The sequence below is a fragment of the Prionailurus viverrinus genome, chromosome B1 (genome assembly GCF_022837055.1).
Source record: "Prionailurus viverrinus isolate Anna chromosome B1, UM_Priviv_1.0, whole genome shotgun sequence".
NCBI lineage: Eukaryota > Metazoa > Chordata > Mammalia > Carnivora > Felidae > Prionailurus > Prionailurus viverrinus.
In genome coordinates this window covers 46,091,270-46,163,358 of record NC_062564.1, presented here as the reverse complement: position 1 = coordinate 46,163,358, position 72,089 = coordinate 46,091,270, and positions in this window count along the sequence as shown.

The window sequence follows — 72,089 nt, the reverse complement described above, 5'->3', positions numbered from 1 at the left end:
TCTAATTCAAGGAGGATATAGTTGGTTTTTTCCCCTGAGCTGTCTTCATCATTTGTCAAGGAATAGAAGACCTTCAACTTTAAGACAAAGTCCAAAACTGGTTAATTAGAATACTTGTATGTCTAATTAAAATTGAGAATGGCTCCTAATTATCAATTTCATTAGCATTAATTATTATTTCAAGTGGATAACCATAGATTATTGCCATAGATTAAAGTGCATTTTAAGGTCAATTCACAAAGGTTTTTTTTTTTTCTTTTTTCTTTCTTTTTTTTTTAACACACAAGCACAGAGAACTTGCTAGTAGGCACCTATCTTATTCAGGGTTCAACATGCTTCTATTGGAAATTATGATTTTCTATCTGTAGTGAAATGACTTTAAAATTCCAATAGCTTTCCCAAGGGCAGAATATTGATATTTACCTCTCTTTGGAAAGACATGCTTCACCCTGGGAGTGCTTACAAATGTTGCCTAAATTAGCTATCTTTATAATGAAGCTGACAGAGTCAAAACTGATCATACTGAACAATTCCTGTAAGTAGCAATGACAATTTTGATCCCCCTACAGTTTTTCCATGGAGTGACAGCATTGCCCTCTATCTCAAATTCCAAAATGCCAATAATCAACCAGCAATGGAGGACCCTTAAAAAAAGAATAAATATTGAAGAATGTACTAAATTTTGATCTAGGTAGTTATGAGGAAATACATATATGTAAAACTGTGTCATGTGGTACAAATAAGATATTGTAATGCCCGAAGTTCCGAAACCTCCCACAAAAGTCCACCAGAGTGGTAAGTCAAAGCCAAGCGGCAAGGGTCGTTTATTGCAGGTTCGAACCTGGTCCCCCGCGCACTCGTCGCTGGTGACGCAAGAGGCCACGATCAGGGTTGGTACAGCGTTTTTATAGACAGAGACAAGTAGCACAGGGGAGGTTTCAAATTATGAGGGGCCTGATTAGTTGATTTTAAGGTAAGGACATTTGTTGTTCTCTGATTGGGCGTCCTTTGTCTGTCCTTTGGCGAGAAGGCTTTGTCCGTTACTTGTGGCGGGAGGAAAAAAGGGGGAAGGGGGAAGGGGGTAGGGTAGGTGAGGAACGTGCTAAGCAAGCAGGTTTACAGAAGCGAGAAATGCCGGTTAGTTTATGTACAATCACTCATTCCATCACATATCGGACTACATTTAGGAAGGTTTACAACCCATTCTACTACACAGCGGGTTACATTCAGGAAAGGCCTCACAATGCTCGTAGCAAACAGCAAGCAAAACAGACTTCTCAGCAATTGTATTTCTTATCAAAGATCCATAATAAGCAGAAAAGAGAACTTTAGCTTTAAACTAAGGCAGGGCTGTCATTTGGATTTAAAGCTGTTCTTTTCAATATGTGTGGTCTACTGTATCTATGTTAAATTCACAAAAATGAAGTCAAAATAAGTGTAAGAGAAAAGATGCATGCAAAAAAAATAGAGTATTCTCTTAAGAATTTCAATTTAAATATGTCCATCTTGTTTCCAAAATTTTCAAAGTTCTGATACACAAATTTATTTGACTTTATATGGGATGTATTAGTGGAAGATAGGAATTTAGTAGGTTGCTGAAGTATGGATACATGCTTTGCCATTCTTAACCACTCAGCTGGTCATTTCTCCCAACTCCAGTATTCTGTTTCTTTAGAACCCTGTGATATAGCTGTTATATTACATACCATATTATGTGGCAATTACTAAATTTATTGTCTATCTCTTTGACTAGATAATAAACAAAGCAACTGTAGTTGGTGGTTGATTTGTTATTTATTTATTTATTTATTTCCATTATCTAGCACAAGGTCTGGAACATAAGAAATGCTTGATTTTGATCACTGAAATAAATAGTTTTATTGGGATAAAATTTACATGCCATAAAAATGATGAGTTTGAGAACTGCTTCAGGCATGTAAGCATCACCACCATCTAGATACAGAAAAGTTCCTTCTGTCTAAAAATGTCCCCTAGTGTCGGGTGCAGTCAATGGCTTCCTCCTAGGTCATCACCCTGGCAACCATGAGTCTACCTTCTGCTACTAGGTTTTAACTTTCCAGCATTTTATGTAAATGGAATCGTGATGCATGTAAATTCTATCCCTATCTTCTCTAATTTAGAATAATGCTTTTGGATTCATCCATGTTGTTGAATGTATCAGTAGTTCATTACTTCTTATTACTGAATTTTTGGTCTATTGTATGGTTATACCACAATCAGTTTATCCATTCAACACTTGATGGGGATTTGCATTGTTTAGATTGTTTCCAGCTTTTGTGGCTTTTTGAAATCTACTTTGAATCAGGGCCCCTGGGTGGCTCAGACTGTTAAGCATCTGACTCTTGATGTTGGGCTCAGGTCATGATCTCACCGTTTGTGAGTTTGAGCCCTGGAGTTGGCTCTGTGCTGACAGTGGGAGCCTGCTTGACACTCTCTCTCTTTCCCTCTCTCTCTGTCTCTCCCCTGCTCATGCTCTCTCACAAAATAAACTTGAACAAATCTACTTTGAACACACAGATCTATGTGGATATATGTCTTCATTTCTCTGGGTTAATTTCATGGGGGTGTGGTTGCTGTGTTGAATGGGTATGGGTATGCTTACATCAGCACAAAACCACCAAACCGTTTTCCAAAATGGCTTTGCTAGTTTGCATTCCCATCAACCACATGTGAGAACACCAATTGCTCCTTATACCTTACTGGTATTTAGCCATTCTAAGCAGTGTGTAGTAGTACCTCATTTTGGTTTCACTTCTATTGCTTTATTTTTTAAATATATATATATATATATATATATATATATTTTTTTTTTTTTTTTTTTTTTAATTTGAGAGAGAGAGAGAAAGTGAGAAAGCATGAGTGGGAGGACAGGGAGAGAGAGAGAGAGAAAATGTTAAGCAGGGTCAAAGTTCAGTACCCAGCCAGACTTGGGGCTCAAGCCCATGACCCTGGGATCATGACCCCTGTTGAAATCACGAGTCAGACGCTCAACTCTCTGAGCCACCCAAATGTCCCTATTGCTTTACGCATTTGAGTTAACTTTTATTTTCTTGATGAAGAGTAATGATGAACTTTCTGTGTGCTTTTTGTCATTTGTATATCTTTACTGGTAATAGATCTATTCAAATCTTTAGCCTATTTTAAAATTTGGGTTGTTGGCATTATTATTGAGTTGTAAAAGTTCTTTGGGCATTTTGGATATAAATCTTTTATCAGATATGTTTTATAAATATTCTCTTCTAGTCTGGGGTTTGCCTTTTAAGTCTTTTGACAATGGGGTCGCCTGAGTGGCTCCATCGTTTAAGCAACTGACTCCTGATTTCAGCTCAGGTCATGATCCCAGGGTCATGGGATTGAGCCCTGCATCTGGCTCCATGCTGAGAGTAGAGCCTGCTTAAGATTCTCTCTCTCCCTCTCTCTGCACACCTCCCTTGCTTGTGCTCTCTCTCTTTCTGGCAAAATAAACTATAATAAACATTTAAAAAAAAAAAGATTCTCTCTCCTTCTCCCTCTACCCCTCCCTGATTCGCATGTGTGCACATTCTCTCTCTCAAAAAAGAAAATTCTTTGACAATGGCTTTCAAATTTTTTTTTTAATTTTGATGAGTCTAATTTATAATTTTCTGTAATTCACGCTTTTTCTTTTTTTTTTTTTCTGAAATTTATTGACAAATTGGTTTCCATACAACACCCAGTGCTCATCCCAAAAGGTGCCCTCCTCAATCCCCATCACCCACCCTCTCCTCCCTCCCACCCCAATTCACGCTTTTTCATAGCTACCATACTGCCCTGGTTTTCTATTGGCCTTTCTTTTTCTTTTCCCTCTGTGCTTTCTTCTGTTGGAACAATTGAGTGATTTGTGTGGTTTTATTTCCACTGTTGACTTACTAGATATACTGTTTTACTTTTTCATTGTTGCTTTATGATTCACAATTTACATTTTTAACTTATCATACCTGAAGGATAGCAAAGGCAAAAGTAGTCTTTTCTGACTTCCCTTCAGAGAGTTGAGTTAAGGAAGCTTCACAGCCAGGTGGGTGATTCATGGGTTACACTGCAATGTTGCATAAACAAATGTCATCACAAACTTTAATACCTGCTATTTGTTCTTACTGAAATCCCCTTTTTTCCCCATAGAATTCCTTCCTCCCTCTTTCCTTTTCCCTATTAGGTTTGCATATAAACCCCACCTTCAGCCTGATACTCCCACACATATATGTAAGTGAACTTTGTCTTTTCTCCTGTTAATCTATTGCCAGTTAATTTGTAGGCCCCCAACCACTGCACCTAAGTTGGTAGAGGAAAGGTCTTTCTTCCAAACACAGCCTTTCAAATAATATTGTAGCTTTTTGCAAATAATATAAGAACCTTTGAGAAGCATATATTTTTCCTTCTTCTATACTTTGTCCTATTGTCAAGTATTTTATTTTTGCATGTTATAAACCTGGCCTATTTTTATTATGTTGGCTCTAAGCAGACAATTATTTTTTTAAAGAGATTTTGCAAGGAGAAAAATATATATTTACTCAGCTCATTTTTGTTACCAGCATTATCCATTGCTTTGTGTATGTGATTCTGCCTGAAAAACTTTCTTTAACCTTTCATGTAGAGCAAGTCTGCTGGGAATGGCTTTTCCCAGCTTTTATTTGTCTGAAAGTATTTCACTTTCATTTTTAAAAAATATTTTCACTGGATTAAAAAAAACCTCTAGGTTGACAGGTTATTTTTTTCTTTAAATATTTAAAAATGTTCCTCTATCGTCTCTAGCTTGCATAGTTTCTTATGAGCAATATGTCATCAATCTTGCTTTTTAAAAATATATTTGTTTAAGTTCAAGTTAGTTAACATACAGTGTAGTGTTGGTTTCAGGAGTAGAACCCAGTGATTCATCACTTACATGTAACACCCAGTGCTCATCCCAACAAGTGCCCTCCTTAATACCCATCACCCATTTTCCCCACCCCCATCAACCCTCAATTTGTTCTCTGTGTTTAAGAGTCTCTTATGGTTTGCTTCCCTCTGTGTATTTACATATTTTTCCTTTCCTTCATCTATCTTCATCTGTTGTGACTCTTAAATTTCACATGAGTAAAAACATGTGATATTTATCTTTCTCTGACTTATTTTGCCCATCACCCATTTACCTCATCCCCCCACCTACCTCCCCTCCAGCAACCCTCAGTTTGTTCTCTGTATTTGTCTCTTAATGGTTTGCCTCCCTCTCTGTTTTTATCTTATTTTTCCTTCCCTTCCCCTATGTTTATCTTAAATTCTACATACTAGTGAAATCATATATTTGTCTTTCTCGGACTGACTTATTTCGCTTAGCATAATACATTCCAGTTCCATCCACGTTGTTGCAAATGACAAGATTTCATTATTTTTGATTGCTGATCACTCTTGCTTTTTAAACTTTGTAGGTAATATGTCTTTTCTCATCTGTTTTTAATATTTATCTCTTTATCACCGGTTTTCCACAATTTAATTATAATATTCCTTGGTGGGTGGTGTTTTTTTTATGTTTATTCCTCAGGAAATTTGTAGAGCTTTTTGAATCTATGAGTTTGCAGGGTTTTTTTTTTAAATGAAATTTGGAGTATTTTCAACATTCATGTGTGCAAATCTTTTTATTCTTCCCTTTCTGGAGATCACATTACCCATATGTTAGATTTCATGGTATCATCCTACAAGTCATTGATGCCTTTTCTTTGTTTTTTTCTTTTATTTTTTCTCCATACTCCATTTTGAACAACTTTTACTGTTATGTCTTCAGATTTACCCATCTTTTCTTTGGTATTATCTAATCTGGTCTTAAATACATCAAGTATATGATCCACAATTAATCCTACCCAGTGTGTTTGCCATTTCAAATATTGTATTTCTCATCTCCAGAAGTTTTGTTTCAATCTTTTTTGTATCATTTGTGTCTCTCCCAGTCATATCCACATGTTCCACTCTTGAGAATATTGAGCATATGTATGATAGTTGTTTTAATATTTGCATCTACTAAATTTATCACCACTACCATTTCTGACTCAGTTTATATTGATTGATGTTTCCACTGTATCTTACTTTCCTACTTGTTGGAACACCTAGTAATTTTCTGTTGGATATCAGTGCAATATTATGATTTATAAGAAATATACATGGGGTTATTCAGATGACCAAATATGAGATCTATATATTTGGTCTTCATTCACAGTTTCTGGCTCACAGCTTCCAAACTCTTGGAATTTCTTGAGCAATAAAAGCAATGGGAACATCTTCTGTTATAAATTTAGTCTTTTGTCTTCAGTTCCTAAAATCATTCAGAGCCATAAAGTTGAAATAGGTGTCTTGTTATTTGTAACAAGATCCTTCCCACTACAACCAGGTTTATGTTAGTGAGGTGACTTTAAAATCACCTAAGTTTAGGGGCTGGTTGCCTGGGAAATCAACCAAGAATTGAGGGTTGGATTTTAGCCCCACCCCCTGAGGTTAAATCAATCACCAATGGTTAATGATTTAATCAATCATGCCTATGTAATGAAGTCTCCATTTAAAAAAGTGGCGGGGGGTGGGATCGGGTGGTGGGAAGGCATTCAGAGAGCTTCCAGGCTGGGAAACCAGAATACTTTCCTGTGCTGCCAGGCTTGGCCCCAACCTCCACAAGGACAGAAGCTCCTTTGTTCAGAACCTCGCCCTATGTGTCTCTTTATCAGGCTATTGATTTGTGTCCTTTAATATTATTTTTTAATATACTCATAACCTGGGGAGTAAACGGGTTTCCTGAATTTTGTGAGCTACCCTAGCAAATCAGCTGAGCCCAATAAGGGTGTTATGGGGACTTCTGATTTATAACCAGTTTGTCAGAAGCACAGGTAACAACCTGGACTTGTGATTGGCATCTGAAGTGGAAGGCAGTTTCTTGGGACTGAGCCCTTACCCTGTGGAATCTGATGCTATCTCAGGGCAGATGGAGTCAGAATTGAGTTGAATCCTAGGACATTCAGGTGCTATCTGGACACTCATTTGTTGGTGTGGGAACCCTCCATCTCCCCCCAACATTCTCAAGGTGGAATTGGGTACAGAACCTAAACAGTCAGTCATTGTGAGTTGTATATTTTGGGGTTCTGGATTTCATTTTATCCCTTTATTTTTTTTAATGTTTTTATTTATTTTGAGACAGAGAGAGACAGAGCATGAGCAGGGGAGGGGCAGAGAGAGAGGGAGACACAGAATCCGAAGCAGGCTCCAGGCTCTGAGCTGTCAGCACAGAGCCTGACGCGGGGCTCGAACTCACTGACCGTGAGAGATCATGACCTGAGCTGGAGTCTGACATTTAACCCACTGAGCTACCCAGGAGCCCCTCCTTTTATTCCTTTAAATAGTAATGAACTTCATCCAGGTATGAGGTTAAGGTATTGGTGTCAGTTTGATCATTTCAAGGCTTCTTCTTAAGGTTTGTTAGAGAGGGTCCAGTTTAGCCTTTAGTCTTAGGCTTATTTAATTCCATGCCAAAGGTGATATCCTCTCAGGACATTAAATGTAGCCCTGTGTATTAAGAGATCATTCCATCTGTCTGGTGGGATTGCAAAAGATTCCCAGTCTTATGTGAACTTGAGAATTATTTGTCTTACTGCTTTCTATGGTTCTTTCCATGACCTTGTAGAGTTACTCCCCATATGTGCCAAAGATTGGAGGGAACTTCCTACCTATGCACATCTTTGGACTTCTCTTTGCAGTTCCTCCTTCTCTGCAGATGTGTTTCACCCATTCCAGAGTTTTTATTTTGCCTTTCAATTCCAATCTCAATCTCTTTAACTTAAGAGGGTCACTGGGTTGCAACCAGGTATTCTCTCCTTATGTTGCACCCTCAAAGCTTAATCTAGGCAATACTTTGGGTGCTGTTTGAGCTTACCGCATTTGTTTCCCTTCTTTCAGAAACCACATTTCCGAACCGCATGTAGTTCAAGGCCTGACAACCATTGTTTCGCACGTTCTCCCCTAGTTTTCTCGTTGTTTAAGGTATGAGGATGTGAGGATATATCTGGTCCCCGTTAGTTACTGATGTCTGAAATTATTCTTGCTCTTGATAACTTAAAAATACCTTTTTTTAGATGTTTATTTATTTTTGAGAGAGAGAGAGACAGAGACAGAGACAGAGTGTTAGTGGGGGAGGGGCAGAGAGAGAGGGAGACATACAGAATCTGAAGCAGGCTCCAGGCTCTGAGCTGTCAACACAGAGCCTGATGAGGGGTTCAAACTCACAAACAGTGAGATCATGACCTGAGCTGAAGTCTAGTGCTTAACCAACTGAGCCACCCAGGTGCCCCTCTTGATAACTTTTTAAATGAATTGAAGGTCACAAAAGATGGTCATTTAATGTGCAAATCACATAAATTTGAGGGGGATATCTAAGAAATTTAACAACAGAAGAAGTATTCAAGGATATCCTATTACAATAGAAATGGGAAATCAAAATTTTACTGGTTAATAGCAACTCCAGCATTTAGGTTAATTAAATCAATTATTTCGTGCAAATAGAAGAGGAAGTGAGACACAGAACTCTGGTTTCATAGTAGTTTATGTAAAACTATCCCAGAGCTTTTAATAATTTCAGAAACGTTCTGTGCAGGGTGATTTATCAAGATTATTTTTTAATGTGTTGTTCAAAAAAAGACCTTCATAGATATGTGTCCAGATCAAGGGAATTGTGATCATCACTATGTAATTTTATATTGTCCAACCCAATTTTATAAATATGCCCTATCACTCCTAAGTGGGCCATTGATACTAAATGTTTCTGCATGAAGAAAATCATGGTCTACGATAATAGGCTAATATATTTTTCCAACTACCACAGAATGATCCAGAAAACAAAGTTTTACCACTTCACACCATCTATTCTCCATGTCCCCCTCTGCAACAGTAGTCTGTGCCTGTATGTGATTTATATGCCCTATATACCACTTTCTCTTCCTGTTGGGGAACATGGCTCCTCGCCTTGCATTTAATAGCCTCCTTAGTGGAGAGGGGCTGAAACTCTCTTCTCAGTTAAAAATTCCAGCACAGAAAACTGGTTGTCTTGGTTTGCGTTCCAATGCTCCTTTGTGTCAATCAATAATCCATAGTGATTAGAGGGTCAGGCTCTCTCTGGTATCCTGTGTGTATGTGTGCATGTGTGTGCGTGTGTGTGTGTGTGTTGTATGTGTGCTCACCGTTATACACACATATGGAATCCCTCCTCCATCTATTTAATATATTTAATTTTAATCCTTAAGATAATTCTATGAGGTAGATGCCAGTATTTCCATTTTACAAGGAAATTGACACATAGAGATGTTAAAACATACTATGGAGTTCACACAGCTAAAATGTTGGTGCCAGATTTTAAATTGTGTTTGTCAAAGCTTTGCTCTTTTCCTTAAACAACACCTCTTCTCTTATCATTTCCTGTCCTAAAAATTTTAGTGCTGCCTCACTCCCATATCAGTATGTTAAAATGCCTCTAGTTTTTCTCAAGAAAACATCATTTTCTGAACCCAGCCTAAACACGTATTTGTCTCTAAAATCGAAATAAATGGATATTCCCTCTCAAATCCTGGGCTTTCATTATGACACTTTACACGTTAGCTCTTTTTAGCTCCACACCACTAGTTCTCTGCTTTTCTTGAGGCGTTTTAATGTCTAATTTTCAACAGTTTCCCTCCAAATGGAAATCACTATTGGTATGGTAAGCATTTGGAGCTTTATTATTGATTTATGCCTTGGGTGAAGAGGTTAATTAAATGTGAATTTTAAGCCGACAACATGATTAGGAGAGTGAAGCAAGCGGAATTCATGAATACTTCCAGAGCCATTAAAACTATTTAAAATGAACAATGACTGAAGGTGGTGGAAAGGAGGTAGGGTGGGGAGATGGACCAGCCCTCTGTTATTTGTGCCTGGATTAATGAATTTCTGAAGAACAACGGACTCTTTCCAAGGCATTTTATTTTGCATTTATATTGACATTAGCATGGAATAGAACACATCCCTAATAAATCTATTGTCTTCCCTATTGTCTCTGTTTCTTCTGTTTCAGATTGTGACATAGAGCTCTGAGCTGACCAAATCAACAGACCAGAGTGGAAAAAGGGGGGATTCATAGGTTATAGATCCTTAATTAAACAGTCCTTAGGATGACTTTGTAAAGCTTGAGAAGGATACACACACTCAACATTTCATTCTCCTTGCTTTTCAGGAAGACCTTTTGGAGGTCATGGTTTGAAAAACTGAATCATGGGAGGATCTTATCCCAAAAACTTGCAGAAAAATCATTACACAGCAATCAATGATCTGAGATAATGAGTAATCTGGGTTTGGTTTCAACCGAGATTATAATTCCCCCAAATTCAAACAATTGTGAATTTTATAACACCATTTATATCTAAAATCTCCCTCCTTTAAACCCCAGGCATGCAGTGGACTATCAGTTTTGGTGAATGATGAATCGAGTTCTACAACTCCAGTGGATTTCAAAAAATAAATAACAACGATTACATAAACATAACCATTGCCATAAAGAATGCAGGCAAACTGTTCAAATTAAGCGGGGTAGTTATTCAAGAAAATGGAAAATTTCAAAGGACGCTATGCTTAGAAATTAAATACTTCTATGACTATAGAAAAGACATCTATTTTAGAAACAAAGCAAATGATTTTTGACACTTGGTGCTGTAGCAAAAATAGAGCCTCACCACCATAAATGTAATAATGTTTATTGCATTTTAGTTTCCAACGGGCAGGGCCCTGTTCACAAATAGCTCGGTAACTATGATGCAATATGCAGAAACGATGCAACGTGGCTAAAAGGTGCAGTAACACTTCAGAATCAATCTTAGAACACTAAAGAAATGCTATTGTCGTCGGGATTCCATCCAAGCAAATATCTATTGTACCAAGATAACAGAAAATAGATGGACATGTATACCAAGTTGGAATCAAAGACTCAGCAAAATGGACGTTAAAAATCAGCCTAGGAATCCGATATTTCAGTTGCAAGGATGAAAAGCCCTGACAAACACTAAACTCAGAGCTAGATAAGGCCGAGGAAGAGAAGGTTGAAACATTTTCCTGCTAGAGACCATGAGGCCATAGACTAAAGCATGGAGAAAGGTCCGGTGTTCCACATGTGCAGCTCAGAGACAACAGAGGGGCTCTGAATGATGAGGTACTGACTTGTTGCCTTAAGAGCTGCAGCAGATCAAGGTCTAGGGCAATAATGGACATCCAAGTCAAGGCTGCCTGCCTCACAGTGGTGTAGGACTCACGGAATCCCAGTGGATCTACTGTTGGGAGAGGCTAACCGGTGACATCTAATGTTTCTCAGGGTCACCAGAACAATAGAAATACCTCAGTCTCCCTTTCAAATTTTCCCCTCCACTCCAGGAGACCCCACTGTGCCCTGAGTGAGGGTCACACAGATGCTTCTGGTACGGTCCTCATCACTGCCTCTGCAACACACTTTACTTGGCTCCACGTGGCCAGTCTTGCTTTCACACATGGGCCATGATCTGCATGTGCTAAGGTCTGAGACAGCAGGCATAACTTCAGGGCAGGGTTTCTGAGTCTTGGCTATGATGACATTTGGGGGCAGCGAATTCTTTGCTTTGAGGGGCTCCCCTGTGTATTCCAGTATGTTTCGCATCATCACTAGATCTAATAGCACCCCCAATTATACAATACTGACATCTTCACACATTACCAAATGCCCCCTGGAGGCGTGAGAATGGCTTGAGCTGGCTGAGAACCACTGCTTTAAAGGTTTATACCTTTAATGTACTGGTCTTGGGAGTCCAAGTTTTGGCCTAGCTAAGTTAGTTTGTATACTTACAAGAGAGTAAAGGCATTTAAAGATTAAAGAAGATTCTAATGCAGAAAAAAGTTTCAACTGTCTACTGGATATAGCTACTCTCAGGACTCAAAAGCCCATCCCTTTGAGTCTATAACAGGGGTCTCATTAGGTAGCTACAGAGAAACCTTGTTGCCAAACTAGAGGGGTGTTTTCTTGCAGAGCTCACTGCTTTCCAGAAGCATGCTTCAGCTTCTCTGTATTTCTAGCAGATTAGTCTCAATGGAGTCAGAGTTAGAGAAAATAAGATTTTCTCCTTCTCTTCTATGTCGTTCATGTTTTTTTTTTTCCAGACTCTGATTCATTTTAAGAACATTTACAGTCTGAATATCCACTTTCTTCTGGGGAAATCCTGTTCTATACCCAAGTGTGTTGCCTTGCTGTATGTCCTTAACAGAAAGTTGCTTCAGAATATAATAGCATGACAGACACAAAGCTGCACATGGGTAGTTTTTAAATATCTCCTTCTTCTGAATTATACAAACAAGTGCTAACTCTCCACTTGTAACATTTATCAACATTTTCCCCTGTGGAAGAATCAAACTACATGGTGATAAAGAGTAATATGGGACCAAAGTATGGAACTTACAGGAGAGAGATTTTGGGTCCCTAGAAGGAAAGAGATTGTTAAGTGAATTTTAAGCCGACAACATGATTAGGAGAGTGAAGCAAGCAGAATTCATGAATACTTCCAGAGCCATTAAAACTATTTAAAATGAACAAGATGCAGTGAAAGGCAGTAACTTCCACATCCCTTTGCATCCTTCAACCAGAAACTGGAAGGTATTGTGAAGGAAATCACATTGGATAGGTGGTTGGTCAAGATGATCCTTTGGTTATATGATTCTTTTCTTAAGAAAATGGCCTACTTTTTTTGATTCACCTGAATAGCAGTTGCTACTTGAACAATGTTTAGATCTACTAACCAGAATTAAGAGACCCAATTCTTTGCCTTATTCTGGTGTGTGTGTGTGTGTGTGTGTGTGTGTGCATGCACGTGTGAATGAATTCATATCATAAGGGGTAATCAACCAGGTGGAAATCATGACTAATTTTTTAAATTTTTTATTAAAATAATTATAGCAATAGTGTAAAAAATTGTCAAATTACGGAAAAGCCATGGCTCTACAAAATAAGTTTTAATGTGGAGCTTAGCAAAGTGCCTCTCATTGTCTCTCCTCTACCAGAGGAATTCCTCTCCTCCTCACCAGTTAGACCTATAAGAGTAGCATCACCTCCTTCTGCCAACAGGCTGCCCAGAGAAAGGAGAGGTGAGAGAGAGCCTAGCCTGCTTAGTGTCCACACCTGTGGCCTCTACATCCACAAGAAGACTGTGAGGATGAAAGATTCGGGGAAAGGAGAGGAGGAAGAAGGGGGGAGCATGCTGTTAGGAGCTTAATGATGAAGGAGGGATGGATATGGAAATGTAAGGAAAGACTCAGAGAATGGCTTCAATTCATATCTGGTTTAGCTCTTGCCTGAGTTCATGGCCTGAGAGATAGAACACTGTGTTATTTTTCCAACTATTTCTCTCACCCCACCACAGGTTACCTTTTCTTCATTTCTGGGCCCAGCAATGAACTTGGCTTTCTTGAGCCATATCTGCAAATCGTTACAACAATGCCCTATGGAAATCAGTAGTAAGATGTTGTTTTTTTCTCTTGGCCATGGGCAGAATGTATGCTGGCAGCTCAACAACATTGAGAGCAGTGACTGAACCATTTCCATCCTATAATATGCTATCGATATTTGTTTTCTGGTGACTAGAGGGGAAAAACATGTGGGTTTTTTTGGTTTTGTTTTCTTTGTTTTTTGGCTTTGTTGATTTCTCAGCCTCAAGAATATTTATTTATCTATTGAAAGGGTAGATTCAGAAAGAGCAAGTCTCCTGGAATACCTGCTTGGAAGATAACTGGAAAGAAGCACAGATAGAAACTTCACACAGCAGACTAATAATCAGCATTTTTAAAGCCTTAAGAGGGAAAATGCAGAAGCAAAATTGCTTTTTGTGTCCTTCTTTTTATCTACACTATACCTAGGAATGCTTTTCATTTTGCCCCTGATTTACAGTGTAAAACAAAGAGAAAATCTCATGGTTCTACATAGCTTATGGTAGTCCAGTTGAACAGTTCAGGCCCAGAACTCCATTTCCATTCCTGAATTATTGAATTATTTGCAATGGATTTCTGCATCAACCAGTAACCACATAATTACTAAATGTCCCTATTTTCTTGGCCACAAGCATACATACATTTGTGGAATTGGATTAACTAAAGCAAAAGGAAATGTTTAGTAAATGATCGCTCAAAGGGCACAGTGGATAATCCAAAGGCAATATTAAAGGTCTCTGAACTAAAGAAAATTTTCCCTCTTAGGCTCATCACAAAGTAAGGAAAACCCTGACAGAAGATTTTACTTAATGGCGACAATAAAATCTCATTACTTTAGCCTGCAATGAACGGGAGATGTTGCTGTTTCAGAATGAGGACCGGACTACGTGTCATGTCTAACATACTGACAAAACCATGGTTCTTTCCCAGGACCATCTAGGAAGCCACCGGCTTATTCATTCAAAATGTGTTATTGGATAGCCACACGTTTTGTACTCCTTTTTAAAAAACTGTCATCAGAGCTTCCGACAGGATAGTTTAGAAAATTCTCAATTATGATAGCTCTGGATGATTTTGCTCATCCTGTGTCATCATGATCAGTTAATGTGGAGTTTATTTTTCTGTTTGTATAACACACACACACACACACACACACACACACACAAACGTCTATTCATTGTTGGAGTGAAAGAAAAGATCAGCTTTCCTTGACTTCTTCAATTTGTACGTTGGTATCCATTCTTCCAGATACAGGTAAGAGATTCATTCTGCACATTATCGGAATATGTTTTCAAGGGAATAAATTTAAAGTAAATTAAAGCCGAAATTCTTCAGGTGGCCACATTTAATTACAGAGTAGCTGTCGATTCTCTTACACACAATTTGTAGAAAATTGTCACTCACGGGTCTTGTGCATAAGTCTACTGTCTTGTATTGAGGTAGATGTGTAAATACCCCATTCACCCAACTGCATTTCAAATTACCAGAGAGCACGACTTGCCTTATGGAGTTTTGGTCTATTTTTATTTTCTCCCAGCTTAGTGATGGGGACTTAGAAGTTGCTCAATAAAGGTCATAAATATAGCTGCATACCAGCTATAAATTCCAAAGAGGAATTCTAAAAATACTTTTAAGATTTTTAAGGATGGGTGGCATGAATAGAATAAGCTGCAGACTTTCCAAAGCTACTTCTGTAAAACATTTGTATGTGTTATCTGTGCACAGACAATGAACCATATGATTTTGCTTACCTGCTAATAAATAAGCAAGCCTAGTTTTTAGCCACATCTCCTGTGATGTATTTCCATAACAGAAACTGTTAAAAAGGAGACAGCAAGCCCTCTATGCAGTCACTGGTGCTTAACCCAACCTCAGCAAATCAAGGCTTCATGCCTAACCTAAGCGTGGTTTTCAACTCCCCAGGATGGGAACCTTTAACCAGTCAACCTGGAATCACCTGGTCAGCACCAGAGAGCTCATCTGCTCCACAGACCCTCCTGTGCCCTTTAGGGGGGGCTGCTGTGCCTGAAACAATGCATTCTTGGCCATCGACTTCCTTTCTCTGCTCCTCTCCACCTTTAAAACCTCCTCCTCTGCAGCTCAGGAGAGCTCCTTCTACTTGGATGGGATGCTGCTCGATTCATGAATGATTCAATAAAGCCAATTAGATCTTTCAAATGAGCTCCGTTGGATTTTTGTTATTTAACAAAACAAATGTGTTCTCTGGCACATGTAATCGTCTCCGTGGGACTCAGCGGCTCACAACTGAATTTCCACGTGAGTTCTCTTTCTCACTAGTTGTATAAACTTGAGCATTTTACGGAACCTTCCCAAACCTCAGTCTTCTCATCTGTAAAAAGAGATATAAACTACGTTTTAGAATTGAATTAAATTTAAACATAATTACATTAAGTTAGATGAAGTTCAATTAAAAGAGGTAACATATGTAAATTACCGAACATAGGTCTCAACATTTAGTAGTAACCCCATGAATACTAGCTCCTTCCCTTCAGATCAAAACGCATTTTGAAAGACCTGCCATTCATTGTATTCCTACAAAAACTGAAAGCTATCAGGACAGATTCCTCTGTTCATTATAGCAGAGCCAGTCATTCCTCTTACTGAAAACACCCTTCCATCAAAGTTACTGTATGCAGCTGAAAGTTATAAAACCGTGTTTGCTTGAAAGACATCCGTAATTTTGGCTTACTTTTTGTATGCGTTTTATTTTGGCCTCATATTCTCTGTGTCATTTCAGGTGATTTGCTCCTGCCGTATTTTGCGGAGTACTTCATCTCCTGCCAATGACTCCGAATCGACGAGGTTTTCTGAAATTAGAATGGAAACTCTCTGAGGTCTTCTGTTTGCTTGGTCAGAATCGTATTCTTGAGTTGCTGTGTGAATCCGGGCAGGATAATAATTCTGGCAGGGGCTGCCAGTTCTGACAGAATGCTGAGCTGAGCTCTGCAGTTTAAAATGTGTTATCCCGAGTTGTCAAGATTGTTAGATTTAATGTGTTTGACTTTGGGAAGGATTTGGACAGAATTTGATAGACAACGCCTAACCCAGACCTGGAACTCAATTCACCTCCGAAATGAGAAAGCTCCCGTTTCCTTTCTCGTCCCTCCCCATCCCTTCATCCTCAACCTCATTTCTTCACGTGGTCCAAGGACCAATCGCCCAGGAGACAGATGGTACATTGAGAATGTGCGCAAGGCGAGCTGACTCAGGAGAAATAACCCCCTTCGCTGGTGGAGGCGCAGCCTCCATTCCATTTCAAGCTGGACTTGAAATCAATATGTCATTATAAACAAATATGGTGTAGGGAGAGACAGGAAGTGGATACCCACCCAGGATAAAGTAATTTGGAAACATTAGTTACTTTGATATGTGCTGCACACCAAGGAGACATGAACATTTCACAGTGGATTTCTCTGCCTCAATCAATGTCCTTTCTTTTTCTCACTCGAAGTGGTTTTATAGACAAGCAAGGTTACTTGCTTGGAGAAAGTTCAAATTCCAGTATCAATTTCTGACTGCCTGTCCAGCTCCCAAGCTCTAATTGTTTACTTTGAACTACAACCTCCCTCATTGGCCTTGGAGAGAAAACCCCTGATAAATTTTTAAAAAGGCAGGCGGGGAGGGAAATGTGTGCTTCAATGCACGCTACAGGTAATGGTGTTTGGCACGCAACTGGTGTTCGTTAGCAGAACTGTCCTGACAGTGAGCCCTTTGATAATGTTTCCACTCCTATCACCCCCTCAAACATGCGATAAGCTAGGATGACAAGAAGGCAGTGATATATAGCCTTGAGAAAGGGGCCCGAGCAGGATTTACAAAATTCTCCTCTGCTTGTCCGTACCATTCAGTCTTCCATAGTTCTTCCTCAAAATACTTTTCTACTTCTTCTAAAGCTAGTTAGAATCATCCCATCCCAATTCTTCAACTTCTGAACTTCCTCTGGGGACATAGCTCTGCAGCTCCCTGTTCACCTGTAGAAAAGTCCTTTCCTGCTCCCCGAGGTTTCCCCACTCCTCTATTTCCAAGCGTGTCCCCAGTTTAACAAGCTGTATCTTTTAAAACCTGATGGCCATTCTGACCCTTTTCATATAAGGGAAGTATTTTGCTTTCTTTTCTAAGAATAAGGATATAGTTGGGCTGATCCAGCTTCATTCTCTGGCTTGACTGGGGACTGAAGTTTAGACTTCGGAACTTGAATGGAGTCCAGCTAACTGGTCAATGTGGGGATTGAATATGTAACCCCAACCTCATTAACATCATGTTCCAACAAATTGATTGACCTGGTCATAATCCAGGCTGGCTCCATCCTGCATTCGACTCCCAGCCTCACTTCTAATATATTTTTAAGGGCTTGGTGGATGAATATATTTAGGTCTTTTATGGAAAAAATATTTTAAGAATAAATGCAGCTAATTATAGAACCTGCTTTTAAAAGATTTGCATTACAAATGCCTGTTGAGACACTGCTAACCTAGGGTTGTTAATTCTCTGGTCTCCATATAGAAACAAACATTTAAAACATAAATCTGTGTAGTAAAGATTAGCTTGGCCCCAAACAGACTTTCCAATCCTTTATCCTTGTTAGTTCGTACAGTTGCTTGCTGTATCAATTTAGTTAAGTAGGAAGAGGCGGTTTGGCTATCCAGATGGCTCTAATACTAAACGCAAAATTTAAGACACGCTATTCTATTTTGTTTATCTCATTTAGCCAATTTAGAAGTCCACATGTTTTAAAGAAATGGACGGCTTTGCAAATCTCCAAAGATTGGTTTTTAATTCCAGTTTACTCTTGCATCTCTATTTTCACCTCTGCTTTCATCCATTCCATATTCTGTGAGTAATTACAATGTGGATGACACTAGGCTGTGAACTGGGTGGATAACCCCATGGAATGGATTGTTTTACTCATTATATAAACAAAAAGATTTTGGACAGACCCCAAGAGGAGGGAAAGGAGAGAAAACTATGTGAATAGGCCAGAGGGCAGAAGACCCTGGCAGGAATTGGGCTGATTGGTTTGGCGGGGGGAAAGTATATAAAGAAGTAATAGGAGACAGGTGCCTGGGTGGCTCAGTTGGTTAAGCGTTCGACTTCGGCTCAGGTCATGATCTCACAGTCCGTGAGCTCGAGCCCTGCATCAGGCTCTGTGTTGACAGCTCAGGGCCTGGAGCCTGCTTTGGATTCTGTGTCTCCCTCTCACTCTGAGCCTCCCCCGTTCATGCTCTGTCTCTCTCTGTCTCAAAAATAAATAAACGTTAAAAAAAATTTAAAAACAAAAGCAGTAATAGAAAAAATGTCAAATAAGTAATAGATTAATGAGTCTTAAAAATCAGGCTGAGTTTTTGGGGGAAGGTAATAGAGAACAATTTAAAAGAGCTTGTGAAATTATTTCTTTTATTTGATTATTAGCAAGAAAAGAACCTATATGGAGATTAAGAAACATTAAGACACTGTTAGCCTCAAAAAGAATTTTAATCAATTGAGGTGAAAATAAAGAGGTTCTGAATGAGGTAATACAGTGGAAGCAAAAAGAAAGGAGCAAATTAAGACATGGTGTAATTGAAATAGTGAGGACAGCATAGCTCAGCTTTTACAGGGATGAAGGTCAGAAGGTAAGCTCCATATTGTTTATAGAGTAGAACAAAGGAAAAAAAAACAGAAAAATGTGGAGGAAAATTAGATTCAATGCTCTCTCATTCACATAATCCTCCAATAGAGGTTACATGGTCTGTTCTTAGATCATTCAAATGTATTAAATTGCGTTCAAGTGAAAGACCATTGACTCTGAAGCCTGATTGCTTCAATATGAAATCTGACCATCCATTGGAGCAGAGGATGTCCACCTGGTCCCCACGGTGAGCTTTAATAAAGGTCAATCAAAGGCACTCTTGTGCTTTCAGCTTCATTGCAATGCTCAGTTTATGGCTTATAGGCTTTACAGAGCTGGGTATTATAAATCATATTTATCCAAGAACTCTATGCACAAAACCTGTCCTAGATGCTAGTCTCTGCCTTCTGAAAGCTCACGGACCAATGGGGAAAGAAGCCATCTTCACTTCACTTTATTTCACTTCCTCACTGCCCACCTAGTCTGTAATCTTCTGAACACGCGTTTCTCCCCGCTATTCAGCTGAAACGCCTATTTCAAGTTATGTCAATATAGTCACCACATTGAACAGCTTCTACTCGATTCTCATTTCCTTCCCTCTGTCTGTGATATTTGCAATTACTGATCACTTTCCTGGCCTCAGATCTACTTTCTCCCTCCCTCACCACTGCTCCCCTGCACTTTCAGGGCAAGAAGACACAAAACAAACACATACACATGCTGTTTTCTTTTGCTCTCCCATTGATCTCTGGGACATTTTTCTCTACTAATTTTTCTTATAACTCTCCTTTCCTTTCCTGTTCTTTCTCTGGCCTTCCTCCTCTCTTTAATTCCTATAATGTAGGTTTCTGCCAGGGTTTTACTCTGAGTCCTTTTGCCTCCTATTTAAATGCTCATTTCTTTGTTGACATCATCTACCCTCACCGATGAATGTCTTTTTTCCTCTCAGCTTTACTGAGATAGAATTGACATGCAACATTGTGTACGTTTAAGGTATACAAGGTAATGATCTGATCCTGGAATATATTGCAAAAACGATTACCACAACGAGGTTAGTTAACACATCCCTCACCTCACATAATTGCCACTTTTTGGTGGTTGTTTTTGGTGGTGAGAACATTTCAGATCCAATATGTCAGCAACTTTCAAGTACACAATACACAAGTACACAATACAATAGTGTTAACCATAGTCATAGGAGACAACTGCTAAGCATCTTACAGAAACAGAAGAGCAGTGGGGCTCTTGGTTAATAATAAGCACTTTGTGAAAGACTGAGAGCACCGGCTGGAAGATGGATCAGATAGGCAGGACCAGACCCTGTGAGAATGTCTAGGTCAAAAGAAAACCTTTGACTGTAGCCTGCAGGCAAAAGAGAACAATTAAAACATTATCAGCAGGGTGATGACAGCATTTCATATTTTTGTTTGTTTGTTTTAGAAGGACCCCACTGTAGCATAGTGGGGAATATTCAAAGAAAGAAGGAAAAATAGTTTCAACCAGTATTCGACCCCCATTAGTGGGCACTGCGTTGAGAAGGATTTGGAGGCTATATTCAGGCTAAGCTGGGGAGAGGCCATAATTATGTACTCGGGTGTGATTGTTATTCCAGATACAGCTTCCAAAGACATGGCTCCTGTCACTGCATCACTTCCAAAAAACTATATCTGACTTCACCATTCAGTATGGAGGAAATGCAAGGTGCATTGTGGATTTAATATAAATATAAGTCAGGGGAAGATTCAGCTTCCAAAAGAAATATTTTTCTCCACTGTTAAAAATGACTGTGGTTGTCAAGGGCACAGTATGGAGAAATGCAGATGATGTGGCATATATCTGCCATCAAATTGATGGCAGGTGAAGCAAAACCAGGAGAACGATGGGGGAGGCAGTTAGGAGACTGTTGCTGCAATCCAAAAAAGCAATGATGAAGTTTTAAATTAAGTTAACTTCAGCGGTACAGGACAGAAGAGGAAGGGTTTGGGGTGATATTAGGGATGCTGCTGAAGTCACCGACAGAACCATGGGATCACAATCATTTAATTGGCAGGTGAAAGAAGAAGGGCTCATTAAAAAAACGGAGAGTGAAGAGCTTACCTACATGCCTGAGAAAAACTCAGAAAGAGTGGGTGTCACCAAAGGCCGATTCCAACTCAGGAAGAATGAAAAATGCTGCAAAGTGTGAGGCATGATAGGACTGAATGATGTCCAGTGAATGTAGCTGTTAGGATAACTGACCCTGAAAGGACGATTTCGGCATCCAAGCAGGGGAGGGGAAGCCAAGTTAATTGTTTTTATTTTCTCGCCTCCCATTCACCCCTTTCCAGGAGCTACACTTTAAAAGCAAAGAAAGGCTATGGCAAACTTAAGGTCATGTCTCCTTTTTGCTGCATTTTTGAGCGGGAGACATTCGAGCATGTTCGTAGACAAAGGAGAGATCTGTTTGGGAGGGGGATGTGGAAGCGACAGGTGAGAGGTGCCTGAACTGGAGAAGAAGAAGGATGATCTTGGAGATAAAGGAAGGGAAAGGAAAGTGGGAGCAGGTGCAGGTCAATGTGTAGGTAGCTGAAGGAAGTCAAGTATCCCAGACTCGTTTTGTTGGGTCAACTGTGTTCATTTTCTGAGACTGAGGTGGGGCAGAGGATTTCAGAAGTTATTTGGTGCTGAATATTCTTTTGTATTCGATGTTTGTACTGAATGCTGTGGGGAATTGGTGACTAGCAGTAAGTCATGTGAGCATTTCTGAAGACTGAGTGGTGGTTTTCACAGGGAGCTGGTAGTTCTTACCCTTGGCGGTTCACTTCACTTCGTGTGATAAAATCTGTACTTAGCTACAATGAAAACAGTGCTAGTTGGGGCGCCTCAGTGGCGCAGTCGGTTGAATGTCTGACTTCGGCTCAAGTCATGATCTCGCAGTTTGTGAGTTCGAGCCCCATGTCAGGCTCTGTGCAGACAGCTCAGAGCCTGGAGCCTGCTTCAGATCCCACGTCTCCCTCTCTCTCTGCCCCTTCCCCACTTATGCTCTGTCTCTCAAAAATGAATAAACGTTAAAAAAAATTTAAAAAAAAAGAAAATTAAGATAACAGTGCTAGCAAGAGAGGCCTACTCTACCCCCCTGATTCTTGAGTTTGATGCCACTGGGAGCAGGGAGATGGGTGTCGGGGGAGGACGCTCAGGGCATCAGGTGAGGCTCGTTATTTCTCAGTGAATCCCTGAAGGATGACTTGAGGACTTAATCCACGATGATGATTCTTCTAGCTTTATGTAGTTCTTAGATCTCCTCTAATTATCCTACCAGATTCCTCTAGAGCCTAAGTATGTGGTATCCTCCACTGGCTCAATAGCATCCAAGCATCCAATATAACCAGCTTCGACTTTTCCACTATCCTACGAAGCTATATTTTCCGTAGGTGCCTTTAGATGAAAAGCTTTAATCTTTGGGTTGGTCCTGTTCTCATTGACCATGCACATCTTTCCCCGGTAAAAATCCATGAGTTTCTTCTTTATCTGATTAATATCAGTGAGCAATTCCACCCCAGGACAGAAAGCCAATAGGCTGTTTCCAATAAATAACTCAGCATGCTCTCTTCTGGATGTGAAGAGATTGGTTGCTAGACCCCATGAGTTGTTGAACCACAGCTGAGGTTTACCGATATGAAATGACAGGGCAGTGCCAATGGTTGTGAAGTTTGTTCGCCAGCCTTGACATGTGCACGCCAGGGAATGTATGGTTATTGACTACTCCTATGGAATGTGCCTGCTTGATTCTTTAAAGTATAGGTTCCAATGGGTTGGAATTTCAAATACATGTGCAGATATATGTGTGTGATATATGTATGTATGTATGTAAAACACATACAACAAGGAATTCAGCTTTTAGGAAAGTTATCAGCTCATGTATGAGAATTGTTCTTAGAGGTAAGGGGTCCAGATTTAGGCTGAGATGAGAGGGTGGTGTAATCACTGGGGCCACTGCTATCGATTACTCTAAGTGGAGTCTGTTGCTTAAGGTCTTGATTTGGTTTGCTGAAAGTTTGAGTCAGTATAGACCCACCATGGCCTTATTAACTATTATGAGATCCCAGAAGGTGTATTCATTTGGTGACAAAACGTAACTTCAGCAGATGTGATTTTATCTATGGTGTCAATGTCCTCTCTTAGTGCGAATGATTTCCTACAGACATATTAGTTTTGTGGCTACAGGGTTCTCTATACCCATACTTAATCAAGGACTTTCGTGTTGTAAGTATATCACTGTATAACTTCTAACATATGAACAATTCTGAATAGTAAAATTCGTCCGTCTCTGAAGATTTCGGATAAGGAATGGAGAGTCTGTACCTATGTTCATCTTGTCAAAATGTGAGTGCTATTTGCTTGAATGTTTAGTGACATTTTGATCTCTTAACCTTTGTTTGCTGTAACTTCCTGATTTTCAAAACTTACAGCACATTGGAATCACTTGGAGAAGTCTAGAATGTACTTAAGCCTGACTCCCACCCTCAAGTATCATGACTTAATTAAGAGGGGGTGTGGCCAGGGTGTCAACATTGAAGCTGCTTGGGGGATTCTAGTGTGGAGCAAAGTTTGGAGACCGTTTTCCCCTATCACATAGTTCTTTCTGGGGACATGAATGTCAGTGGAGCTGAGCCTGGACATCTTGAGGAATGCTCTATGACACCTGAATTAAATTTGACTGTGTAATCACTGCTCTCGTGTTACAGCCCCATAATAATGTTTTGTTGTGTGGTGGGTTTTGTTTTGTTCTTTCGCATGAGGGCTTTCTTTGGTACTAGAGTCAAATCACCATTTTATATCACCGCTGCACAAAGACCTTCAATTTTCCACCCTAATTATATATTTGCTAGTCGTGTAATTCAGACAAAGCAGTATAACAACTAGTATAGTGTAACAACTATGTATTACCCATAGCCTCAAAATAACCGTTCAACAATCAACTGGTATTTCATTACATGACGACTGATTTTTGTCCTCTAAATTAAATAATTGTTCTGAAGGCAGCGTGTTTTTTTCTACTGTTGCCCCACTGGTGTTCTAGCTATTACAAACAAAGCATATTATTTTCTAATATATCCTCACCCCACTGCATCCAATCTGGGTTGTGAATACTTACAAATGAGAAAGAAAGAGAGAAAGAAAGAAAGAAAGAAAGAAGAAAGAAGAAAAGAAAAGAAAGAAATAAAGAAGAAAAGAAAAGAAAGAAAGAAAAGAAAGAAAGAAGAAAGAAAAGACTTCCCAGAAAACCTGGAAGTCAGTTTGATTACCAACTGGTTCCTAATTCTCTCTGATTTATTTACTTGGACAAACTTAATAACTTCAGCGTCAGCAACTTCCAATATGTATGTAACTTATGCCAACTTTATAGAGATAAAAGAAGCCTTGATTAAGTGACACATCTAAACGACACTGGATTTCCAGAAGGAAACCACCTTTTCAGGGTGAAAAATGGGACTAGGAAAGCACGCAGATCCTTACATAGCAAAGAATAGAGAAAAATGTAAATGTTTTCCACCTGACGCAGAAGGAAAATGCTTCTCGTTGGTGATTGAGTTATAATGTAGCAAATTCACTTTCGTTTATGGAAAGTGTTTTTTTATTGTTAAAGGAGGCAAATGAATGAGTGATGAGCTTTGTCAGCAGGAAGCCGGTGGCAGTGTCTTCCCAAGGGAAGAATGACTAAAAAGTATACATTTAGTATCTGTTAGAACTGAAAAGAAAATAACTTGCTTTTACCACTAACTAGGTGGCTACTTCTGTAACCTAAAGCTTCAAAAGCCAGAATTTGTTTTCATAAGCAGATGCTGTTTTTCCCAGCATTTTGCACGTGTAGCCCCCCCAAATAGCAAGTAAGGCACAGCCAGCTTCAGATTTTGTGAGGGGAGACAGCAAGAAACATACCTGTGGTGAGCCAGTATTCTCCAAGAGGTGTTTTTTTTTGAGGGGGTGTGCAGGGGGGTCATTTGTTTTTTTAACCTGGGGTCCTAACAGCAATTGTCAATTGGAGGCCATCAAGAAGAGTGGGAAAAAAGGTAAAATAATTGGGGAGGATCTTTTATTTGGGCTAGCATAACAAGCACACAGGATTGCTCGTGAACAGGTCCATACTGTGGAGAGAACCGGGAGGTTAACTATAAAGTACACTGCAGAATAAATACGTGTTTACAACTGCAAATGGTGTGCTTGTGGCTCCAGTGTTACTATCAAATCCGGCCTCACTAAGAGAGAGAAATGCTATTATTTATGTTCTGGGCTTATTTGAACCCTGCGTTGCTTTCACAGCTCTGGTCTCGACCTTTCTGCTCATCCTCCCCTGTGCCCCTACGCTTGTTTCCTTGTGTTGAGGCTTCTCGGCCGTTTTTAGGGAATTCTGTCTCTGCAATTGCTTGTAACTCACACTACGTCAACATTTCTGGATCTAAAGCTTCTGCCAGTTCTTTATTCGTAAAGCTTATTTATTTATTTTGAGAGAAAGAGAGAGAGAGAAGGGGCAGAGAGACACAGAGAGAGAGAATCTCGGCAGACTCCATGGTCAGCATAGACCCTGGCATGGGTCTCGGTCCCACGAACTGTGGAATCAGGAGCCTATCAAGAGTCTGACGCTTAACCGACTGAGGCACCCACATGCCCCCAGCTACTGCCACTTCTAATGCCTATGACACAGATCCAGGCAATACGGAAAGCTACAGTCTGATTCTTTTTTTTCCCTCTATGTGCACAGTCTATCCCGGGAATGACTTCTTTCTCCCCATAGCTTCTGCTGTAGTCCTCAGGGCTTGGCCCATCACTCACTTGAACCCCATCCTACCCTGAGCTGGACCACAATGATGTGAGAACCCTTTTACATCTCTCTCCGGGGGAGATGTGTGGGCAAGGGTAAAAGAACAGGGAATTGCCATTCTCTGTAGGATTTTTTTTTTCCAGAAAGATTCCGCTGCTGTCCATGGTAACACTAAAGCGCCCCAAATATAACACCACCGCCCCTGCTCCTCCAAGCCAGCAAGTGGCACACCAACAGCATCAAGTAAAAAGCAATTCAGGACTTGGGGTTTGTTGATCTACTCATCTCCTTCTGACGCTGCGTGACAGAGAGTAGCACAGGCAACAGATTCTAAGGATGGAAAATGTCAGTATCCGGATGTTGAGTATGCAGCCCAGTGTTTAAAAGTCCAGCCAGGAGCATCGCTGCTGTTACTCATTCAGGAGACATTTGGGGCCAGGCATCATTCAGTTGCTGGGAAATAAAGTGCCAAGTCTCTCTGTCTCCAGGGGGTCTCGCTCAGGGGGCCCACCTTCTATTTTGATCACAGCTCCCTTTCCAGCAGTGTGCCTCCTTAAGTAGTCAGACAGAACTCTCTTCTTCAGAGAGTGTCATAAACAAGGGTGCCTCCCTTGGCTGTGTAAAACTCCCATATGTTAAAAGTAGTTACCAGCTCTGGATTCCTGGGTCCCAGGTTCCAGAAAAAAAAAAAAAGGCAAAAAAAACACATTTACCAGTACATTCATCAAAAGGAGATTTGATTTCCTTTATTAGTTTTAAAGCCACTTTTTATTTTTTTTATTGAACAAAATTTTTTTTAATCCTTATTTTTGAGAGAGAAAGAGACAGAGTACAAGCAAGGGGAGGAACAGAGAGAGAAGGAGACACAGAATCCGAAGGGCACAGACTCCGACACGGGGCTCAAACTCACAACAAACAGTGAGATCGTGACCTGAGCCAAAGTCAAATGCTTAACCAACTGAGCCACCCAGGGGCCCCAAAGCCACTTTTTTTAATTTGAGAGAGAGAGAGAGAGAGAGAGAGCGAGCTTGCACACAGAGAAGAAGGGCAGAGGGGCAGAGGGAGAGAATCCCAAGCAGGCTCCATTTTCAGCGCCGAGCCTGATGTGAGGCTCGATCCCATGACCCTGCGATCATGACCTGAGCCGAAATCAAGAGTCCGATGATCAACTGACTGAGTCAGCCAGGTGCCCCCACTTTATTTTTAACAAGAAAGAAGTCTGACTGGGGAGGCAATCTGACAGTACTCTTTTTTCTTGAAAGTATGACAAGGAAATAATGAAAATATGAGTAATATTACATAAACCCCAGCGCAGCATTCTGTGCATGGCAGGTATATAACAGATGTTGAATTAAATTAATTTCATTAAGAATGAAAACCTGAGTGGTGCTGTGTGCATAGTGAAGTATTCCCACCTAGTAAGGCGAGCTGGTTAATTGATAATGAGGATTTCTTTCTAGATGTTCTCGAACATATTGAGCTGTTTACTCGCATATGCTTCAACATCGAAAGCTCTCTGGCCAGATGATACAGCTTTAAGACCAGATCCATGAGTCGTCGGTACCATTACTGTATGTCTCTACCAATATTGCTCTCCATCTCTTACCAGAATAAAAATGTGGGTGTATTCAAGATCAGTCTTGGCAGTAGGGCTACAACGCAGTATTAAAAGATGCAAACACTGGTATCCAGGTCCTTCTTATAACCCAGGATCACATGCCGAGCCTGCTTCAGAGTTGAGGGAAATGTCCTGAGTGAAATAGAACTTTGCAGTGATGTCTATTTGATTCTAATTCTCCACAGCTCTTTAATAACATCCTCAAATCTAAATATCAGACAAGACGAAAGGCAGGGCAAAAATGGACTCTAGAGGCTAGTCTTTTCCCATGAGCTTCTGTGGAATTTTTGCTTGACATAACAATGACAGCCCTAAGCAAAGCCTTTCCTTGGGAATTAATGGCTAGGACGGGTAGAGCAGCTAGTGACCAAGCGCGAAAACTCATTGTATGCCAGGATCATGATGGATTTGACGATGATCCAATAAAATTAGGAAACGTCAAGCGTTTACGTTGAGAACTAGATGTCTCACAGGAAGCTGACTCAACACATAACGGGTAAGTTACTGAAAATTCTATTAAACGTACTCTTCTAGAAAATGGAGGTTGTCCTGATTTCGGTGGACTCAGAACACCCACTTAATGAATCCATATTAATAGGGCAGTACAGCTCTTAACCAGGAATGCCCTTCCTGGCTCATTTCCTTCCACCCCCCACAAGTTAAGTAAAAGTTCTCAGCAAGGTTTAAGCCACTTCTCTCAATGAGGTCAGAAGCGTGAAATCCCTTTTCTGTCTCTATCTGTATTAGTTTCCTAGGAGAGCTGGAAAAAGAGACCACAAACTTCGTGGCTGAAACAACAGAAATGTATCACCCCCCAGCCCTGGAGGCCAGAAGTCTGAGATAAGATGTCGGTGGAGTTGGCTCTTTCTGGGGGCTCTGAGGGGGAACCTTCTCCATGCCTCTCTCCTAGCTTCTGGTGCTCTGTTGGCAGTCTTTGGGATTCCTTGGTTCGTAGACACATCGCAGTTTTCTCTCCCTTCATCTTCATATGACGTTCTCTGTGTGTATGTGTGTGGGCCTCCATTTCCCCTATATATAAGGATACCAGTCATATTGGGTTAGGACCACCCTACTGACTTTATTTTAACTTTAGTGCCTCTGTAAAAACCCTGTATCTAAACAACAAGGTCATGATCTGAGATACTGGGTTTATGGCTTCAACATAAGTTTGTTTGTTTCTTTCCTTGTGGGGAGCAAAATTCATCCATGACATCCACCATGCCTAGTTTCCGTCCTCATTCTGACCCGATCTACCTCATGTTCCATCATAGGCAGACTTTAGATGTGAGATGATTTGATCTCATGGGTTCCTGTGGGAAAAGGAATTAGCTAATCATTGGAGGAACAGTTCTTTCTCCTTCCCTCTCGCCAGGTAAGAACATCCCTAGAAGATGTAGGACAAAGCAGCACTTGATTTCTCCCGTAGAGAAAGCTTGTGCACGGGGGCATATACAATGCCTACAATACACCCACATACACATCTAAGGAATCCGTGTTAAAATAAATACCCAAGGCAAACCTGGAAAAGAAATAGTGACATGGCACACATTCTATATACAAAAGAAAAACTTCTTGTCAGGAGGGCCTACTTGTTATACAAGTTTCATAGCTGAAAGCCTGTCTCTTTTTGTATACAAGCTGGCGGATTCCCCTCCTATTTCGCTGACTACATATCTCCAATGATCTAGCCCTGGACGCATTTTGGGAAACCCTTTCGTTAATTGGACCCACAAGGTAACGACCTGCCGGTATGACAGTCCCTTCTTCAGGCTGCCAGTTTGGCGGGAGACTCGTGTACACCTATTTTCCGAGTGCAGCAATTAGAAAGCTGAGAATAATGGCAGAGCAAATGCAGAGTTATTATTGCTGGTTTGGTGTCCTTTCAAATGCAAAAGTTCCAACAGAAGAATCTTTAAGGATACCAAAGTCTGCTAATAAATTAGCCACCTCCGTACCAAAGGTAATGAGTGTGATATGCATGGAAATTAAGTTTTTCCCTGAGGTGGAAATTGCATTTTAAAAGAAGAGCTGGTAATCTTTTATAAGTAATGATCCATGAGCTATGTTTTCAGAAGGTATGTTCTTTGAAATGGCTGTTGTGCCCACACTGCACATACTTTTTGAAGGCGACTTTTTGAAGTTGCCTCTCTGCCTGCTTTGTTCTGCTACGTAACCCGCCCTGCAGGCCTTTACAGTAGGTGGCCTTCCCTTGCATTGTGCTTACTCTGTGCTTAGACCTCGCCACATCCCCATCTTTTACCGGAATGCTGCTGAAAATGGCTGAACGTGAGGAGACACCTGGTGGAGAATGGAAGCATTTGTCTCTCTGGGTAAGGCATGCTTATTTCTTCTCTTCCAATAATATTTCCACGGCTAAGAGATCAAGGTAATGTCACAGAATCTTTGTATTTGCTTTTTAGCAGCCTAGCGATGTGGAGCGATTATACAAGCAGTAAAAAAAGATGCTGCACTAATTTAGCCTCCTTATAGTACAGTTTATACACTGTGAGTGTAATTATTATTTATTTATTCACTCATCTATTTATTAAGGATGCACCTGGGGAGCAGAGGTCTTGGTCCCTGTGGGGAGCTTATGTTGAGCTGTGGAGGCAGGACATACAGTCATCAAGAGCAGGGATTAGAGGTATAATTGAATGAGGTTGAGACCACAAATGAATGCTAAGTGCCGAGTAAGCAGAGAATAGGTGAGTAGGGGAGAGCTCATACATGAATGGACTGGAAGCGAAGTGTTCAATACGTAAAAGATGTGGCTGCAGGAAAGAAGGGATAGTGACCACTAGGACTGAGTATACAGAGAAAGAAAGAAAGAACGTGTGAGAGTGGCTTGTGGAATGGGGCACGTGGGTGGCTCCATCAGTTACGCGTCTGACTTGGTTTCGGCTCAGGTCATGATCTCACGGTTTGTGAGTTCGAGCCCCGCATCGGGGCTCAGAGCCAATCAGCCCAGAGCCTGCTTGAGATTCTCTATCTCTCTCTTTCTCTTTCTCTCTCTGCCCTTCTCCCGCTCACGCACACTCTTTCCCTCGAAATAAATAAATAAACTTAAAAAAAAAAAAGAATACCTGGTAGACGGACACAAGAGTATTTACAATGAGAAATATGTTAGGGGATAATGATAGGTATGGACTAGTTTGTAGGATACAGTTCACTAGAAGTATCTTAGCCTCAAAACTGAGAAGCTGACTAGACTCAGATGTTCAGTATGCATCTGGAATCAGGGAAGGGTCAGTGGTTTTGGAGTCAAAAGTAATGACCGATCCCTGACTTCTCTCCAAACTAGCCATGCAGTTTTGGGAATGTGCCAACCATTACTACTAAACCCAGCCCAAACTCAGTGGCTTAAAATAACCAATCATTTATTATCCCCCATGAGTCTGTTGGCCAGATGATCTAGCTTGGGCTCTGCTCCACACTCCACATGCTATCCTGGGCAGGTTCTTCTCATGGTGTTGGTGGAGGGTCAGTGAGTAAATGTAGACATACAAGGTATCTTGGGCTGACATTCAACAATTGGCACACTACCTCTTCCCCCTTGTTCTGTTGGCCAACACAAGGGATAAAGGCAACGCCAGAGTCGAGGGTTGGCAAACATTCTCCACTCCTTTTGTGGGAGGAACTTATAGTCAATTGGCAAAGGGGATTGATGCAGGGAGGGGTGGGGTATTTAGCCACTGATGCAATTTGCCACAGCAATTCCTGTAAATTCCCAGCTATGTCATCTTCATTTCCAAAACAGAGTGATAATGTCTGTCCCTTCACCTCAAAAGTTATGAAGATAAATACAACAAGTAATGTATGGTTAAGCTTTTACTCAGCAGAACAGCATAATGCCAAGGAAGGAGTAATTATTTTGCCCCTGTTGGTGTTCTCTCCTTTAGGCAAAAAATGTCAAATTATTTTAACTCCAATGCCATCCCGTAACCTCTAGCATAAGACTCGATGTAGAATGTCCTTCCAGAAGAACGGTAGGATGAAAATTTCCACAGTGGCCTTGAATATATACAGAGGAATAATTGGAAAAACAAAACTTACGTGTTGCTCTTGTTTTCTTCAAAAATTTTCAGACAATGCAGGAGATACACTATCCATCAGAAAAGTCCTCATGAGACCTCTTTCCCTGGAATGCCAGTGTTCTTACACTGCCCATTCCACACACCCTCGTCACTTCTCCTTTAGCATGAGTGGATAAGACAGTGAGTGGCCTGGGTTTCAGGAGGGACAAACAGAAGGATGCAAACTAGGACTGATACAGAATCTTCATCTTTCCAGCATTATGCTCTAGTTAAAAGTGAGTTAACCTTTTGGACATGTTCAGAGTTAGCCACATGCATGTTAAGACTTATTAATCCATTCAAAAATTATTGACTCCTGAGGGTAAATAGCATAGGACTCAGCATTATTTAAGATAAAAAGTAATATGTTACTTTCACGTTCAAGCTTCTTCAACTCCAGGGCATGAACGATATTTCTTAAAAAAGCAAGTTAGGCGATTTCCGTGGGTTTTAGTCATCTGGATTAATTCAGGGGAAGAGAATGAGTTTTCCTGATTTTCCGCAGCAAGGCATAAGTTCATAAGTGACTCGGGTTAATCAGGATCAGCTTTAAAAAGAAGTTAGACTCTCCCAGATGACAATCTTGGCTATTCCGATGAGGAAAGGAAGGGAGGGAACAGAGTTTCGCAGATCTTCACTCTGAGCTCCAGTTCCTAACTTCGCAGTTAATTCTCCAGAGGTTATTTCAGCAGAGTTTTTACTGGGAGAGTTGTGGATATTAATATAATCTCAGATTTGAAAAAATGAAAGAAGCAACCAAGATGATTCAGAACTGAAGTCTGTTCAAAGCCCAAGCCCTGCAGAGGAGATCATGCACTGAGAATAAAAGAGGAAACAGCAACTAGAAAGTGACACATTTTGTCACTTGCCATGATACTTTTCTACTCCTAGGGACTAAATTCTAAAGACATGCCCATGTTATGCTTCAAAATGGTGTGCTTCTGATGGAAAAATGCAACTAAATTCCTTTGAAGGCAGAGGCTCCATTCAGGGTGGTTGGATTAATTTGGATTGGATTGGATTAAATCGAATCCAAATTTGATTGGATTAAAAATAAAGCTTTTGGATACAGATCTGTTTACAAAGTCCATGGAATCCTCCAGATATGTGTGATTTTCCCCTCTGCCTAGCACCTTTTGTCTTTGAAAGGCAGTGCTTTGCAGCTCCTTTTTCCAAGATAGAGAAAAAATATAAACAAATCAACAACAGTCCAGAACTCAAGAACCCAGCAATAACAAATCAGTCTGTGTGTGTGGCAGAAGAAAGAAAAGCAGCTATCATTTCAGACTTCCACAGGGCAACGATAAGGAACAGTGCAGAAAACATGATTGGAAAAAGGTTACGAAAACACCAATTCCACATAGAGTTATGACGACCCTGGAATTTGTATTCAGTCGACTTGCATCCACGTTCTCTTTGTGGCCAGCTCCACTATCCTCCTCACTTCACTGACACAGAACACATCTACCCATCTCTTTACTGTAGCTTGGGGGCAGAGAATCAGTCAGTTAAGAGAAAGGAGGTGGCCACTGCAGAGGCCTGAGTTGGAGTTCTCTGAGTATGAGTGGCTACAAGGGATAGTTTTGTAGAAAACAGCAAAACAAATGCAAGTTTCTTGCAGGCAGTGGAAAAAAACCTAGACCTGGAAGTCAAATAGCTGTGGTTTGTTCAGTCTTTAATCCACTTTATTGCGGTAGGCTTGCTATAGAAAAGGCTGTCTCTGTTTGATGTATGTAGCTTGATGCGTTTGGAGGTAGAGTATATCCTTGAAACCATCACCAAAGTCTAAGGCCATAACATAGTCATCACCTTCAAAAGTTGTCTCCTGAAACCCTTTATTTCGTCTTCCCTTTATTAGTATCTGTGTATGTGTGATAACAACACTTAACATAAAATCTGCCCTCTTTTCAAATTTTGAGTGTACAAGGTAGTATTAGCAGCTATAGGTGCTACGCAGTACAGTAGATCTCTAGAATCAATTCGTCTTGCATAATAGAAACTTTGTAGCTGTGATTTCTAATCCAGGCTTACTAGCGTGGCCTTAGACTAGTGTCTGAACTCCTGCGTGTCTGTTCTCACATATGTGGAAAATAAAGAAATCGGTTGTTAGTGCAAATATAGTGTCGTGAGAATCACATCAGGCAACGTCCATAAATAACCTAGCCGAATGGCTTGGGGAAAGTAAGCACCTATTTCGCAAACTCCAGGTATGATATTAGGAAAATAGGAGGCAATCTTTGATGTGTTCATTATTAATAGGAGGATTTAGAGCCTACTAAAGGCAAGAGTGCCACATGGATTTGTGTGCCAACTCTAGAGTGACTGGCAGTATCTGCCCCGGGGAATTGGGATGAAAATGTTTTTGACAAAAGGCACAGTAGAAAATTGTGTGGTGGTGGGCTCTTGCGCTCTGTGGTGTGTGAGGAAAGAGAGAAGCAGGCCAAATATGCCATGCGTTTACTATTTCTGGGTAAGGACTAAACGACAAATAAAAATAAATAAAAATAACACGTGTCTAATCTTCGAGAATCACATGGCCTAGTGGGAGATAAATACCAATATATTACTTGTTACAAAAGCCACTCTACTCTACGGTACCCTAATAATCTGTGCAGGTGTCTCTTAGTGTGCTTATTCCAGAAGGGGGTATCATTGAAAGTGTCCCAAAGGGGTGATTCTTCAGCTCTGATGAATAGTAGCTAGCCATGCAGAGGGTAGAGGAAAAGAAGCATGTATCCCTGCAAGAGGGACAACACAGACAAAGACAGTCATGAAAAACCACGGCATGAAGGTGAAGAGCATGGAGGTTTATAAATTTGTACGGGGAAGTGGCTGAAGGTCATTGTTGAGGTAGGCAGGCTGTGTACGATGTTAAGCTCTATTGAGACACGGCGTTGGCTTGACTTGAGGGCGGTGGTGGGCAATACGATTCATAGCTCCACAAAATCCCCATTCATATACAGTAAACAAAATTTCTTTGACACGTTGCAACTTAAAGACTGATGAGATGCCATAAATTTATTTTAGTGATTTCATTCTCTCGCCATGATCTGTGCCATCTCATGATGGAGTAGGTCCCGAGAGGAAATAAAATTGTGTGTACTTAGAGTTTATTGTCCTGATAGATTGTTATTGCCATTAGCATCGGCAAAAACAACAATGGGAAGTAAGGATTTCCAACAGACAGCTTCTGCTCGCGTTCGGTTGGTTGGCCTGCTCTGTCCTTTCTTCCTTACAAATTATTCTCCAATGCCCTTGGGAAGCCAGTGCCAATTTCCCCTCAAAGAAATAACCACCCCTTTCTCCATGTACCCAAAGCACACTGCTTATGTCTCTGTCGTGGTCTTTATTCTATTCAGCCAGAATCTTGTTAGCTTTTTTTTTTTTCAGATGGTAAACTGATAGCAGACTGTCAGATCTATTGTATAAACTTCTGGAAGGCAAGGATTAGAGCTTATTAGTCACTGTTTCTCTCACAGGACTCAGCCCTGTGCTTAGCACACAGGAGGTGCTCAATAAATGTGTGTCCAAGTGAATTGAATGCTGATTGCTATTTGAAGTCTGAAGTTTAATCATCATTATAATAGAATTGGTCATCTACCAAGCTTCCACTATAGTTCATAAAGCTGTGTGTCTAAATACTTGCCATGTTATCAAGGTATTTATATTCCAAATATAGATTTAGGGGCTAAGGCCATGATACGCTTAAACTGAATTTATCTGGCTCATAAAAATTAAAGGTAAAGCAACTTATGGTTATGATTTTAGTTACAATTGTAGCGCAATAATACATTAAACTAACTTAGCCTCCAAGAGACACATTGAGGTTAGCAGTTCGTGGGGTAAGATTCCCCTGATTATATAACAAACAGGTGTCTTTTTAATTGACATCAGAGAATAACAGTGCCATGTTTTAACCATCTGGGGGAGGGGCGGTCGTTAAATATAGGGGAATGGTCTAGGTCTATGGGAACTAAAAAGCCACAAAGGAAAAGGATGCCTAATGAGACTTAGTAATAATTCTCTGGAAAGTCCAGGAAGAGCTATAGGAAAAAAACTGTGATGACTACAATCATCATGGGTGGAAGAGGTGACATTGCAAAAGAGAAGCAATTATCGTTCCCTACACTGTAGAGGGGTATACGGGTGTCTTGAAGACCAAGATAACCAGGGGACAGGAAAGATGGTAGCACAGAGGGCACTCCCCTCTGGTTTTGGGAAGGGCTACAGTTATTAGGGTTCACTCAGATTATGGAGGATGATGACCCCAGAACAAATACGAAAACTTTATTCATGGGGGTGAGGTGCCAACCAAAGATTCGATTTTAGATGATGACACATTTTGGTCTTATGTAAAATGCAAATGTAATTATTTTACATATTTATTTAATTTGGAGAGAGAGAGAGAGAGAGAGCAGGAAAGGGGCAGAGAGGGAGAGAGAGAGAGAGAGAGAGAGAGAGAGGGAATCCCAAGCAGGCTCCACAATGCCAGTTCAGCACACCATATGGGACTCGAAGCCACGGACCATGAAATCATGACTTGAGCTAAAATGAAGAGTAGGATGCTGGAGCCACCCAGTTGCTCTGCAAATGTAACTTTATTACATGCTATTTTGTCATGTTACAAATTTCCATTGAGATAACAATACAGTTAGATTATCAGTCCTGAATTTTAGGAATTTCCAGGGATTCTTCTGGATGGAATGGTTTGGGGAAGAAGATGAGAAAGCAAATGCAATATTCTCTGAAAATAACTCTCAGGGAATTGACATTAATGTGCACAGACACAATGCTGTGCTAGTTCTGCAGAATGCTATGGATACATCGAAGATACCACCCCAGGTTTGAAGACGTCTGACTTCATTTTGGTGTTCCTTAATTTCCAAATTTGCCTTCACTCTTCTAGCAGAGATTTTCTCTTTGCTTTATAGCTCAGTCAGATTTTCTCCACGATTTCTGTGCTCTCACCTTTAGATAAGCAATTTCACATCCCCATGGACATATTTTTTATTCATTATTGAGGAATTTCCTAACCAAAGGTGTAAGAAACACCCAAAGGTCGTCACAAACTGACTGAAACTCTAAATAAAGCCAGCAAAGTGTATTCTGGACACTCTGTCTTCCACTTCATTCTCCCTTGGCTTTCAGGGGTCACTTCTTTCTCCCACCAAATCTCACTCTCAGAGTACGATCTAGAATTAGTTAGACTTTGATATGAGTTTGAGGTCGTTTTCATGGATATCACCGATATTTAGATCTGAACATGATCATAAGTAGATCCAATCTCCATGCATTAGGTATAAGGAAACCGTATCCTACAGAGAAATCTCAAGTGCCATGGCTAGTTAATGGCAGACCAGGGATCCTGGGGCTCAGGTTAAAGAGAAGAGCTGTTTCATCATTAAAAGTGTCTTTGGTTTCAAACAAAAGGAAGCTCAATCCAAATTTGCTTAAGGGAAGAGAAAGAGAAGTGTGTGTGTGTGGTGGGGGGGGGGGAGCCAGCAGAGGCTCATCTAACTGGCCATTCCCGGGGAGGGTCTGGACACCACATGGTTTTCCTGTTTCCAATTTTCAACGTTTCTCCCCGGAGTCCCTTCCGTTTCCACATTGGCGTTCTTCTTGTGCTCACAGGATGGCTGCTAGCACCTCTGGAGTTGCATGCCTCCACATTTACATTCAGGAGGAAAAGAGTACGTTCCTCTCCATCTTCTCAGTGAAATCCTTTAGTTCATACTAACTCGACCAGCTTAGATCACCTGCCACCATGAACCAGTCACAGTAGCCAAGTGGGTGGAGCTTTGAATGGCTTAGCCTAGGTTACTGTTTCGGACTTATCCATGGAACTGGCAGGAGAGCCGGATTCCTTATGACCTTGTGCATCACCACCACCACCAACAACAATAATAACGACAACAACAACAACAACGACAAAGAAAGAGCTTTGAGGAAGAGGGAAGAAGCAATGAATGCCAGGGAAGCCACAAGAAATTGCTTCACGGTACAATTGATTTATAAACTAGTTAAGTTCCAGAAACACAAGCTTTGGTGACCATAATAACACTGTCTCTCTATCTTTTTCTCCTGTTTGCATACAGTCCTGGATAAGACGGTTATTATGATTCCTCGCTGTGAGCTCAGGATCACGTAGAGAGGGCAGTACCTCCAGTGACTTTCACTCTGAATTCTTCTGTGTACTTGTTGGCTAATTCTCAAATGGACTGCAATTTGAGCCTAAATCTACCGTCCCTGTCTTCATTTCTATGTTCACAGTGCCTGGCCCCAAACAGATCATCAAGCAGCAAATGTTTATAAAACGGAGGTGACTGCCTCACTACACTGGACATCCAGACTTTGATGTTTGTATTTAATTCCCGTTTCCTAGGCCATCCTCATCTGGAGGACGAAACCACTGTCACTCACAGACACCTCTCCCATTTATTAAATCTCACCTGAGAACCCAGTTCCTGCTTCCTGATCTCCTAAATAATGATTCTATCCACCGCTACCAACCCCAGTGCTCTCGGTATCAGGGTTACCTGGTGAGCATCAACGACGGGCCCCCTCCCTGTGATGTTTCGTGTGCTGAGTCCTAGAACTGAGTTTTGTGCCTCCGCATCGCCCCCAGGTCAGGCTGCTATGGTGGTTTCCCATTCTCCTTCCAAATTCCTCCTCCTTTCTATCCTGTAGGTAAAGACCAGAGTGACATCTAAAGCAGCAATGTCCTTGCTGGCACCTCTTAGTCCCTGGCTTTTCCTGGACTTTTCACAACTGCCTGAATCCTGACTCAGTGTGTTTCTTTAGGATTTTGTTTACACAGCTGCTACATACTTGGAACTCCACACTTGGAACTCCCAGGGCTGGAAATTACACAGAAAGGGATCTGCAAAGTCCTAACCCTTCTGTCTGTTCCAAAAGCCTCTGGATTTCCCCTCATCCAGGTTTTCCCACAGCTCTGTCCTACTTTACCACCATTTGCACTTCCAAATCTCCTCCTGGGTGTCACTTCTCTGAGGCACAGATTTCCTCCATTGTTGTCATGGTTACCCACCTGAGGATGATGAAGCCCGGGGAAGTTGGGTGACTTTTATAAGGTCACATGGCTAGTTTGTGGCAGAGTTTGAATACGTCTTTTAATGCTAAATGTTATTTTTTTTAAAAAGGAAACAATTGTTAAATTATAAAAACCACTGAAAGCATGTACTGATAATTTTGATTGAAGCAATACTCAAAATAACTTCCAAATACCCAACTTAGGGCAGTGGAGGAGAAGGGGGTACAAGTTAGTGACAATGAGGAGTGCCTGGGTGGGTCAGTCAGTTATGCGTTCGACCGTGAGGTCAAACCCCGCATCGGGCTCTGTGCTAACAGTGCAGGGCCTCCTTGGGATTCCCTCTCCCCTCGCTCTGTACCTCTCCTCCCTCTGGCTCTCTCTCTCTCTCTCTCTCTCAAAATAAATAAACATTAACAAAAGGAAGTTATTCACAATGATGTAAAACAAGAGAGGGCTGATGATCTATTATCCTGAGCATTTCCCTTTCAGGGAAACTGTCATGAAGTCAGAAAATTACATAAATGTTATGAGAGTATGACTCAAAGTATTTTTCCTTAAACTTAATAATAAAACAATCAATTATGCATCTCTGGATTCTCATTTGTTTTCCCGCTTCAAGGACAAAGTGAATAGTACATCTTCAGGGAACTGTTCTCTATTAGGAGTGATTGACAAAAATTTCCCGGTGAGTTAACTGGTCCCAACGTAAACATGTTCTTACATAATGGAATTCATGTCAATGAAGACAGCACTCTACTGATACAGGAGCCCCATTGCCTAACCATTTTAACTAGATGACAAATACCATTTTAAAAAATATGCTTTCTGGGGCACCTGAGTGGTTGAGCATCCGACTTCAGCTCAGGTCATGATCTCATGGTTCGTGAGTTCGAGCCCCACATGAGGCTCACTGCTGTCAGCACAGAGCCTGGTCTGGATCCTCTGCAACCCACCCCCCCTGCCCCTCCCCTGCTCTCACTCTCTCTCAAAAATAAATAAACCTTAAAAAAATATGTTTCCTGACCCTGAGTTTAGTATTTGGGAATTTAAACTCCCAAGTTTGATCTTAAGAGAGTTTCATACAGACCTGTGAAATATCTTATTGAAGAGATCAGAAAGTGACCTCTTCAAACTGAATTAGTTTTATTCAAGTTCAATACTAGAAAAATGATTTAGGTGAAGAAATGGCCGTGGTTAATGATGACATTCTATTCTACTCTGATTCCATCCAAGTTTTCAAATAAGAACTGATCTTTGGAAGCTTATCAGAACCACTTGAAATGTTTTTCCTCCTGCACTTGGGTTTTGAATCTTTCTTAATGGCACAATGCCGTTGATTAGCTGATATTTAGTGATTCTTAAAGTTTTGACTTGAAAGATGATAATTGCTAGCATAATGCTACCATGAGTTTAACAGAAGAAAAATAAAGTCGAAACACTTTACTTTGACTTTTTCTAGAATACTATTTTTTCCTCTTTGGCAAAGCTTTTCAAGTCCTTCGCTTCAAGCTGATCTCAGTAATTAAAAGAATGATTTAAAAAAAACTCTAAAAAGATTCTGCATATTAAAAATTCATTAAAATGCAATATTCACAAAACAGGATATTTTATCATAAGTATATACGAGAAGAAAATGGGAAGGAAGTTAGGTGCTTCCTCCATATGCATTGCCCATGTGTGTTCAGTACAGTTTACTTGTATAACTGAGAACCTGACACATTAATAAGTAGTTACGTGGCTCTTAGCTCCATTTCTTTCTAGAAACTTGAGGAAAGGAAGAAGAATGAAAGTAAAGAAGAAGCAAAACCTTATTTCCTAAGCTGTCCGTTAGGACGGTGGCTATTTAATTCCCACATAAGGGGTGTGTGCCCAACTAATAGAACTAGTCCACTGCGGAACAAAACTAAGCTATTGACATGATATGCTACAAACCCACTTACCTCAGAAAGGACTGTATCTAAGCTTACACGAGGTCGTTGCGGTCAAACAAGTGAGGGAGCCATTCACATAAGTCGCTGAGGATTCTGGAAATATACCAACTGCATAGGTGATGGAGTGTCCCCCAGACTGGGGTGTTGTCACGGAGACACAACCAGAGTGGGCCTTGAAATAAGCTTGGCGGGGAACGTCCTCCCTAAGCCAAGCTGCCAAAGCTCAGGTGCCACGTGTGTGCTGCCAGCCCTGGGGAAACTGGCAGGTAGATAAGACGTTCTCTCTGTGACCTACGTCAGAAACGCTCTGAAAACAAGTAATCGTGAGAAGCAGGAGGAAGTAGGAAGTGTTGTCACAGGCATTCCAAGATACCTGATTTTTTAAAAAATGCTACAGAGTACACGGCATGTTACCCAGGAACATAAACCAAAAGCACTTTCATAATCAATTGATCGTTTCTCCTAGTTAACGTTAGTAATAATTGTAACAAAGACATTAAAAGTTCAAACATTTCATTTTGCTTCCAAACCAAACCATTTAATAATGTCCTAGTTTTTAATATAGCTTAGCACTTTGCCTTAGTAAATGAGATATTTGCATTTTTATTTAACCTTTTTGGCTCTTTATATCTTGCCCTTCCCAATTGGCTAATACCATCCAAAGGGCGAGGATTCCATTCCTTTTACCCCCAGTCTACTCTATAGGGTCAGTAAATATTTGCTGGTTTAATGCGGTTTTATTGTATGGGGCATTTGGGACACATCTATCTGTTCAGTAGCTTTTTCTGTCCATGGCACACACTCCTGATTTTCCTATTGCCTCAGCTGCCTTCGGTCTGAGGACCTGCCATATGCTTATCAGTCACCCCTTTACAACTAGAATCTGGTCCAGACCCCAATGTACTGGCTGAGCTCCTGCTGCCTACTACAGAATTTGCTGGCAATGATCCCAACTCTAAGAGGCACTTGCCCTGAATTTTTTTCCTTCACTTTATGGATCCGTCATTCATCTGAAAGACATTCCTCCCTTTGGACTGGCTACCTGGACTTGACTTATTCCGTAGACAGTTCAGAAATGACTTATCCACTGGCTCTTGGAAAAGAGGTAGGATAAACATCTTTATAAGAATGGGCATTCCTGTAGTGCCTACATCCCTGTACACCCACTGCTGCCCTAGTTAAGTGAGGAGACAGCAGAAGTTTAGTGGATATGGCAATTGGAGCTATATTCAGGTGACGGGAGGGATCTGGGATTGATTCTACCTACTTGCAAACCCTTACTGAGATGGTCCAAATTTTCTCAGTCCACATTAAATGCTGCTTTTGGCAATAGAGTGATATTTAAGAGCAGATTTTAAAATGCTCCATTTCTTTTTAATTATTAACTAGTTGCCTCAAGACATATGACAGAAATCCATCTTATAAGAATGTCATCGACAAGAAATTTCCAGATAAAATTTTCCCTCATTAGAATTTGCGTGGTGTGAATGTGTGTGTGTGTGTGTGTGTGTGTGTGTGCATGCGCGTGTGTGTGTAGGGAGCTTCCAAAGACATGAACAAATTATTGAGCTAGATTGTTATGGTATCTGATGAAGACATCACATTAAACACTGTAAGAAACATTCACTGTATTTGCTCTTTATCTTTGGTAAATGCTCCTAAGTTCATTTAAAGGGTACTGAGGGATGTTAGCATGCCATACTCTCAGCTTAGGGAGATAAAGTCGGCACTGCATAAAAGTCCAGATTCTGGGGAGGGACTGGAGCTATATTGGTGGAAACACATCAAAAGGCAAAGGAAGGTAATCAAAGGACAACCCCTATAGACTTCACAATTTAGGTAAAAGACTTTCATGAGTAGTCCTTAGAACTTTATTGCTGCCTGTGCCACTAACTAGATCTCCTCAACATTATTCTCCTTCCCTTGAACCATGATGGGCCCTTTTAGAATGGACATTGAGGTTGACGTTAGCCATTTCAATTTCAAGATGCAGAAAGACCAGAAAAAGATTAGAAAACAGCAACAATATTTTACCTTGACTCTTTATAGACTGAGCACCTAATAGATATTTACCAGATGGTGAATAAGATACTGCTTTGGAAACACAGATATGACTGCAAATGTCTACTATTCTGTAAACCTTGGATAAAAGTGTAAGTGAAGAAAGAATTTGTAGGTAATTTAATATTGTTCTTTGTGATCTTTTTTGTGTTTTTATGCTATACATTGAACATAGATTTATATATTTTCATAATCAGAATAAGTCAATGAAATTTGACTAGGAAGGGGAGGAGAGAGACAGGGCAGATGATGAGACAGGACCAATGTAGACATTTCTTAAATAGAAGGGTTTGGTGATAATTTCTCAGGCTGAAAAGAAAGAGTCAGAGGAAAATGAGAGTATAGCATGTATAAGATGAGGGATTAACTGATCTATCATAGTTCCTAGATAAAAAGAGGGGATGTCATTAAAAGTGATGGTGGAAGAGGTAGTCCTGAATTGAAAGAGACCGAATTTACACTTTGAATTTTGCATAAAGAGGAAAAATGTTGAAATGTGATGTAAGTTTGTAAAAGGAGTTTATGTGTGTTTGAGATGGTTCATGCCAGATGGATCAAGTTTTCTTAGTGAAAATACAGGACACATTTGTTAAGAGTCATGAGGGAAATGAGAATCAATGGAGACAGTGAGAAGAGTGATCATGGTTTCTAAGAATAATTGGCAGGAATGAACCAAAGGGTTACTAAGTGATGCTAAGGACACTAAGGCTTTGCCAACAAGGAGATTTCATAGCATAGGTATTAAGAATGATCCCAACCGATGAATGGATAAATAAGGTGTGGTATATATATATATATATATATATATATATATATATATTACCCAGTGATGAAAAAGAATGAAATCTTGCCATTTGCAACAACATGGATGGAACAGGAAGGTATTATGCTAAGTGAAGTAAGTCAGTCAGAAAAAGACAGATATCATATGTTTTCGCTCATATGTGGAATTTGGGGAACTAAACAAAAGACCATAGAGGAAGGCAAGGAAAAATAAGTTACAAACAGAGAGGGAGGCAAACCATAAGAGACTCTTAAATACAGAGAACAAGCTGAGGGTTGATGGGTGTGGAGGTGGTGGGGGTGGGAAAAATGGGTGATAAGCATGGAGGAGGGCACTTGTTGGGATGAGCACTGGGTATTGTATGTAAGTGATGAATCACGGGAAACTGCCCCCAAAGCCAAGACTACACTGTATACACTGTATGTTAGCTAACTTGACAAGAAATTATTAAAAAATTAAAATATAAATAAATAAATAAATAAATAAAACAATCCCTAAGTGTTCCTTAAGACTTTGGGTCATGGCATATCTTTCCTAATACACAATATTAATTAGTTACCCAAATTTGGCTTCTATTTATTTACTGACATGATTTACTTAGCTAAGACAAGAGCATTTACCATCAGCTACAATTTCTTCCCAGTCTTACAAGCCATTAACTATATCTCCACACCAAGGAGCACTAACTACATAAGAATGGTGCATACTATTCCTTCCGATTGGAATCTTCTTCTACTTTTTACCTGGCTAACCTTCCCTCATTTTTAAAGTACTAGTTTCTTCTTCCCTAAGCATTTTCAATTCCTTAGACAAATTTGGTCCACTCATAATTCTTTCTTATAATATCTTGTTCTTTTATATTTTTTACAATTTATAATTTTATATTATTATGTGTATTTGTTTCAAGTATTCTTTCCTAATCAGATGGAAAGCTTTGTTAATATATGGTTATAGTTATTGTATTTATTATAATATCCATAATACCTAGAGCAGGACTTAACACAGGCTTGGTAAATAGTTTTTATTCAATTAATTGATGATTGATAAATAAGATGATTGAAAAGTAAATGAATAAACTAAAGCAATATTATTCTTATATTTTTCATGGCCTAGTCTTAAACTTCTTAAGTGGACCTATTTTTCATTCTAAATCTTATTTTGCTTCATATCCTGTCAGCTTCTGACATCATTATTTAGTTGCCTGTATGTGACTTCCAAGTAAACCAGATCAATCTTATTATCCACCATCTGGAATTTTTCACTGCCTTGGCGTGCCATTTATATTGCAATTACTGGAACCCATGTTTGGATGAACGATATCCAAGTTCAGTATGATCTCTGACACTGTTCTGTGTGGGCTGCTCGATTCACTACCTTTACCTGGCGTGGGTTCTGTCAACAGATCAGATCAGCCAACCGCATATTATGTTTCAGCACCCTTCTGTATCCTACAAGTCCCATGTTTCCCAAACTCCACTTAGCTCAGTCTTGATTAGCTTCCATGATAACACAGGTGGAAGGTAACTTTTAAATGAAATTCAAAGAATCATTTACCCTTTGGAGAAATGTCTCTCACAGCAGAAAAAAGAAAAAAAAAGTGAGATTAGCAAAAATGGTGGAGTAGGAAACTCTAAGAGTCTCTCCTTCCACAAAAGCAACAAATATATTGGCAAAACTGTCATAATCAACTTTTTAAAAACTATGTAAACTAGCCAGAAGTTTGAAACAATCAGAGAAATCCTTCATCAAGAAAAAAAAAACAGCTGAATCTCTGTTAGAGAACTTTGTGGCATTTAATTTACCCTGGTCCCCTCTCCTAGAATTCTGTATCTGGTAAAGATATCCTGCAAAAATGAATGAAAATTAAAGTACTTGTAGATGAACAAAAACTAACAATTTGTTGTTGGTTGACTTGTTCTACATGAGATACTTAAAAAAAAATTTTAGGCTGAAATGAAAGAACACATGACAGTGACTTTAATCTACACAAAGAAATGAAGAGCAACAGGAAAGTAATAGTATATATAAAAATAAATGTTAGAATTAATGTTTTGGCGATGTAACCCCTCTTTTTGCTTATATTATTTAAAAGACAACCTCATAAACAATAAATATACATCTATATTTTTGTCTTTACGTATATATTGATTAAAAGGACAATCAACTATGAAGATATAACAATTATAAATATGTATGTACCTAACAACAAAGCCCCAAAATCTGTGATTCGATTAATGACACAATTGAGGGAGAAATAGGTAGTCCAACAACAGTAGGTGGAAACTTCAATACCCCACTTTCATTAATGAACAGAGCAACTACACAGGAGATAAGCAGGGAAATTGAAGACTAGAATAACACTCTTAACCATTTAGAGCCAATAGATATATGTAGAATACTTACCTTAACAATAAAAGATACATATTTTTCTTGAGTGCATTTGGAGCATTCCCCATCATAAACTATATATTACTCCACAAAATAAGTCTCAATAAGTTTAAAAGTTTAAAATCATGCAAAATAGTCTCTCTGACCCCAATGGAATGAAATTAGAAATCCATAGCTGAAAGAAATCTAAAATTCACATGTGGAAATTAAGCAATTCAATTTTATTTATTTATTTTTTTAATTTTAGTTTTTAAAATTTACATCCAAATTAGCTAGCATATAGTGCAACAATGATTTCAGGAGTAGATTCGTTAATGCCCCTTACCTATTTAGCACATCCCCCCTCCCAAACCCCTCCAGTAACCCTCAGTTTGTTCTCCATATTTATGAGTCTCTTCTGTTTTGTCCCCTCCCTGTTTTTATATTATTTTTGTTTCCCTTCCCTTATGTTCATTGTGTCTCTTAAAGTCCTCATATGAGTGAAGTCATATGATTTTTGTCTTTCTCTGACTAATTTCACTTAGCATAATACCTTACAGTTCCATACACGTAGTTGCAAACAGCAAGATTTCATTCTTTTTGATTGTCACGTAATACTCCATTGTGTGTGTGTGTGTGTGTGTGTGTGTGTGTGTATACATATACATATATATATATATGTATATGTATATATATACCACATCTTCTTTATCCATTCATCCATCGATGGACATTTGGGCTCTTTCCATACTTTGGCTATTGTTGATATTGCTGCTATAAACATGGGGGTGCATGTGTCCTTTCAAAACAGCACACCTGTATCCTGTGGATAAAAGTCTAGTAATGCAATTGCTGGGTCGTAGAGTAGTTATATTTTTAGTTTTTTGAGGAACTTTCGTACTGTTTTCCAGAGTGGCGGCACCAGTTTGCATTCCCACCAACAATGCAAAAGAGATCCTCTTTCTCTGCATCCTCACCAACATCTGTTGTTGCCTGAGTTAATGTTAATGTTAGCCATTCTGACAGGTGTGACAAATCATTGTGGTTTTGATTTGGATTTCCCTGATGATGAGTGATGTTGAGCATTTTCTTATGTGTCGGTTGGCCATCTGGATGTCTTCTTTGGAGAAATGTCTATTCATGTCTTTTGCTCATTTCTTCAATGGATTATTTGTTTCATGGGTGTTGAGTTTGATAAGTTCTTTATAGATTTTGAATACTAACCCTTTATCTGACATATCATTTGCAAATATCTTCTCCCATTCTGTCACTTGCCTTTTAGTTTTGCTGATTGTTTCCTTTGCTGTGCAGAAGCTTTTTATTTTGATGAGGTCCCAGTAATTCATTTTTGCTTTTGTTTCCCTTGCCCCTAGAGACATGTTGACTAAGAAGTTGCTGTGGCCAAGATCAAAGAGGTTTTTGCTTGCTTTCTCCTGGAGGATTTTGATGGCTTCCTGTCTTACATTGAGGTCTTTCATCCATTTTGAGTTTATTTTTGTGTATGGTGTAAGAAAGTGGTCTAGGTTCATTCTTCTGCATGTCACTGTCCAGTTTTCCCGGCACCACTTGCTAAAGAGACTGTCTTTATTCCATTGGATATTCTTTCCTGTTTTGTCAAATATTAGTTGGCCATACGTTTGTGGGTCCATTTCTGGGTTCTCTATTCTGTTCCATTGATTTGAGTGTCTGTTCTTGTGCCATTACCATACTGTCTTCATGATTACAGCTTTGTAGTATAGCTTGAAGTTCTGGATTGTGATGCCTCCTGCTTTGGTTTTCTTTTTCAAGATTGCTTTGGCTATTTGGGGTCTTTTCTGGTTCCATACAAATTTTAGGATTATTTGTTCTAGCTCTGTGAAGAATGCTAGTGTTATTTTGATAGGTATTGCATTGAATATGTAGATTTCTTTGGGTAGTATTGACATTTTAACAATATTTGTTCTTCCTATCCAGGAGCATGGAATCTTTTTCCTTTTTTTTTTTTTGGTGTCTTATTCAATTTCTTTCATAAGCTTTCCATAGTTTTCAGTGTATAGATTTTATATTACTCACAAAATAAGTCTCAATAAGTTTAAAAGTTTAAAATCATGCAAAATATTCTCTCTGACCCCAATGGAATGAAATTATAAATCCATAGCTTAAGGAAATCTAAAATTCACAAGTATGTGGAAATTAAGCAATTCAATTTTAAATGACCAATGAATCAAAGAAGAAATGACAAGAAAAATTAGAAAATACTTTGAAATAAAGGAAAACAAAAATAGAACATACCAAAACTTTGAGAATGTAGAAAAATTAATACTTGGGAAATTTATAGCTATAAACAACTATATTAAAAAAGAAAAAGGCCACAAATTAATAATCTAAATTTTAATTTACTGAAATTAGAAAAAGAAGAACCTTGTTTACCAAAGCAAAGAAATAAGAAAGATTAGAATGGAAATAACTGAAATAGAAAGTAGAAGAATTATGAAGAATAAATAAAACAAAAGTTGTGGATGTTTTTGTTTTTGTTATTGTTTTTGAGATCAACAAAATTGACAAACCTCTAAATACAATGACCAAAGAAAAAGAGAAAAGACTCAAATTACTAAAATTGGGAATAAAATTAAGGAGATTACACAAATAAAAATAATTTTAATAGTATACTTAAACAATGGTATTTAAAAAAAAAAGAAATAAAATGTTAAATTCTTAGAAAAGCACAAATAACCAAAACTGACTCAAGAAGAAATAGAAAATATAACAAGGAAACTTATAAGAAGGAAAAAGATTTATTCAATGATCAAAAAAATGTCAAACAAAGAACATCCCAGGGCCAGGTGGCTTACTGGTACTAACAAATCTTTAAAAAGAATTAACACTAGTACTTCTCAAATTCTTCCAAGAGGAGGGAATACTTCCTAACTCTTTCTATGAGACCAATATTAACCTGATACTGAAGCCATACACAAACATTATAAGAAAGCTACAGTCCTAGGGGTGCCTGGGTGGCTCAGATGGTTAAGCATCCAGCTTTGGCCTAGGTCATGATCTCACCATTCCTGAGTTTAAGCTCTGTGTTGGGCTCTGTGCTGATAGCTCAGAGCCTGGAGCCTATTTCAGATTCTCTCCCTTTCTTTCTTTCTTTCTTTGTTTCTTTCTTTCTTTCTTTGTATTTCTCTTTCTCTCTCTCAAAAACAAATAAACATTAAAAAAAAGCTACAAACCTATATGCCTGATCAATATATATCCCAAAACTTCAACAAAATATTAAAACCAAATCTACCATCATATTAAAGAAATATACCATGACAAATGGGATTTATCTGAAGAATGCAACATGTCTCAACATATGAAAATCAGTGAATATAATCCACCATATTAATATAATAGAGGGAGGAAAAGTACATTATCCTCTCATTTGATGCAAAGAAAAAAAGCATTTCACAAAACCCAACACCATTTCGTTATTTAAAAAAATGTCTAAAAACTAGGAATTGAAGGTGTATAGTACAGGGCTATCAACATGGGCTTAGATTGCCATACCCTGCACATTCCCCAAAGACGTCTGTCTTCAGGACTAGTCCTTTGTCAACTCCTAGGAGGCAAGCTTTGGTCCTTGGAATATTCTGCCTGATAAGAATGTATTTCTATGTCTGAAGCTTTGGGCCATGTTGTATCAGTGTGATGAGATAGTTTATACTAACAAATGTGATTTATGATGAATGCTTGCTTTTGTATGCCTGAGGTCTTACGATACATGGTATCCATGTCATCAGCCAGTTTATGCTAACAAATGTGATTTATGATGAATGCCTATTTTGGCTTAGGGATCTGGAATCTGAGTAGCTGAGTTCAGTCATGCAGGTGGATGTATGCAAACATAAATGACCGCCATGACCGCCAATACAAACATTGGGCATCACAGCTCCAGTGAGCTTTACTGGGTGGCAATACTTCTCACACATGGGTAACACTTCACATTATTGCCGGGAAGATTACGCATGTCTGTGTGACCACTGCAAAAAGACACCTAGGAGCTTTTGCCAGGTTTCTCCTAGACTTCTTTCCTTGGAGGATTTGATTCTGTATTGAACACTGTAATAAATTCTAACTGTGAGTACAACAGCTCTGAATCTTGTGAGTCCTTCTAGAAAATTACTGAGCATGAGGGTGGTCTTGGGGACTCTAGCACCACTGGTATCACAGGTGGGATTCAGTAGCATGACTCTGACTTACTAAACCACGGGGAAAGTACTACTGGGAAAAATGAGAAATAATGGTATGACAGGTGACATACCTTTAGGTCTAATGACTACTGAGTTACCCATGGTCTGAGACAGCTGCTGCATGGTAATCACTTACATGAGTAAAAGTTACCAGTGGAATTTAAAATGATAGACCCGGCTTCCAAGAAATTGTACACCACATACATAATGGAAGGGAAAATAATGAAAACGATGCTCAGTATACAACGCCTTGCTTATTTTTATCTGTAATAGTTAAAATTAAAGTAAGGAAGAGTGTTTGGGTGAATCCTGGCACAGTTTCAGGCTCGGATTGTAGCCTATCTAAGCTATAACCACTAGCCTCAGGGCCACCACCAAACAGAAAAATTATTCTGGAATGACAGACCACACTTCCATAATCTGATCACTGAAAAAGGAAGTCTAGGTGGTGGGAGCACAAAACCAAAGGGTAGAGTGTGGTGGAGTTGTCTTATTTTGTGAATTCATATCACCAGCTCCTGAAGATTACCAAAATGGATGGAGAGAGTGACTAACTTGGGAGCAGTCTTCAGTGTTTTCAGTGCACCAGAATTGAGGAGCAGTTTTGGACTGATTAATGCAGGTAAGACAGCTTACTATTGATCATCACAGATGACTGTTCATGATCCAAACATACAACTGATTTTCCTTAAGTGACAGCTACTTTGGTGGACTGAATCCAAGCTAATGCAATTTGTTTACCCTGTAATGGGACTTATCCTTCTGTTCTTTTAATGTCACGAGGAACTCCCCAAATCAAGTGGCTGATATTTTTCATATACAAGCCATACTGGATTGTAATGTTCATCCACCAAATGTGCCTCTTACTAAGGTCATTGTAAATGCTATCATCAAGGCACCCCTTTCACATGGGCATCTCATTATACATTTCTGCTGAAAAACCAATCAATGATCCTTGAAGCCGTATCTCAGCTTTTCCTTCTGGGTATTACAGATGCTTTGAAAATTAGAGTAATTCACAAGAGAATGGGGAAAAACAAAGAGGTATCAAGGGATTTGGTCAGGGCAGTGAAAAGATTTTAACTTGTAATTAAGGAATGTTATATATAATGTGAATATCAGTGGAGTCAATGCAAAGGTCTTTTTTTTTTAGTGTTTATTTTTGAGAGAGAGAGACAGAGTGTGAGTGGGGGTGGGGCAGAGAGAGAGGGAGACACAGAAACTGAAGCAGGCTCCAGTCTCTGAGCTGTCACCACAGAGCCCGGCATGGGCCTCAAACGCATGAACCATGAGATCATGACCAGAGCCGAAGTTGGACGCTTAACTGACTGAGCCACCCAGATGCTCCACAAAAGTCTTAATGTAATACTGTCAGAGGTTGCATGGACTTATGGGAACCCCTGATGGTCTCCCCAAACTGATCCCTGATGAAATCTACTCTATTTATCCTATTCTGGGGGAATGTACAAAGCTGGATGACAAAATGACAATGACAAACCTCTGATTGCCAGTGTCAATGGTCTGGTAAATTAATCAATATGGAGATTGATGAAGGGACTGAAGTCTATTGGCACAACTCCTGGCTAGGGACCCAAAGTCATATGCACATATATGGATAAAGTGGCCAAGGGGTAGAGAAGAAACCTTTTTGGAGCTCCTTGACACAAAACTCTGGTAAGTGTGATTCCAAAACCATTGGTGATGTCTTACTGTGGACTATAATTAGACCATGAGGTTATAGGAAGGTAAAGGTCGGTGGGATTTAGGTAAACGTTTGGCTGAAAACTGGAATCTTTGAACAGAATTTCTACAAAGTGGATGCGTCTGACTTACCTGAATGTATTATTGGATGGATACTATGTCTGCGTGGTGAACACTTTCTCTACCTGATATTACAATACCTTTGTCAGTATTAATTAGACACGCTAAATGGGAAGCTATAGAATTTCCAGAGTCTACACAGGTTGCTAATTTGAAACAGTATTGCGTAACTTGTGGGCAGAAGGGATTACCACCTTAATTAAGGGCGTCTTAGGAACTGACGTGCCAGTACCAACAAAGTTTCAGTACAATTGCACTATGTGGCCCATGAAAACGGCAGGTGGCTCATGGAAACTAGAAGCACATTATCAACGCTTGAATGAAGTCTGTCTGGAGCATCAGGCGCAAAAACTACCCAAATCCAAGAGACTGGTACTCAGTGACTGGTCTTACAAATGCTATTTTTTCAATCCTCACCTCAGAAAAGATCAGCCATCGTTTTCCTCCAGGGGGAAAGGATCCTGATTTACATTTTATTATCTTATATTGTGAGAGGGCTGTTGGAATTCACCAGTTTCTTTCATCATTTGGTTTCGAAGGAATTTAAACTTCATGCAGGTCCCCGCTGTGATGAAACACTACATTTTGATGGCATCCTAATATCAAAGACTGAAGAAAAAAAAAAGTGAGAACAGACTCAAATGAAGTGAAGGCCACAAGACAAACAGAGGCTGGTTGAAAACCTTAACAAAGGTAGAAGGGCCGGCTGAAGCGGTGAAACCATTAGAACAACCTGGTCAGGAGCCATCCATGACAGGAGCTCCACAGGCAACTAGAAATGAACTGTTGTCATTGCCAACCCCTGGAACTCAGCAAGAAGCACAGCCCTTGGGCAGGTGGTTTGGATTTGGGAGGCTATGTGGGAATGTTGCAACTTCTTGTCCGTAAAATTACCTGAAAGGAGATCGTTATTTGAACAGGGGACTAGACAACAGCGGGCTGTATCAGCATCGCAAGAAGTGGTGGTTCAGCTAATTCCTGTGGGCCCTTGTTGTCCACACTCAGATGCTTTTGGAAGAATCTGCAACTTGCCATTATATGGGTCAGAGCTTATGGCAAAAGTGCGTTCTGCCCAGCAGTGACCACTGGGATCTTGGACCTGGAAATTTTCACACGTGGCAGCAGGGTATGTGCCATTTGAGAGACAATGGTTCGTTACTGGGCAGCAATTAAAACTGCCCATATGACCGAAGGCCATAAAATAATCTTGAAACCCAAAATACCCATAATTCTTTGGGTAATGTCCCAAAAACACTCCAATAAGGGAGGCAGCTGCAAGAAGAGCAGCATAATAAAATGTAAATGGCTTATAGAGGAATATGCTACTGAAGGAATTCAAGATGGCACTCAAGAGTATTCATGGGTAGGCAGTTTTTTTCCCTCTAGGATTGACTGGAATCTGGAACTTCCAGATCCCATTATCACATGGGCTGTGCCCTAGCAACAACTCTTAATTGACCAATAAAAAACGACTTGGTTTGTGGATGGCAGTTCCAATGTGCCCAGACAGCACCCTGTTCAAAAGGCTGCCATACTACAACAGGCTGATGGCAACATTCTGATTGAAGAAGGCAAGAATAAACCAACTTAATGGTCTAAATTGTAAGTTTTTTTTCTTTGCAGTGATTGGAGAATTGAACAAAGTCCTAATGCTTATGTGTGTGCAGATTTATGGTGATGGCCCATGTCAGGCCATATCATCCACCAGATAGGCAATGGGAAACTAATTATTAAGCTATACCTATACGGGTGCAGTCCTGATGTAAACCACTTTGGGAATATGAAAGACACACTAAAGTAGAACATATGGATGGTCATCAGAAGAACCCCCTTCTTCCCAAGGATATTGGGACTAGTAAGTGGGCATCCTGCTGCGCTCACTTCAGGTGGCCACATGGGGCCATGAAGTGAGTGGAAATGGGGGAGCTTCAGCAATATTGAGATGGGCTGATCACTGATATATGCCTCCTGCACCTTCTAAGGCCCAAATACCAGCAAGAGAGACAGAAACGGAAGATCACTTTGGGGCAGATTCCCCAGGGCAAAAGCCCTCCACATAGGTGGCACATAGCTGTCACCGGACCACTACCAATAACACTAGGAGTCCATAAACAGGTTCCCACAGTAAATAGACATTTGCTCTGGACTAGACTTTGCACAGATTTGTATAGATGCAAATGTTCTTAGTGAGCTCCGGCTGACCTAACAAAATGCCTCAGACTAGCTAGCTTTAACCACATGCAGTTTTCTCAGTTCTGAAGGCTGGAAGTATAAGAAGAAGGTGCCAGTGGGACTAGTTTCTGGTGAAACTTTAATTTTTGCTTTCAGAAAGCTGCCTTCTTATTGTCCCCTCGCATGGCCTTTTCTCTTTGTGCATGCAGAGAGAGAAAGAGAGAGAGAGAGAGAGAGAGATCTTTTGTTTTGTCTCATAAGGATACCAGTCCTATCAGATTAGATGCCATATGACCTCATTGTGCTTTCATTATCTCCTCAAAGGTCCTTTCACAAAATATAGTTAGAGCATTAGGGATTCAATATATGAATTGGGGGGGGGGGTATATAATTCAGTCCATCACACAAATGCTCAAAATGCTAAAAAAAAAAAATAATAACAATAAAAGAGACTGGAACTAAGGGTACTGTATCAATTTGGACTTCCAGGTTACATTTCTTCAAACCAAGAAACACGCTTTATAGCCCACAGTGTCCCAAAATGGACAAATGGGATAACATATCAAATTTACATATTATGTTGCACACCATTCTCAGAGTAAGTGGTTTTACGGAAGATCGGAATGGGTAATTGAAACATTTCTTGCCAAAATGAGACGAGTTAAAAGTACAAGGGTCCAGCTTACACGCTTTCCTGAGTGTGGGCTCACACTCAACATGAGGGGTGCTGAGGAAATGTTCCTACTCAACAGATTCCTCTCATTTTCTGGTTGATGTGGGGAAGAGGCTAGGGGGAAGAGGCTGCGTGCAACTGTAGAGTTTTCCCCCCACATTCCCTCTCATTTTTTACCTTTCTCTTATGGCGGTCCTAGGCTCAGGGCTACAACCACTGGAGACCAAAATGGGGATGATTCCTAAGCAAGAAACTTGAAGCATCCATTTAAACCCTTATGCCAAGATTTCCAAGGGCCTGGTGGTATTAACTGTGCCATCTGGCAACACTGGGGTTGACCATGAATGTAAATTTATTCTAGTGATTGAGAGAGCTCGCTGGTTCTGTACCTACGTAACCCTGCCTTATAACAGGAGTGGGTGAGAAGGAGATACTATTAGGCTCGTGTTGCTGTCAGCAATGTGGACCAGCACAGTGACTGAATATATATTCCTTTCAAATGTGGGGAAGTTTGTGTTAAAATAAATGACAAATGGAGAATGAGAAGGAGAAGTAGTAGCTGAAGGTAAAGAAATGAATATATGGGTTACACAAAGAGGGAAATCCAGTATTACTTTGGGGCCTAAAGAGAGGCTCAGAGTTAGTGAGGCTGTCTCTCAGCACAATTATTTACGATGCTCAGAAGGGCGAAGCCGTATGTTTTCCAGGATACTCCTGCTTCTGGAAGCTGATAACATTGAACAGAAGCCTGCAGACCTGAGTGGCATTGCTTTGGGAGACATTTTGGTTGTTTGACACGGTGATGCATTGGCCCAATTATTAATGACTGAATGGAACGCTAGTAATGTGCCAGTATCTTTGTCTCATTTTTCAGGTTGCATATACTACAAAGGACATCACTTGGGAGGGAATTTCCAGGAACTACTCCCCATTGGCCATCAGATAACTGTACGTGTAAACCTTGGGGATCAAATGCTTAGGAAGGTCCCTCCTTATAACGGAAACAGCAGCTGCACGCATGGCCATGCTGTCAACAAATACATAGCACGCTTGTTTTTGTAAACGTAAAGCTATTAGCCAGAAGAGAAAGGAATAATGGGTTGCTGCTGGGAATGAAACAGCGGGCTTCACATAGTAGATATGAATTCCCGAGGTAAGACTCCCCAAACTGGGATGAGAAAGCCTATAGGTGGCCTACTGGCATACTCAGATGAAATTTTGTCAAGTTGTGACTACCCCCATCTACCCCCAAGGTGGGAAACTCAGCATTTTTGGGTTTAGAACATATATCCTAACTGCTCAGACCATTAATATGTCATGGTGACAACAACCATGACAGATTAAATGACACTGGACCACAAGACCAAGAATAGCTTTAAGAGAGTTAAGTGCCATGTAGCTCCTGGGTGACTCAGTTGGCTAAGCGTCTGATTCTTGGCTTCGGCCCGGGTTGCGATCTCACGGTCTTTGAGTTCGAGCACTGCATCGGGCTCTGAGCTGGAAGCACAGAGCCTCCTTGGGATTCTATCTCTCCTCTCTCTCTGCCCTTCCCCTGTTTGTGAATGTACGCTGTCTCTCTCTCTCTCAAAGTAAATAAAAATTGTAAAAAATTAAAAAATGAGAGGTAGTTGCCAATCTAAGCATCATGGGGCAAGCTGAATTTGCTTTTAATGAAGAGCGGCATTCAGAGGAAAAGAATTATTAACTGCTTGGAGGAAATTCTCTTCTAGGAGGAAGCAAAGGATGGGAATAAGCCTGGAAATCTGATGAAGCTTTAGTGAAGTGGGTCAGGCAGACTCAACGAATGATGCTGGATACTGTTAGGCCCCAGTGTAAGGAAAGGGATTGTATCCTGACTCAACAGCACCTCTTGATTGTGTTGATAAAGATGGAGGGCAAGGGAGCCTTGAGACAATGACTCCTCTACTTGGCTGCTGAGGCCCAGAGGACATACCTATAGGACCCCCGTGGACCTTCATGCCTATGGAAAATCTCTGAGAGCATTTGCAGTTTGCACAGATACACTATGACTACATTCACTCCAAGCGGACATCAGAATAAGACACGTTCTGTGCTATGATTAGCAGGAATAGAAACAATTCTGAGGAGCGCTTGTGTCCTGCTCCTAGGAGGGAAGTGAGCCCTATTCTGTAATAGCACACAATTGATACCAGTCTCAGCACAAGCCTGTGACCTGACATAGAGTGAGTGGATTTGTCCCCAACTGACCTGGAACCCAGAAATAACTGAATCGAGTGCCAATTGCAGCAATGTTTACACATAGTAATATCTGGTACATTGGGCAAAGGCTGACTCTTGGGAAGAGAGGTCAGCTACCTCCATAATTCCTACTGATTTGTTCTGTATTAAACCAGAATTGTATCATGACCATATTGTGGTAATGGTGTCACACTGGCAATTTTGGTAAGATGCAATGACCTCAGGGGTGCCTGGGTGGCTCCGTCAGTTTAGCGTTCAACTCTTGACTTCAGCTCAGGTCATGATCTTATGGTTTGTGCATCTGAGCCCCACATTGGGCTCTTCTCTGACTCCTCTGGGCTCTTCTTCTCCAATTCCACTGTCCAATTCTGACAGTGGGGACCCTGCTTGGGATTCTCTCCCTCCTTCTCTCTCTGCCCCTTCCTTGCTTTCTCTCAAAATAAATAAACTTAAAAGAAAAGATGCAATGACCTGTGTACATGAGTCACATGACAGTACTGATATTGATGATCAAATATATTGAGAGATTGCAGTAAATCTTTCTCAGGATGTAATGCCAATGAAAAATGGATGGCCTGAGAAAGAGTGGGATCTAAGGAGCCATCAACTTAATTGTTATTCTGAATAGCTCCGCACAAGTTTACCAAGAGTTACAAATAACAGTAAATGAAAGAAGTGGGTAATCAAATTAGTATAAAAATATAAAAATGTATGTAATGGTTTTAGAGGATGGATTATTTGTTTTGTTAAGTCTATCACTACTCCATGGTGACTCCTCCAAATGGTAGGCATATTCATGCTGACACTATTGCTGTATCTGTATCTGTATATATGTATCTGTATCTGTATATATGTCAGAATAGACATATATAAATATCATAGCAAATATAGATGCAAAAAAAAAAAATGATAGCTCTGCTGTAAGATAGCCTATGCCAAGGACTTGCAGAGACAGGTGGGGCACGTAAGAAAAAGGTTCAATTTTCCTGCCCGTGTTTGTTCAAACAATTCACCTTTCCAAGAAAGGTCTGTCTTCAGGACTGGCCCTTGACTAACAAATACTTAATTATAGCGTTCATATGAAATATTCACTAGGCAGTCCACAGAGACAAAGTAGGTCAGTGGTTGTCAGGGCTCATGTGGAAGGAGAATAGAGAGTGACTGAGAATAGGGAGTTTCTTTCCGGTGTCATGAAAATATTCTAGAAGGAGATAGTGGTGATGGTTCTACAACACTCTGAATATGCTAAAAACCACTGAACTGTAGAGTTCAAAGGACGAATATAAAATGTTATGTTATGTACATTGTATGTCAGTGACAAAAAACAAACAAACGGAAAGCACACTTGAAAGAACTCTGACGCCCTATGATTAAATGCTCAGGTCGAGGAGAGACAAGAATCTTGGAGGGGCAGGTGGTGTGTCCGATGCTGCCATACAGACCGTGATTAGGTTATTTGTTTATTTAGAAGACGACTGCAGGAGCTTAGAACACATCCAGAGACTTTATCAGTAATAAAAACGTAAGAACGTGTGCACCAACAGCAACGAAAATAATAACAAAAGATTCTAGTGGGTATAACTTCTTTGGGGGTTACCTCGTATATGAACCCCTTTCCATGTTCGAGCCTGTGGCCTGACCTCAGCATGTCAGTCCCACCGGGTCTGGTTTTGAATCCGGATCCAGGGCCGGAAATAACCCTCCTGCCGCGGCAGCAATGATGTCATCAGGGACGTGAGCCACAGTCTTGTGTTCAGCCACTGAGGTGGCATCTCCCCAGGGGACTGTATCTGCAGTTACCTTGGCTGTGGTGTGGCCAAATACTCTTACTTCACTCCTATTCATTTTTCAGGGCCCACTGCTGCGGAATTCCAATCAAACCTGTGAGATACGTGATATCTGTTCAAAATACTCATTTCTTGCTTAGATCAGCCAGTATCAGTTTCAGTGGCTTGTGACATATAACTCTGGCTGGAACAAAAAAAATATTTGCTCAAGCCATCTGATAAGACTAAGTGGGTTCCTTGAACCTTGATGGGGGGTAATTCCTCAAAGCTGTGATTCCATTGATTCAGTACCTAGTGTGCCAGTCAGTTATTATCCCCCTCCATCCAGAGTTTTCCCCGTGGTCCTTTTAACCAAGTAGTTTTGTTCTATATATCCCATGAAGAGTCTATTCAACTACTCTTTAAACCTGCTCCCTCCTAGACTTTATCTCAAGGCTTATTACAAATGCCGAATCACATGGCACAGTCTGAATTTACATTTCTAAAGAATTCTTCTTTTTTTTTTTAATTTATTCATTTATTTTGAGAGAGGGGCAGAGAGAGAGGGAGAGAGTGAATCCCAGGAGGCTCCATTTTGTCAGTGGAGAGCCTGACAACAGAGCTCAATCCCACGAACCGTGAGATCATGACCTGAGCTGAAATCAACTCAGTGTGTGGCCAGAGCGGCTCCCTGTGTTTGATTTTTTTTTTAACTTCCAATATCCAGGACACTTGTTTTTGTGTGAGCAGAACTGCGAATGATCTATCTAAACTTCAGCCTAATTACACCAGTCAACAACTCCCTATCACTCATGAGATGTACAGAAACTCCTTAGTGGCCTCTGACTATCGGGCCCTCCTCCATCTCTGGCATCAAGAACTTCTGTGGATTTTTTCATGGCCCCCCTCTTTCATGCACTTCCTGTTTTATTTACCCTCCTGGATTCCTTGAGATTCTTGGAAAGCCATCTTTTAGCACATGTCTGCTTTCATGCGTGTGGTTGTATCTTTCTCAGATTTTCCTTCTCCTGTCACATAGATATTTACCCTCAAGATCTAGCTCAAAGTTTCCCTCCTCTCCAAAGTCTTCTGAACAACTCAAATGAGGTTGGCTAAATGGAGAGCAGAAAGCATGCCCTCTGACCCCAGCTCAGACACTAAGTGTGTATAACCACAAAGCCACTGAACACCACTGGGTCTCTTGCTCTTGTCAGTATCATGATTGTTGGGATCATTCTGAAGATAGTCACAGTGAGGAGACAGCAAGATGACCAAGATCTCGGAAAGATCTGAGCCTACAATTTATTGATTGAAAGATCTTGGCTCAACCTATGTTTTTTTGCGTTTAGAACGGCTGACTGGCGCATACCTCATGGGCATTGAGATGCAATTCACTTCTCACACCATGGGAAATTAATCCCACAGCCTCCCCCCATTGAAAGTGAACATTCTTCAAGGCTAGAATGAACATGGGCCCCAGAGACTGGAAAAGAAGCTTACGTCCCCAGCCAAGGAGACTAGGAATTTGGCCAGAGCAGAATAGAAAGATGACAGATTTGGAAGCTGTGTGCAGGAGTATTGCGTGCCTGTGGGGAATACACAGTAGCGTATTGCCCATGCACTCTTTCTGAAGCAGCCGCTGCCAGCACGGACAGACAAAGCCTATTTATTGAAGAGCATTGTTTCGGCTTTCCTACAGCTTCGTGAGACAGTGCAGCGAGGCTTCCGAGTCCGCATAAAGCTATCGACTCTGGGAGAATGGTCTGCAACCTTCAACGCACACTCTTTTGAGAACCCAGAAAGACAAAACACAAAAGACTCTTGCAGAATAACCTCTGGTAAAATGTGACTGAATTCTGCATTAAGTAATTAAATGTAGCCTTTCTTATTGCAACTTGGATGGATGCTGGGGATCCGGAAAGGAAGGCAGGGGAGAAGATGTGCGAGGTAAAATTTTGTGGTTAGGCAAACCGCTGTATTCAGCTTGGCAGGGGGTAATATTAAAACGGCTTGTGAATTTTACAAAGGATGCCGTAATATTTTTCATTAACATTCCCTTTAGCTTTAATGGTAGGTAATAACTGCTGACAGATGACAGCCATTGCGGTTGCCTGCTCGTAGAGCGTATGCCAAGGAAGGCAGAGAAAATGTGAGAACCCATTCCACTAAAAGTGGATACCTGGGGAGAATCAATTTGGTGGGCAAAACATGAGCTCCAGAAGCTGGTCATTCAGCACTCCTTTATGTTTTGTTTCTATGAACCTCAGCTTTAATAACCTGATGAAATCTGCTTCTAGAACGGGGACTCCTTCAGTAGCTGTGACACCCATTTGATCACCAGAGGAAAAGGGAAGACCGAGGCTGTCTGGCTTGCAGCATCTCTTGACACTCTTTGACATTACGATGCATGGCGGGAACTTCGAGATCAGGGAACAGATGGCTCAACCAGCTCCCATAAATATATTCACAGAAATTCGTGTAGCCCACATCCCTTTCCATAGGAAAACATCATTCGGATTCTTCCTCCAGGGACCTCCCTGGGCTGCCATCATGATAACCAACAACACTAGAAGACGGGGGTCGAGAGACTAGGACTCTTGTCTGCCTTGCTTTCTCTTCACCTGGGGGCCAGCAGAGTCTCTTGCCTATTAGGCTGCTCGGTAAATATCGGGTAGCTGAAAGAGTACCCTGCAGCCAATAATGTGACACTCGACAGATGGACAGGGGATAGCAAGCCCGCAGAGATGAATCTGAAAAAGTAAAACGGGGTGCCTGGGTGGCTCAGTCGGTTAAGTATCCGACTTTGGTTCAGGTCATGATCTTGCAGTTCGTGGATTCAAGCCCTGTGTTGGGCTCTGTGCTGACAGCTTGGAGCCTGCAGCCTGCTTGGGATTCTACGTCTCACCTCTCTCTCTGCCCCTCCCCTGCTCCCTCTCTGCCTCTCTCTCTCTCTCTCTCTCTCTCTCTCAAAAATAAGCATCAAAAAGATTAAATAAATAAAAAAAATTTTTAAAGTGAATAAACAAAATGCAGAATCAGACCTATAAATACAGAGAATAAATTGGTGGTTGCCAGACGGAAGGGGATGGGGGATGGGCAAAATAAGGGAAAGGTAGTGAGAGATACAGGCTTCCAGTGACTCAAAGAGTAAGCCATAGGGTGAAAGGAACAGTATGGGGAATGTAGTCAATGGCATTGTAATAGTGTTACATGGTGACAGATAGTAGCTTCGCTTGTGGTAAGCAGAACATAATGCATAGACCTGTGGAGTCGCCATGTGGCATACTCTATAACTAATGTAACATTGTACATTGACTACATTCAAATAAAAAGCTAAAAAAAAAAATATTCCTCCCCAGCCCCCCAGTTTGCAGGCGTTTGACTTAATGATCACATCCAGTGACAAAGTCTTTCTCTTCTGGCCTCTAGCCTGTTACATCTATATTTTCACTAGAGATAATGCTCAGAACCAGATGTGCCCTCCCCAGCATCATTTTAATATGTCCAAATAAGGTAAAGCTTCTAGAAAAACCTATAGGAAGAATTTTGGAAATATCTGTATTTGTTAACTAGATCTTATTTCCATATGGGAAGTAGATTTTAGGATATCTACTAAGGAAACATGTGCCTTGACCCAGTTTCAAGCCATTCATCTTATTCACATCCTATTTGACCACTGTGCCTTTTAACTCTTCAGAATAAAACAAAAACAGCCCAAAAAATAACCTTTGATGTAAAATGAAAAATTATGTGCCAGGCAAGGGAAAGCTATTGGAAGAATGAAATGTCTGGAAATAGAGTAAAATTTGGGAAACCCAAAAGACTTAGCAGGCAGATATTGTTTGGCTTAGGTAGGGAGAGGTAGATTTTCAAACCTTAAATCCATTATAGACCTCTGAGTTTCATCAATCAGATCAGGGATCAGACATGAGTGAATTTCCAGTCCTAAGTGTTATCAGACCAAGAGAAACTGACACAGCATTCTGTTCCCCAACCCCCATTGGCCTTGGGACAACAGGTGTTCAGTGGGACCTTCTGATGTTCAGTGGGAACAAGTGGCTGGACTGGGGCTGGACAGGAAGGAATTCAGTCTCCAGAGTTCAGGGGCAGTGGTCTTTGCTGCTTTACATCTTTGTGGAGGCCCGGCCTAAATATATGGTGCTGCCAGCCCAGATGTCCCAGTGAGAGATATAATTTTGCACATTCTTAAACCATGCCATTTTTCATTGTGCAAATTCCACAACAGAGAGAGCGTACTGTAGACCTGAGACAAATGAAACAAAATCACGTCTATCTACCTAGTAGATTACATTCACAACAGACAGCAAAATGACTCCATTTGTAGCTCTCCTCGGTCTCCTCAAAATTTAGTCCTAATGGTTTATGCTTTTTGAGGCAGCTCTTTAAATCAGAAGGAATAGGAAATAATCTACTGAGCACACTCTCTTCATTCTCGCTTTCTGTTCTCTTGTAGCTGCTTGCTTTTGTTTTCCAGTGGTGACAATAACTTCTCAGACTGAAGAAAAAGTGAGGAGCAACTCAGGTCCCAGACTTCATGATTCTTTACCTTAATTGCTAGACTTCTAGGACGTGATCCTGGAGGGAGGCTTTGAGGAAGAAAGAGGGGGACAGTGATAAAAACACTAAAGCTTCCATGACATACAACAGAGGTTTGATCTGGAGCAGTACTCCTTAAATTTTGGCATGAAAAGAAGTAATCTGGGGTCTTGTGAAAATAAACACTTTGGTTCAGCAGCTCTGGGTGGGGCCTGGGAATCTGCATTTCTAACATGCTCCCAGGTAATGCTGATGTTGCTGGCTCACGGACATCCTTCAGACAACAAGAGTCCTGTGCTAGATTGTGACCGAAGCAAATCACTTAAACTCCGGAGACATCGGGTTTCTTTCTTTCTTTCTTTCTTTCTTTCTTTTTAACGTTTTGTTTATTTTTGAGAGAGACAGAGTGTGGGTGGGGAGGGGCAGAGAGAGAGGGAGACACAGAATCCGAAGCAGGCTCCAGGCTCTGAGCTGTCAGCACAGAGCCAGATGCAGAGCTCGAACCCACGAACTGTGAGATCGTGACCTGAGCCGAAGTCGAAGGCTTAACCGTCAGAGCCACCCGGGTGCCCCGGGTTTATTTATTTCTAAATTGGGGTTAATGTCAACAATATGAACACCTATCTCATGAGGATGTCGCGAGGCACAAAGTGGGGGCTGGATTTTTAGTTGACTATATATGTACGTGTATATAACATATTGTAATGCTGCATATAAATATATATTAATCACTAGTCCACATCTATTTGTCAAAACCATCATTATGACAAAGAACAAATGGGAACCCTTTCCACAGTTAATCTTTTGGGATTCCTCTTTCTCTTCAAAATAGCTTCTGCTATTCATATTAACAGGACTTCACTTGATTAAAAATCTAGGAGGAAGGTGAGTGTAGATAAGGCCTCTGGACACAAATAGACTTGCCCTGGCCACAAAGACCATTGCCCTCTACATGGGTGATCAAAAGATCCGAGGCTCTTGAGAAATCTTAACCTGGGTGCCATTCAGATTGCCATTTGATCCTTGCTAACAATGAGTGACCAGATAAGAAAGACAGGAGATTTAAAAACCGATTCAGATACAAATAAAAGTAAAAGGAAGCAGCACTTCTTTGGGGGAAAAAATGTAATGAACCAAACAAGCACTACCGGTTGACCTCTGTACTTCCATTACAGATTGTTGTCTGTCCATCCAACTGTCAGGGTATGTCTGTGTATGTGTATGCACACACCTCTCTCTCTGTTTCTCTCTCTCTCTTTCTGTCTGTGTCTTTGTCTCTCTCTCTCTCTCTCTCTCTCTCTCACACACACACACACACACACACAGACACACACACAGGAACATAAACTTCAGAAAGGAGCTGGTTTCTGGATGGCTCGCTTTGAGCCACAATTGACAGTGACTCACTGCCCTTTGAAATGGTCTCTTTGCAGACTTGGTTTATCATATGAGAGGAAGAAGTAATTGGCCCTTGATATAGCCAGATATAGTATTCAATTTAGGAGAAAATATTTTTCCTGTAAGTGTGCCTGTTTTCATAGAGCTTTATGTAGGAAGCTGGCCGTAACTGACCAAGGATACGTGTGTTCTGTTGCAATTAACCAGTGCAGGTCACGGCATTCCTGGCTAAAATCAAGGGGTCAACCTCCATTCCTGAAGGCAACGTAAGTTGAGAAGGTACTTTGCTTGCAGGCGAGAGGAACAGTCTCTGGCTAACTGGTTTTTTGGTTTTTTTGTTTTTTTTAATGAGAATCCATAGGAAGAGGCAGGGGGAATACAGTAAAAGAATCAAGCTTGGAAGAGAACAAGGCAGCGCCAGGTGTGGCTAAAAGCAGGACAGCCCCACAATGTCCCCAGGAGCCTAAAGAAGCTCTGAAGCTTTTGTCCTTCCCCTGAAAAATGAGGGTCCCAAGGAAAGTCTGATGAGCTGCATCTTGGGTGAAAGGACATTGAGAGGCAGCGTTTGGACAAGAAGGCTTCCACAACAGTTTTTACAGTTGTTATGCCCAGAATTCGTGATCCCCAAAGACCGCCAGGGAGCCGAGTCCGATGTAAAAGCAAAAGAGCCTTTATTCGAGCTAGCTCGAGCTCAATCCTACCTGCACCGACGCAGCAGTGAGATACCGGGGGGAGAGAGAGCGAGTTTCAAAAGGACAAAGGTTTTATTGGGGCCTAGGGGCAGTTGGTGAGGTAATGGCTATGGCCTCAGCCGATTGGCTGGGGAAGGGTCCGAGTCCTGTTAGGCAGGTGAGGGGGGGGGGTTACTCAAGGGGAGGAAGTGTGGTCAAGGTGAAGGACACAGAACAAGATGGAGTCGGCCAGTGTAGGCCTGCCCTTTCAATTTTAGGACCAACTCTTGCATTGCATAGATGACCCTGTCTGTACAGAAGGACCACAACAAGGCCACACAAAACATCAGGCCTCCATGTGCCGAATCAAGTTCTAAAAACACGCTCATCTGTCCAAGTTTCCGCCAGCTGTTCCCCATCCCTTGAAACTGGGCACCTGGTATAGGAGTTGGGGGAAAGATGCAGCTCGGTAGGCATGCCTTTGTCAGCTTTTCCTACCATTTCTCCTTCTAATCCAATGTGCTGGGCAACTAACCGATTGTTGCGTTTAAGAAAGAAAGCCAACCGAGCACAGAAGTGAAAAATCCTGAGTCCCTATTTCCAATCCCAAAGAGGTCAAGTATTTTTCCTTCAATTATCAATTCTTTCTGAGAACTTCAGTCCTACGGAAGGCTGGGCAAGTGTAGACAGTAAACAGACTTAGGCATATACCTGAATGTGACCAAATGAGCAGATGCTAACAAAACTTCCCAAAGAGTAGCAATCTTGAGACACTTGTATTCAGGAAAATATATTTGGAGATATAAGAAGTAAGTTTCAACTCCCAATAGTGAAGAAAAGGGAATGACCTCAGCCTGTAAATCTACATCATATTTTAGGGTAAAACCTTTAAGAATGGGGACTGTCCAGAATCCAGATAACTGTAGACCTAAGAGGAAACCACCTTTGTCAACCTGACTTAACTCTTGCCTAGGAAGATAAGGCTATAAAGCATGGGGAAACTCCACTGTTTGCTTCAGGGAATTTCTGCAAATCAATTTATGGGAACAAACAGTTTGCTCTTCTGGGTAAATAGTTCGCCTATCAGGATGAACACCTTGTTCCCTTGGGCAAATAGCTCACTTAGCAAACAAAGAACTTCTTTATCAAGATTGGCTGTAAGACCATCCCCTCACGGAGTCCAGGGATCTTAAGGCACCATGCAAAAAGACCTTGTTTGAATACAATTGGCTCTCTGCCTTGAAAGATCTGCCCAAATGGCAAAACCCTTTAAATATCTTCCCCTGAACTCCACCATAAAATTCCTACCAAGGTTGTATCCCCACTTAACCGCAGTGGACCAAATACACTTAGGTTTGCTTGGTTAGTGTGTTTTCTGATGTTCTTTGGTGAGTCTAGAGTCAACTCTCCCCTGTTGCTCCATCCTGGGAGACTTGAAAAACTAAGCATAATGAACTGAAGAGGGAGGGAAGAGTGGCACGATCCTGTTATTCTTGTCAGTTCTCTTTAAGAAGAAGTCTGTCTCAGACCAGGGAGGGTGATAATTCCTCCAGTTTACTTTCAAGGCGGCTCCGACAAGTATCAGTGTAAATAATGCGGAGGCTTTTTCACAAAGCAGAAATTTCTCTTTCCTTTTCTGTGCTTGGCAGGAAAAGGACAAAAGAAACCTAAAACATCAGATTCCTAAATATTTAGCCATGCTCGCTGTGAATTCTGAGTCCAAGTATATTCCTCCTGTTAGGATAGCATGTCAGGGAAAGCTGTCAGCGGAACCCTGGGTGGAAGAGCATGAGATCTCTGAGTTTGACATGGAGCCTTGAGGAAGAGGTATTCCTGTTGCTTACAAAGAAGTGAAAGCCAAGCAGTGGAATAACTAAGTTAGCTATTCCGACACTATTGTTTTCAAGAGCTGCGACCATCAGTGACATTTTCATGGCATTTTAAGGCACTCCACAAAATATCCTATAAATACTACCTAATGCAACGCCTGACCTTCCGCTTAAAATACAGCTACTTTTGAGATTTATTTTTTTCTGCTCCACACTTTTTCTTTCTTTCATGCTGTCCATGTATGGTTATTTATTTATACCACATCCACTTCCACCAAAGTGATTTGAGACAGCTTACAATAGAAGTAAAAATGAGGCCAAAATGTGCATCCCATTAGGAGTAAAATACGGGCTGCATACACTTTTCATAAAATTGTTGGCAGTATTTACAGCTCCTTATCCCTCTAGTCCAATGTGCTTAGCATCTAATTGCAAATCTTTCTTCTAAGAATATTCTGCAGAGTTGAAGAAAATCCTGAATCCAAATCTCCAAATCCAAGGAAGCAAAACTTTTTTTCTTCACTCGTCAATTCTCCAAGAGAACTTTAATTCCATTGAAAGTGTCAGAGTAACAATGACAATCTTAATTCAAACTGTGCATCACACATGCACACAGCCAGTCAATTAATCCATCTAATTCTCTTCCTTCCTATTTCCACTTGGAGTGGATCATTTAATTCAAGGTGTGGCACACTTTCCTGGAAATGACCAGATAGTATATATTTTTGGCTTTACAGGCCATATGGTCCCTTTTACAATCACTCAACCCTGCTATTATAGGACAAAGACATCCAGATACAATATGTAAAGAATTTACATGACTGGGTTTTAATAAAACTTTATTTACAAAAATAGATGGGGAGCTGGATGTGGTCCACTGGCCACAGTTTGATGACTCTTATTGTAATGCTTTCTATTACTCTAATCTAGCTTCACAGTAAAAGGATAAGTTGAGGAAATAAAACGGTCAATAACAGCCGAAGTGGATAGAAAATGATTTTGGGCCATATTATTCGTATCATCTCTCTTTTCTCTGTTATGTTTGGATAGACTGATTTTACTATTCCTGTTGTAGTGGGATGAATAGTAGCTGCAAATCTATATCCACATATGAATCCCTGGAACCTGTAAATGCTATCTTGTTGGAAAAAGGGCCTTTGCAGATGTGATCAAGTGAAGGATCTTGAGGTGAGGAGATCATTCTGGATGATCTAAGTAGGTCCTAAATTTCATCACCAGTAGCCTCAAAAGAGAGAAACCAAGTGAGATTGGACAGGCACACATGGGAAATATGATGTGAAGATGGAAGCAGAAATTGGAATGATGTGGCTACAAGCCAAGGGATGCCAGCCATCACTGGAAACTGGAAGAGGCAAGGAGCAGATTCTCCCCCGGGACCTCCAGAGGACTTTGGCCTTGAGAAACTAATTTATCCCAGTGAAACATCTTAAGCGTCCAGCCTCCAGAACTGTGAGGGAATCAATTTCCATTGTTTTAAGCTATCCATTTGTGGCAATGTATTATGGCATCCATAGAAAAGTAACACACCTCTACCTCCTTTCTCCACATTGAAAATGATTCTCTGTCCTCCTAACACTAAAATGCACATTTGACTTAGCAGTGGATAAATTTAACTATGGTCTCTATATTCCACCTGGACCACAAAGGGATATAAGAGCACTTTAATTTTGATCATGCCATTATCGGTTAGAGCTAATCTTTCCTTCGGGGCTTAATTTTCTTCTTATTGAGCACATCCTTTAGAAGATCATTCAGTGGAAGTCTGTGAAGGAAAATTCTTTGTTTTATTGAAAATCTTTGGCTTATTGAAATTCTTTGTTTTATGGAAATTCTTCGTTTTATTGGAAAAAAAACAATTTGAAATTCACCTTTATTAAATGGTAATTGAGCTGGATATCGAATTTGAGGTGCAGGATTCTGCCTTTCAACACATTGAAGGAACCATTTCGTTATTGTCTCATCTCTGCTGTGCTGTTGGCTGTCCGTCAAACTGACTTGTCTTTTGTAAGTGAATAATCAGTCTTCTCCTTCTGGTTGTTTTTATGGCCACGTTCATTTTCCTTGTTGTTTTACAGACAGTTTTGGTTAGGAGCTTAGAATTTGGTGGGCTTCTCCAATCTCAGAAAACACGTGTACCTTCCATTCTAGAAAAATTGCAATAATCTTTTAAATATTGCACTTCCTTCATTCTTCCTTTTTAAAAAGAATTCTGAAAAATAAAAAATACATATGTTAACACTTTTCATACTATCTTTTGTGTCTCTTACTCACGCTTTTATATTTTCATTAATTTCTTGCTCTAGGCTGAGTTACCAGAAATTCGTCACTTTTTGCCTTCTTGTTCACTAATTCTCTATCAAATCTCCTTTCTTCATCCATCCATTGAGTTATTACTTTTAGTGATTGTACTTTTTCTTTCATTAGTTTGATTTACTTCTTTTAAGAGTCTTCCTACCAATTTTTCACGGTATCCTTTCTCTCCCTGTGATTTTTCTTTTTCTTTTTGTTCCTTAATGCTTTTAAATAAATGTATAGCCTCTCTTAGGTTGTTCTATTACACCTTGTCATTTTAGCATATTGAGTCACATACAAGGTAGATCTTTTCCTGAAGGATTTACACTTTCTTATTACGAGCTTATATTCAGTGGGAGTTGATTTTTCTTTGAGAGATTTGTGCACTGTGAGTTTAGGAAATTTCCAAATAGAATGCTATGTCATGAGCTTCTACTGCAGAGCATTGGGGAAATCGCTCCCCTGAGTTCAGTTCATGTATTAATTCACCTTAAGTCTCATGTAAGTCTTGAGATTTGTAATGTCTTACTGCAAACTCGTTTTCAGTGGAAGTCTTTTTGCTTGTTCGTGGTGTGTGTGCGTGTTTGTGCACACGCACATGTACACCCACCATGTCTCTGCACCATAGGCTGTTATAGTTTCTGAATAGAGAGCTGTGGCCTCTATTCTACTTTGGGCACTGGGGAAAGACTACTCTCAGTTCAGTTTATATGTTAGTTTACATTCTGGGATGCTCGTGGCATGTGAGGTATGGAATTCAGGTGTCCATGGTGGAGTCTTGAGATTTGTAATGTTTTATTATGAGCTCAGTTTGTTTGTATGTATGTGTGTGTGGTGAGAGTTGAGGGATATGTGGACAATGTCATTGGGAAATTTATAAATAGAAGGGTATTGGCTGTGCTTTTCCTGGAGGTCTCAGGTAATTTGCTATTCTGAATTCAGTTTCTACGTTAATTCATTAAAATGGGATACAGGTAGCGTGTGTGATATAAATTAAAGTTTCACATCTGAACATGGTGAAGACTTGGGATTTTGATTCTCGCAAGAGATTTTTCTCCCCTCTGAAAGACCCTGGAAGATATGTTTTTCCTGCTGCTTTCCATTGGCAGTGGGTGTTTTTCTACTCTCTATTCCTGGAAGAGCAAGTCTTCTGGAGACTTCTCTGGGTGCATCGTTCTTAGCTCTGTCTGTCTCATGCAGTCTCCAAGGTTACAGCTATGGTGTCTGGATGGATGTTAAATCATAGCCCCCTGAAGTGTGCACACCTATATCTAAATCTATTACCTTCCGGACTACCACTGAGTCAGCTTGTACAATAACTGCTTTGGTTACGAATTCTCGATTACCGCGAAAGAAAGTAATTTTACCATCTTTCAAACCTGGCTATATATATTTCTTATTTTCTTTCATCCAGGATTACTATGTGTTTGGAGCTAGAAGGGGGTCCAGGAGGGCTTACATCTTCCATGTTGCTGAAGATATTTCTTAGCAACTTTAAATTCAGAAAGCCAACAGCTAAAGAAGGTCTCTCGGCTGAAGTGCAAAAGCGAGCTGTGAATCACAGGCAAGGTTAGCGCTAGATGTTGAAGCGGGATGATGAGTGAGAAACTGGACAGTGGGGTCAAGAGTCAGGACACACACAGATACGGCAGATGAAAGACAGAGGGTGATGGAGAAGATGAGATCGGGTATCAGGCGTGAAACATTGATGTGGGGACAGCAGAAAAGGGCATCTCCCTCAGGTCTCCCGCTGAGCAGTGCAGCAATTCACAGACTGAGTCAAGCAGGCCCATAAACCAGAGTAGCTGAGACACATCTGGAGGGTCTCTGTGCGGTGTCAGCTTGCCCCGGAGTGTGTTAGAAATGCAGGAATTGGGGCCCATCTCAGACCTAATGAATCGGAACCTGGATTTAACGACACCCCCCAGTGATTTGTGTAATTCAAATTAAGGTTCAAACAGCACTTGAGTAGCGTCCTGACTTAAAGTATAGAACTAGGATAGAAAGAACTCAAACCACAGTTTATTAGCCATATAAACTTAGGGAAGTTAGTTTCTTCATTTGTCAAATGGGGCACAAATCCTCTTCATTGGATTTTTGCGAAGATTAAATGAAATAATATATCTAAAACATGTAGCCCAGAGTCTGCTACATAGTAAGAAATAAGAAAATGTTAGTTACTTTGAAAAGAGAGTTACCTGTCTGAAATTGAATGTGCGAGTGCAAAAAAATAAAAAATAAAAGTCTGGTCCTTAAGAAAAACAAAGAAGGAGAAGACAGAAAGTAGTTATTTTTAAACAACTATTATTTTCATGACTGGATTCATTACCATTCGACAAACATGTAGCAATTGCCAATAGAATGCCAGGGATTACACGGGATGCTAAGGCGGTTAAAAATGAGTAAGAGTGATCCTTGCCCTTGGGGATCTTGCTATTTCAGGGGAAGGGACAGTCAACAATAAGTGTGTGATGCTTAGGCTGAATCTTAACATATTAGTAGGACTTTACTGAGAAGGAAAGGGGAAGACCATCCCAGGAAGAGAGAAACAAACATTTTCTATTCTCAGATTTAGGCAGCGAATCTGACAGTCTGTCAAGATTCCCAGAGCAACATAGAACATGGACTTGGCCAATGTA